This window comes from Helianthus annuus, chromosome 11, assembly GCF_002127325.2.
Source record: "Helianthus annuus cultivar XRQ/B chromosome 11, HanXRQr2.0-SUNRISE, whole genome shotgun sequence".
Lineage (NCBI taxonomy): Eukaryota > Viridiplantae > Streptophyta > Magnoliopsida > Asterales > Asteraceae > Helianthus > Helianthus annuus.
This window is the reverse complement of record NC_035443.2, coordinates 3,542,931-3,611,046: the sequence shown is the minus strand read 5'-3', so window position 1 is coordinate 3,611,046 and position 68,116 is coordinate 3,542,931. Positions and strand designations below refer to the sequence as shown.

The window sequence follows — 68,116 nt, the reverse complement described above, 5'->3', positions numbered from 1 at the left end:
AAATAGCGTATACACCAGGGTATTTTGATATAACATACATATAAAAAAAATTTAAGAATTTTTTTCTAGTGTATCGCTATTTATAAAATAGCGCCTGCTATTTATCGATATTCGCTATGTAGCATATAGGTACCTTATCGCTATTCGCCATTAAAAAGTTGCTCGAGATAAAACTAGTTTATTATTTTTATAATCTAATTATTACTTTCAAAAAAAATTCCAAAAACTGCCAAAATTTAACTTTAAAGACAACTAACATCACACTAAAAAGCCAAAACTATTGTAAAGTTACATATGATATCTAGCTTTGATCACCCAAATATTCTCTTTATGCAGCAGATATCGTCAATTCAATATCAAACCGAAAATTTAAAGACCGCGTATATTAATTTTAGGAAAAATTATAAGTTTTGTCCTTCATCTTTATACCACTTTTCAGGCGGTGTCCTTTTTAACGAATGTTGACAGGCGGTGTCCTTTACTAGGTATTTTGTTGCAAGTTTAGTCCTTTACCTAGGTATTTTGTTGCAAGTTTAGTCCTTTACACCCAACAATTAACAGGGTTTTTTAACTGGGTTGGGTGTAAAGGACTAAACTTGCAACAAAATACCTAGTAAAGAACACCGCCTGTCAACATTCGTTAAAAAGGACACCGCCTGAAAAGTGGTATAAAGATAAAGGACAAAACTTGTAATTTTTCCTTAATTTTAAGTTCAAAAGCAACTAATATAACACTCAAAAGTCAAACAATAGTAAAAGAAGTAAAGAACCAGACTACATTGAACTCATATTGCCAGATTAATGAGTTTCATTTGTAGAACGACGACTTCGAACCGAAGTCGAAAACGCGCATAATTTAGCTATTTAACTAATATAACACACAAAAGTCAAAGTGTCAAACAATGGTAAAAGAACCAAACTATATATAGTTCTAGTTACCATATTATTGAATTCTTTATGTAGTAACAATCGTTTCGAACCCGAAGTTCGAAAAGCCACCTAGATTTAGTTATTAAACTTCAAACATCAACTAATATAACACTCAAAAGGCAACAATAGTAAAAGAACCAAACTATATAAAGCTTTAATTTCCATATTACTAAATTCTTTTTGGAGTTAAATGCCATTTTAGCCCCTGTGGTTTGGGCCATTTTGTCAGTTTAGTCCAAAGGTTTCATTTTTCGCCTGTGGGTCCAAAAAGGTTTCACCGTTGCCATTTTAGTCCACTGGATTAACTTCATCCATTTTTTCTGTTCACGAGAAGGGCAATTCGGTCATTTTATATGGCTGAAATGCCCTTCTAGTTAACAGAATTACATATAAAATGACCGAATTGCCCTTCTCGTTAACAGAGAAAATGGATGAAGTTAACCCAGTGGACTACTAAAATAGCAACAGTGAAACCTTTTGGACCCGTAGGCGAAATATGAAACCTTTGGACTAAACTGGCAAAATGGCCCAAACCACAGGGACTAAAATGGCATTTAACTCTTTTTTTATGTAGCAATAATAATTTTCGAACCAAGTCCAAAAACTACATACATATTGTTTATCTAACTTCAAACAACAACTAATGTAGCACTTAAAAGCCAAACAATTATATAAATTACCAAACTATATCTACCTTTAGTCACGCATTTATGGATCCTTCATGTAGTAATAACCAATATCAAACCAAATGTCCGAAAAACTTAATAAACAACTAATATGACACTCCAAATTCATGCTATTGTAAAATTACAAACTACATCTAGCTTTAATCACCAAGATATTCTCTTTATGTAGCGATCATCATCAATTCGTTATCAACCCCATAGCGATAGACTACCTATATGCTACGTAGTGACAGCGATGAAATAGTGCCTGCTATTTCGTGTTTCGCTATAGCGCCCACCATAGACGCTATTGATAACTATGATCAACCCGATAGTATGAAATCCGCGTATATATTTTTAAATTTTAACTTCAAAGGCAACTAATATAACACTAAAAAATCAAACAATGGATAAAAAAACTATGTCAAGCTCTAATTACCATATCATTGAGTTCTATATGTAGTAACAATCATTTTCAAACCGAAAGTTATTAAAGCAACTAATATAACCTCAAAAGTAAAAAAAAATCGTAAAAGGACCAAACTATATCAAGCTCTAATTACCATATTATTTAGTTCTTTATATAGTAACAATTGTTTTCAAATCGAAAGTCCAAAAACCGCCATAATTTAGTTGTTTAACATCAAACAACAACTATTGTAACATTCAAAAGCCAAACAATAATGAAACTACCAAACTATATCTACCTTTGATCACTCATTTATGGACCCTTTATTAGTAATAATCACTATCAAAGCAAAAGTCCCAAACCTACCTAAAGTAACTTAATAAACAATTAATAACAACAACAACAACAACAACAACCATACCCAGTATAATCCCACATATAGCGAAGCTATTGATAGGGTCTGGGGAGGGTAGGATGTAGGCACGCCTTACCTCTATCCCAGGGGATAGAGAGGCTGCTTCCAGTGAGACCCCCGGCTCCAAAATTAATAAACAATCAATATGACACTCAAAAGTCAAACTATTGTAAACTTACAAACTATATCTATCTTTAATCACCCATATATATTATCTTTATGTAGCAATCATACTCAACTCATTATCAAACCGAAAGTCTAAAAACCAACCCAAGTACTTATTTTAACTTCGAAAGCAACTAATGTAATGCTCAAAAGTCAAATGCTAGTAAAAGAAGCAAACTATATCAACCTCTAATTATCATTTTATTGATTTCTTTATGCGGTAACAATCATTTTCGAACCAAAAGCCCATAAACTACCTAAATTTAGTTATTTAACTTGCAAAAACAACTAATATAACACTCAAAAGCCAAACAACTATTAATTTACCAAACTACTTTATCTACCTTTAATCACTTAATCATGTATCCTTTATCTAGTAATAATCGTTATCGAACAAACCTATATGTTAACATAATAATAAAAAAGCTAATATACAACCTATATGAAACAAATTCATTAGTCAACACAACACAACTCAATCCGGAAAGAAAGAAAGAAAGAAAGAAAGCAACGAAAAACAAACCGTTCTGCCAAGAATTGTATGGGTGTCAACAAGAACTTTATCAAGAGCCGACGCATCCGAAAACGAAACAAAAGCGAACCCACGAGGGGTACCGGTGGCTCGATCTTTAGCAATCACCGAACCCACAACAGTTCCATAGCTTCTAAAATGTTCTCTTAAAGTATCTTCTGTTGTCTCCCATGAAATCCCACCCACAAACACCTTACTATTATCACAATCATCCATTCTTAACCTTATTTAAACCCAAAAAAAACAGCTGTAAAATCTAAATTACAAAAAAAAAAAAAAAAAAAAAAAAAACAACAAAAAACAAGAAAAGATAACCCTTTTCTTGATCTTTCTGGGTATTCAAAACAAACTACCAATTGGGTATATTAACAACAAAAATCCCAACAAAGATTGGGATTTTGAACATAAAGCAAGCAACTTTCTTGATTCTTGACCAAAGATAACAATTTTCAAGAACACCCAGATGAAAATTGTTTAAAAAAAGTTAAAAAAGTTAAAAAAAAACAAGTTTTTGGAAGAATTAAACAAAACCCTTTTAGGGTTTTTAGGGTTTCAACAAAAGGAAAAAAGGGTATTTGTCAAATTGCTGTGAACATTGGCATTTTGAAATAGAAAGAACAGAGATTGCAAATAAAACCCTTGTTGTTGAATTTTCTAGGGTTCAAGAAACAACCCCCAAATTGGTGTGAATCGAATTTAGGGTTTGAAATGGAAGAAAGATTTGGGGAAAATGGTGTGGAGAATATGAGTGAGTTATGAACAAAAAGTAAAGAGAGACCTGGGGTGTGGGAGTGGAGATGGGGTTTGTTTGACTTTGACTGTGGATCTTGTCAAGTTCCCCAAAGAGTGTTGTTTGGATTAGGTTTATAGGTCAACTATTACGAGGAATCCCAACTCACAATATCATTATTTTTTTAATAATTATTATATTTATATTTAAATAATATAATATTTTAATTGATTTTTAAATTATTGTTTTTAACGAGAATTTGAGTTCAATCTCATTTTAGTCCCTCTGTTTTAACCTATTTTATCAGTTTAGTTTAAATGTTTTATTTTTCATCTATAGGTTCAAAAATGTTTCACCGTTTTCATGTTAGTACATTGTGTTAACTTTATCTATTTTTCTGTTAACGAGAAGGGCAATTCGGTCATTTATATGGTCGAATTGCCCTTCTAGTTAAGAGAATTACATATAAAATGACCGAATTGCCCTTCTCGTTAACAGAAAAAATGGATTAAGTTAACTCAGTGGACTATAATGGCAACGGTGAAATATTTTTGAACCCACAGGCAAAAAATAAAAACTTTTGTACTAAACTGGTAAAATGGCCCAAACCACAAGGACTAAAATGGTATTGTTGTTAAAAAACTAACTTTGGAATTGTTTTTAACGATAATTTTTATATGTAAATGCCATCTAACTTTGGAATTGTTGTTAAAAAAACTAACTTTGCAATTATTTTTTAGAGTGAATGTGAGGCAATCATAATACAGCCAAACCATTTAGTAATGTTATTGAATATTATTTTATACTAGTTTAAAATATTCTATTGATGTAAGTAAAAACATTATTTGAGTTATACTAGTAACTTTTAAGAAACATGGTGTGTATAATATGGTTTTTTGACTTGTAAAAACATGGTGTGTATAAATATGGTTTTTTGACTTGTAAAAACATGGTGTGTAGTAGAAGATGAAGTACCAGAAGATTAACGACGTAGATATATATTTCAAGAATTGTGATGAAGAACTAGAAGATGAGCTGCTAAGGCCTTACTTAAAGCAAATTGATCAAGTCTTTAATAGAGGTTGAAGGGCAACAATGACCAAATGCAACAATCATCAAATAGATTCACCAAGTGTAATACATTGTCATATTCAAATGTAAAAGATCAAATTAACAACAATTGATGAAGACTTGAAGATACAAGATCCATCAATGAAAAGTCATCCGTAGATAAAGACATAAAGAAAGCTAGTTAGGAACTAGAGAAAATAACTAGTTAAAATATAACAAATCAATTTCTCAAAAATACTAGCAAATGAAAACCTTATTTGAACTAAACTAGTTAGTTATTAGTTGTTTAAAAATTAAAATGGAAGACTTTGGTTATTTTGTTAATATTGAGAGAGATAGAACGATAATTTTACATGCATATATGAACGATAATTTTAATAAACCAAAAATGATAAAACACTATGCGAAGAAATCAATAGTTTTATATGCATATATGAACGATAATTTTAACACAAATTTGCATGTCGACTAACTAAAAACACACTATACTTACCGTTCCCACAATTAATAACAACATTAGACATCGGAATTAACAACCGGTATTAGCAAGGATTTTTTTTTTTTTTTTAATTCTTCTGGTTTTACCGTTTTAGTATAACGAGGGTTTCCATGAAAATCTCAAATAATTAAATAAAGAGTTAAATGTCATTTTAGTCTCTGTGGTTTGGATCATTTTGTCAGTTTAGTTCAAAGGTTTTATTTTTTGCATGTGGGTCCAAAAAGGTTTTCACCGTTGTCATTTTAGTCCACTGGGTTAACTTCATCCATTTTTCTGTTAACGAGAAGGGCAATTCGCTCATTTTATATGTAATTCCGTTAACTAGAATGACAATTCGACCATATAAAATGACCGAATTATCTTTCTCGTTAACAGAAAAAATGGATGAATTTAACCCAGTGGACTAAAATGGCAACGGTGAAACCTTTTTGGACACACGAGCGAAAAATGAAACCTTTAGACTAAACTGGTAAAATGACTCAAACTACAGGGACTAAAATGACATTCAACTCTTAAATAAATTTATCACTTCCATAATTAAGTTAATTAGACAATTACTAATATACCCTTCTATTAAAATGAGTAAACTGCCATTTTGGTCCCTGAGGTTTGTTTACTTTTGCCACTTTAGTCCAAAACTCAAACCTTTTGCATCTGGGTCCCTGTGGTTTCAGTTTTATTGCCATTTTGGTCCAAAAATGAAATCAGGTCATACTTGTCTTATAAAATCCTGCAATTTTGTCATTTTCCTCAGGGGCAAATCAGGTCATATTTGTCTTATAAAATATGGTATTTATTTATAAAAAAATAAATGATCATTTTGCCCCTTCGAAAAATGACAAAATAACAGCATTTTATAAGACAAATATGACCTGATTTCATTTTTGGACCAAAATGGCAATAAAACTGAAACCACAGGGACCCAGATGCAAAAAGTTTAAGTTTTGGACTAAAGTGGCAAAATTGACCAAACCACAGGGACCAAAATGGCAGTTTACTCTATTAAAATAATAGAGATTAAAATAATAGAGTTGACACATTTCATCACCAAAAATAATTGAGATCCAATCAAAATATTGAAAATCATGAATTTTGTTGTTCTTTGGAGAGTGCTATATTTTGATGGAGATGCTAAAATAATTTTACATTGTTATATTTCATGTTCGTGAATTATTTTCTACTCATATACTATTCTTCGTTTTCGTATGGTTTTATTATTTATTTTAGATATCGAAATAAAATAACAAGCTTATTTGTAATGTCACATCCTTATTGGTCTTTTATTTTTTTTCTTTACACCTTTTTGTTAGTGTATATATATGGATTTTTTTCAAGGTTTTATCATCTGATTGTGTATTGTAAAGTGGTTCTATAGTTGTTTGGATGCTTAATGCACTCAGGTTCAATTCATGGCATTATTTTTTTTATCCCCCTTTATTTCTTGTAGTGCAATGCCTCCCATTTCTTTAGCCACGCATCTTAACCGCGTCCTCTTATAGTTCCGATCTCATGTTTTAATAAAAAAAACATGGTCACAAGATCCTTTGTTTTCTACAAACCCTCCCACTCGATCGCCTCTCTTCAGCACCATCGTCAACGCTTCTCACCACCAACAGCCAAAAGCATCTTAATTGGTTGCCGACGATTCAGAGATGAAGGTGGTCGGTTGTCGTTCGATTGGGATTGCAGCGTTCGATTCTTGCCACCTTCTTCCGCATCGGTGTAGGGTGTTTTTATACTTATTGGTCTTGATCTCTATTATAACTTCAAAAGAAGATAGAACTGAAAAAGAACGTTGGAATGGAAGAAGGGTCGCCGAAGAAGACTTCTCATTGGAAAACTAAATCTATCGGGATCAAATTACTTGAGTTTTTACGCCGCCGCAACGCGCGGCGGGTAAAAAAAAACCTAGTTTGTTTAAATAATGACATGCTTTTTTCATCATTACTTTTCCTTGTTCAGAGCAGAGCCGAGCGGTAGAACCGTACACATGCATATATCATTTTTGTTGATGCTACAACTTTATTTTTTGGGTTTTCTTTATCGGTTATCATAGTGTGCGGGTTATCATACTGTGCGATACCTACTGAATTTCTACCACGTCCCCGCTACAACACAAGTTACATTATATTAGCTCTAGTGTTATTTCATTAGCTCGATTTACCTCTCACATGATGGACTCGATACCGTCTAATGTGGGCCCGTTTAAGGGTTCCAAAACTAAACATCTAGACATTAGACAATGCAATCATAACATATAAAAGTAAACTCAAACCAACATAATAGAGATCGGAAAATATTGGGCTATTAAACTCTTTACAAAACCAATTTTTTTCGATTTATTGAGATACAACAACAATCACTAAAACTTATGTGACAGTAACCTTGCCAACCATACCAGCACCTTGATGTGGTGCACAGTAGAAACTGTAAGTCCCCTTTTCGGTCAACGTCACCGAGTATTCCTCTCCACCAGCATTCAAATAATCGTCTTCACCCATCGAAATCTTGGCAGCATCCACGCCAGCAGGAATCTCGTCTTCATCGAAAACAACGTTGTGTGGGAACCCACGGTTGTTCTTGAAGACAATCTTCTCGCCAGCGGGGACACTGAAGGTGGACGGCTCAAATGCCAGTCCACCGTCATTGTCCCCCAACAGGACGTCAAATGCCAGCGCGTTGCTTGCTAGCAACGCGCTGGCTGAAACAGCGACAGCTGTAATTGCTGCGTCTTTCAGTGAAGCTTTCACTGAAAGTTTAGGGCCAGCAGCCGCCACCTTAACGTTTGTGGCGGCTGTGTTGGCCCTTGTGGCAACGGCCTTCAGGCCGGTGAATGATGGGACTGAAACAGCAGATGAAATTACAGATGCCATTTGGGTTTTTGAGGTTTTGGTGTTGTGTAGAGAAATGTGAGGTTATAAAGTGATGTGGTTGGTTTTTTGGTTCAATTTGTGTGGTTTGTGGATTGATAATATCTGTCCACGTGGATAATGTTATCTATCCGGTTGTCTGACGTGGATGTATTTGATTGGAGGGTGTGAATTATTGATATCCAATATAATTGAAGAAAAAATATTTTTTTGGGGGTTAGTAATATTTGAGTTTAAATAACTGATTTTTATATTTTGAAAATGAAAGTAATAACTGTTAAGAATGTTATAAAATAGACGGTTTGCACATTTTAAAAATATTAAAGAAACCAAAATAATATATTTTTCAATCTTTTTAGTAACTTTTGTCGATTTTTTTTTCGTATTATTATCGCATAGAATCTTGCGGATAGGGTGTAAAATAACCAAGCCATTCGTGAGACGCAAGAAATCGACTCAAATAAAAGCATAAAACTGGTCATGGTTAAAAGAGCTCGAGTTCGAGCTTTTCTGCTGAAACTCGGTTTGTAAATGAGTTTGAGCTCAAACTCCAATTATCGTACTAAAAAGCATATTATTTATATAATTTTTATTTAATGTATAAATACATATTTATATTATTATTATTATTATTATTATTATTATTTATAATTTATAATGTTATAATAAAAGTAACTAAATAACATATATATGCTACGTATAGTTACAATTATATATAAAATTAATTAAATATGTACACATATAAAATAATTAAATAACTAGTATATAATAATCGAGTCGAGCCTAAACCAAACTCTAGTTTGAAAAACCACTCAGAAGCCAAGCTCGTGCTTTAAAATAGAGCTCGAAATAAGCCGAGCTCAAACTATCTTGAGTTAAACAAGTCAAGCTCGAGTCGACTCGTTTACACCCCAACTTGCCACTCTGGCAAAACCCTTAGTTTTACCACCTTTAGTTTTAGACCAACAAGTAGTTATAACCAATGTTTTCAAAACCGGACCGCATCATGAGCCAGTTCTGTTCGCATGGTGTGGGCTGCTGACGGTTGAACCAAACGTGTCTTCCGTGTATCCGGTTGAACCAGCAAACCGGTTTTGTGGTGCGAGAAGGATGTTTCGGTACTCGGACCGGACTCTGTGGCTCTTGATGGTTGTGTATTGATTCAATGTGATTTTGTAGGTTTACATGTAAGTTAGCAGAATGATATTTACACGTTTCAAAGATCATGGTGTGGTACTTGTTATGATGTACTGCCTTTGTAGTACAAGTATTGTACTACTAATTTTGTTTTTGTTTTTTTGTTTTTTTTTTAATTTCAATTTCCAAATAGTAGATTTTTTCATTCTACATTTATTATATTTTTAATAATAAATTAAATATGATTTATGACACTATCCGAGCATTAAGACCGGTTCAACCATTCCGACCAGTAAAAGAGCAGCCGATTTGATATGTAGTCCAAATTTGGAAGCATGATTATAACGTTTAAAATAAGGATGTATGTAGTCTAAGCACGCTCTCTCCTTCATAGAGCTCGAGCTTGATTAGAAAGCACGAGATCAGCTAGTACATAATTTTTGAGCCCGGACCGGGATTGACTCATTATTATTATTATTATTATTATTATTATTATTATTATTATTACTATTAATTAATTATTTTATTTATATACATTTATAACTATTTTTGCATGTATTCATAATCATATTTTTATATATAACTAGAATTACGACCCGCCGCAATGCGGCGGGGATTCTTTAGTTATAACTAAATCGATTTAGGATAAGCACGTTATGTTGAACCCGTCAAACGGGAAAAACGTAGATGATGTAAAAATGTCCACCCACACACGCACGTTGCGTCTTGTTAACTCGCAAAATTTAGAACGAAACGTAAAAACGCTAAACCAAAGACGCACGTTGCGATGTGTTAAGTCACAAAATTTAGAACGAAGCATATAGCGAAAAATTTGCGGAAAATGAAAACTATAAAGGACCAAAGTTGAAAGTAAAAAAAGTTGTGAGGATAGATTGCAAAAGATAAAAAGTTTTGTGTTAAAAGTAAAAAAAACAAATAGTTTTGGGTTAAAAGTAATTTGTGAAATACTTTTGGGTGAAAAGTAAAAAAATCATTTTTTTTTAAAACCTCCAAAACCAAGGTTACAACAACTATATGTATAATCATTTTTTCTTTGAAAAAACTCCAAAGTCAAGATTACAACACATAAGTAAAAAAAATCAAAGTGGTTAAATCGCAAAAGATGGAAACTTTTGAATTAGAAGTAAAAAATCAAATTAATCAAAGGGGTTAACTTACCAAAAATTAAAACTTTAAAGTTAAATTGTCAAAGATTAAAACTTTAGTGTTAAAAAGGAAACAAAGATTAAAAATTTTAAACTTAAATTGTCAAATATTAAAACTTTAGGGTAAATTGTCAAAGATTAAAACTTTAGGGTTAAAAGAAAACAAAAATTAGAAGTTTAAACTTAAATTGTCAAACATTAAAACTTTAGGGTTAAAAAGAAAATTTTTCATTTTTTTTTGAAAAACTCTCAAAGCCTAACTTACAACACATATATGCACATATAAGTTGCTTCTTTGTAGTGTGTTTAATATAATGTATACCATTTAGCTATTTTACTATAAATTACATATAATCATAACAATTATTATGTATGTCTGTATATATATAATATTTAATAAGACAAGTTTAAGCTGACCTCGTTTATTAAATAAGCCACAACATAAACTAAAGCTCGTTTAAGCACGGCTCCATTCGAGGATTTAACAAGCCGATCTCAAATAGGATGTAGAAGCTTGGCTCGGTACACCCTAGCTATTCAAGAAGAATGAGTACACAAACACAGATTTATTCCAATAAATGATTTAGGAAATTATTTACAAGTAGAATAAGTACATAGAATATAGGTACAATTAAAAGAATATACATATAAATATCCATCCACATAATATAAACCTCACAAAAGTGGAAAGGGGTTATCATTTTCATCATCCATGTCAAGATACTTGAATCCAAGAGTAGTAGCATTACCATTTGGATCCTGATAATTAAAGGATTGATTCACATAGCACTTCATTTCATGAAATAGATTCAAATTATCCACAAGCTTGTGAAACACATTACATCCACAACACTGCACCAATCCAATCAAGACGTCGTTAGCCTTTGCGATTAACCACCGAAGCATCCATGGTCGGTATAAAACCAGTTTCAAGGCGAAAACCGCAAAATGCACTTGTACATAACCGCCTTATGTATCATAGTTAAAGTAAAAAAGTACAAGTGCTTATACAGATCTCGTAGTTCTCTACTTAAAATTAGTTCTAACTAGAAAAAACGGGGCAAAATACAGTAGCGGATCTAAAAAATAATTTTCAAAAAAATTACACTACTGCTGGAGCGTCAAGGGTAGCGAGGGCTACCCCTTGTTCTAAGGTATATCCACCCCTGGCAAAATACACACACCACTAGGGGTGTAAACAAGGGGTAGCGAGGGCTACCCCTAATTTAAAGTTGATAGCGAAAATCAGAAAAATAATGTATAATACGGGTTCTCTTTCATGAATTCTCTCAACAAAATTCGCGCATATGCCAAAAGATTGCCAATTTACCAAACATCTCATCGGCTCCACAATGTTCAAAGCGTCTAACAAATAAGAAATACGTCTATCAAATAGAATAATTAACACTGAAAATATAAAAAGTAGCACATAAAGCATCTACCAAAGAGAAATAGTTTTAAAAATGACGAGTCACGTGTGGCGACAGATGGCGTGTACACTAAAATGACAAATAAGATCCCATAGACGACAGGGATGAAAAGAAATTCGCCATTCAAAAAAAAAAAAATCTTTCTAAAATCAGCTAAAATTAATTTGGTTGACTTTACCCAAAAAATTAATTTGGTTGAACGGGTCATACGTTACTACAACCAGTAAGAAAAACGAAACTTGGTTACTAACACTGGTAATTAAACACAAGAGTAAACTTCCATTTTGCTCCCTGTGGTTTGGTCGTTTTAACGGTTTTGCCCCAATCCTTTAAAAATAGCCATTTTACTCCCTGATCTATGAAGCTTATCACGATTTCACTCCCTGCCCCAAGCGGAATCCATTTTAAACGTTAAAAATTGTCAGGTTTCAGTCTAGGTATTGGTCTAATTATGGTCATAATTGTCCATCATGTATTACGCACGTGACAATTTTTAATGTTTAAAATGGATGTTGTTTGGGGTGGGGAGTGAAATCGTGATGGGCTTCATAGATCAGGGAGTAAAATGGCTATTTTTAAAAGATTGGAGCAAAACCACTAAAACGACCAAACTACAGGGAGCAAAATAAAAGTTTAAACATAATTTAGTCTCTATACCTAAATTAAAGTAGGTTGCTATAAAGTTTGTTGTTTCTACTTTCTAGGACAAATAAAGATTGGACGAATAATTATAACAAATAAGCATCCACCGAAGAAATATAATTGTATAAAACATGAGTACCTGAACAAAGACGGTGCCGTCAGTATATGCATGTGGATTAATAGCACGTGTTGTTCTTTGACCGCATACATTACAAGTGAATGCAACACGCATACGGCGTCTCGGAGATTTGGTGAAGAGGGACCATGGGAAGGTGGAGATCTTGTGTGTACTGGATTCCTCACCACCACAACCACCATTTGCGGACACTGGCGGCCCTTCCATACCCGACCCTGTTGTCCAACCCCTAACATTTGCTGCACTAAGAACTAATCCCATCGCATCATCCTACAAAGAAGAACAACAAGCATGAATCAAAACCCTTGATCAGAGAATAGCAAGTGAAATGATGATGTGGCACACCACCACGTCACAAAAAATAGCATCACAACTTTTAGCTGCTATCAAAGTTACTTGAAACAATGAAAGAGAAACTATTTCTGTTACATAGGGGTGCAAACGAGCTGAGTGGCTCGCGAGCTACTCGAGATCGGCTCGAGAAAAAGCTCGAAACGAGCCGAGCCTTATCGAGCCCGAGCCGAGCTTGAGCGTCAAAACAAAGCTCGTTTGTTTATCGAGCCCGAGCTCGAGCCTCACATGTGAAGCTCGTTAGGCTCGTCGAGCCTTATCGAGCCTTAGTGTAAACGAGCCAAGTCGAGCCGAGCTTAATTAAACTTGTTTACAAGCCGACCTCGAACCAAAAAATAAGCTTATTTAGTAAACGAGCCCAAGCCCAAGCTTTACTTATCGAGCTCGCAAGCCTAAAAAGTCTATTATTTATATTACTTTTATTTAATATACTAAATAATAGATAATAAACAAGCCGAACCCGAGCCGAGCTCGAGCTTGATAAAATACAAACGAGCCGAGCCCGAGCTCTCATAAGTTAATCGAGCTCGAGCTCGAGCGTGGCCGAGCTCGAGCTCGGCTCGGCTCGTTTGCACCCCTAGTGTTACATACAATGTTTAAGTAACAATTTTTATTACATACAATTGATAAAAATGTAAAAGTAAGTTGCATTTTGGTGTAATTAACCCTAATTATAATAAGACAATCTGCTGATAAAACAAGTTACAGAAAATAGATGAGCTTCTGTTGTTTGAAATTGTAATAACCACTTAAACCAGGTAATCACATGTGTTAGCGTTTATCAAAGGGATAAGTTACATGTATCATGTATGAAGGCTAGAGCTTGGTTTTAAAATGCGCGCATAATGCGTGATGCGCCCGATGCACTAATGAGAGCGCATCGCAACAGCTGATGCGATGCGTTTACGTGATGCGAGAATATTGCGCGCATTTCGCATAATGCGCTCTGATGCATGCAACATTGTTTCTTATGCTTTTTGTCCAGATTTTATGAACTGTGTTCGGTTTTTTCCATAATTAACATCTTAGTATGCTTGATTTGAACCAAAAAACACAACTCTTATCTTCTAATTACGTCAGTTGTTTTACTTTAAGTATGTTTTTATAAGTTTTTATGTATAAATAATTTTTAACTATTTTTTTATAAAGAACGCATCACATACGTGATGCGCTCGCATCGCGCATCACGCATCAGATTTTTGGACTAAACGCATCGGAGCGCATCACGCAATTTAAAACCAAGGACTAGAGGCAGCAACCATGTCGGGGTGTTAATTTAAACAGAACATAAGCAAGTTGGTCGGTTATAACAAATGGCCTAAACAGGTTGGCGGGTCGATTTATAATTAATTCTAATTATAAGCAGGATGACCTCGGTTAACCTGAGGTCCTGAACCTGTTTATTAAATGGGTTAGAGTGTTAGACATGTAAGCCCAAAACCTAACCATTTTCTAGACGGATTTCGTGCCATTCTCTTCATGTAAATAATTTGTCACCCATGACTTAACACCGATAAGCAGGTGAACAGCTTTAACAAGCAATGCCAGGCTAGGGCTGCTTAACGAGCAATGCGAGCCCAGCCACGTTGAGCTCAGGCTCGGACTCGAAACTAAACGAGTGAGCTCGGCTCAGCTTGTTTATCTTAACGAGCTGAAATTCGAAATCAAGCTAGGCTCGTAAAAAGCTCAAGCCAGCTTGTGGCTGGATCGTTTAGATTTTTTGAATATAAGTCTATGTTGTCAAAAGCGCAAAAAGCGTGCGCGTAGGCGCTCGGGCGCACCTATAGCGCCTGGTGGTAGCCTAGGCGCAAAAATGGGTTTTTTTTGAAAAAACGGTGATGAGGCGCAAAAAGGGGCGCGACTAGGCGCAAAAACGGTGCTGAGGCGCAGCGTATAAGCAGAAAACAAAAAAAAAACGAAACCGAGTGCGTGCAAAAACTGCCTCACGCGGGCCCGGGTTTTCGGAGCTGCATTCGTGTCCGCATGAGCTCAACCAAATTCCAGCTCAAAACATGTCATAAAGCTAACTTTGTTCCCACACCAATGTGGGACAAAGTATTTACACCTTTTGAGACTTTTATTCACACACCCAAAACTTACAACATATAAGTCCTAAACTTTTGCTACTAACTATTAGCTACATGATCTTAAATGGCATATATAATAGTTTTTTAATTTTATATGTGGAATCTTATTTATTTTCAAAGCATAACATATTTTTTTTCTCTATGTGCGCTTTTCTTAAAAAAGCCCACGCTTTTTTTGCGCCTTGCGCCTAGGCTCCGGGCGAGGCCGATGCGCCTCGCCTGCGCCTTGCGTCTTTGACAACATAGATATAAGTAGAAAATAATATTTTTTTACATAAATATAAAACTCATAAACAAATGCAACATAAGCCAAATGAGCGAGCCAATGAGCTTGAGCATAGATTGATATAAAATTTGGGCTTAGAAAGATTATTGTAATCGACTACCATATGGGTTATAACCTATGTAGTTAATATCGCTGATATATCACCGATATATTTATATCGGTGATATATCGGTTATCGGTCCTCTGGTGAGATATCGGTGCAAAATATCAGTAAGAATATTATCGATACCGATATTATCGGCGATATTGACCAATATCACCAATTTTCCCGATATCAGTACTTTTCTTCTTAGTTCTACCATTCGCCTTTCTTCTTATTGTTGCTATTAGTGTTTTAAGTCTTAACGAGTTCCTACTTGCTACAATTGTTAGTGTTAAATTGTTATATATATAAATTTAGCATGATATTAAAATTACCGATATCCCACCGCGATTACCGATATCTCAAACTAAGTAGTTAATGCGGTAAAATATCGGATATTGGTCAAGGATCGATATTTGAGATATCGGTTATCGCGATGGGATATCGGTGGGATATTGGTAATTTTAATATCATGCTAAATTTATATATATAGCAATTTAACACTAACAATTGTAATAAGTAAGAACTGACTAAGACTTAAAACACTAACATTTAACAGTAACAACTGACAATTAAGACTTAAAACACTATTAGCAGCAATAAGAAGAAAAATGAACGATAGAAATAAGAAGAATGGTACTGATATCGGGAAAATCGGTAATTTATCGATCAAATATCGGTTCTATATCGGTCAAATATCGGACAATGTCGCTGATATTATCGGTACTGATATTCTGACCGATATTTTGTACCGCTATCTCAGCAGGGGACCGATAACCGATATATCACTGATACATCGGTTGATATATCGGGATATTAACTACATAGATCTCAAATATCGGTCCTTGACCAATATCCGATTTTTTACCGCATTAATTAACTACTTAGGTTATAACTTATTAACTTATAAACATTAAAACATGAAGTTAAATTAAAACAATTTACTTTGAGAAATATATTCAAAAGATCACCTTAGAGAAACTTTGATTGCTGGAAATCGGTACAATACTAGCATCATTAGACTCCGATCGGAGACCAAATTCATTATCATCATCTGCAATCACAAATCAAAAATTAAAATAATAACATAATAATAAAAATAATCATGAAAAATGATCTACAAAAAAACCCAAATTTTTAACAACTGCTTACTCTTGGAGGCTATGGAGAATCTGCAACGCCTTTTGGTGATTTGAGGTTTTGATTTTGGATAGAAGATTGAGAGAGATGATACGATTGATGCGGACGAAGCTAGGGTTTCCATGATTCTAATAATTAGGGATGATTTACTGATGGAAAGATGAAATTGTTGTGTTGTAGAGGGTGAAAATCGATTAGAGTGAGTTGTTTGATTGTGAATTTTAGGGTTGAATTGATTGTTTGAGGTATTGGTGAGGAAAGATTTGGGGGAAATCGAGTGGTTAGGGTTCAACGAATAGTGTAAAAGTTGCATAGAAGTATCTTAGGGTGGACGGGGCGTTCTCGGGGAGGGCTTGCGGTGACCACATCCACCGATCGGGAACACCGTCGCCAACGTTGCGGGGACCCGAATCGGTGAGTGGATTCGATGGTTGTTCAACGCGAGCGGTGAGGGAGAAAGATGATGGGCCCCATATTTCCAGCCAATCAAACCATTTTGTTTTTTTTTTTTAATAAAAAAACAAGGGTAGTTAAGAGGGGAGTGGCGCCATCAAATTGGGGTGTTAGGGGAGTTTAAGAGGGGAGTTGACGTGGCACACGAGGATTGGTTTGGCGTAAGAGAGGGGACTCACCTATTAGGTGAGCACCCCTTACACCCTTAGGAATTTTAAACTAATGGGTTTTCCTCCGGGTTAGCGGGTTTGAAACGTAGATACTCATAAGCAAATTGTGAGAGTTAAAGTTGTTTGACGTTTTAGTTTAGAGGTTTAACATGTCATTATTAAAGTTTAGGGGGTTAAAGTTGTTTATTATTAAAGTTGAGTGGTTAAATATGTCATTATTAAAGTTGAGTGGCTAAACATGTCATTATCAAAGTTAAGGGGTTAAACTTGTTATTGTTAAAGTTGAGAGGCTAAAGTTGATTAATGACAAAGTTGAGGGGTCAAAATTTGTGATAAAATTAAGGATGACAAAAAAACCCGAACCCGATAGGTATACCCAAAACCCGAAACATATGGGACGAGTATACCCGAAACCCAACGGGTAATGAGCCGGGTATGGGATTAGTTTTAAAAAATTTCACGGGTATGGGATTAGGTGATACCCGACCCGATTACCCGAAACCACATACCCGTTTACTCAAACTATATACCCGATCATATACCCGAAATTTTTATATTTATATTCTTATTTTTGTATCTGTTAGTGACTTATTTTAGTAGGTTTATTATGTGGAAAAAAATCTTTTCGAATATATATATTTGATAATATTATTTATAGTTTGTGTGTTCTGAAGTATATAAATATAACTATCTAAAAATTATAATGTTATGATTTTGTGTGTTATAAAGTATATAAATAAAACTATCAAAAAATTATAATGTTATGATTTTGTGTGCTATCTTTGAATCACAAATAAAAATGACATCATCCGATAAAAATTATGGGTTGAATCACAAAATAAAAGTCAATATCGACCCCAAGGGGGCAGGGGTTTGTGTTCGGGAGGTTGGGGTTTGCAATTCAGAAAGGGCGGCGCAGCTTGTTGCCCGTCTACCTTCTGTTTTGATGTAACTTAACAAGTTTTCTGGTTATATCAATCGTTAGTTGCACTTTTAAACTAAAAAGAAACAATGTTTTCTCAAAAAAAAAAAAAAATTAAAGTCCACTATAAAAAATTAGTTAAATGGGCTTAATATTTAAACTATAAATTTGTTTAGTACGTAAAAGGTTTAGAAAAAAATAATGGTTTCGCTTGTTAAAAAACAATAGTGTCGCTAAAGATTTTCCTATTATGCATTACATTTGATACGTGAAATTCAATCATGTCGGGTGTGGTGGCTCCGCCAATGCCGATGTTGATATATCAGATAAAAAAATGAGTTTGTGGTGACTTTTGAGTTTTTAGACTGGAGATGCTCTTAGGTATTTAACTGGATGTATGGATTAAGTTCGACCCGATAACAGAGAAAATTATGAAATCATTGTAAAAAAGGAAGTTAATTGGGTAAAAACGTTTGTTTTTTTGGTTCACTTGGGTCTAATAGATTATACAATGAGTACATTTTAGTCACTATTATATAATTTATTAATTTCAAGCGGGTTTAGATAAGTGAGCACCGCCAACAAGCATTGTGTGTCTCCACCACCAACTAATTTTTATTTTTTCTAACTCGCTTTGGTCGGAAATTGTTTAGTAGCAAGTCGTTTTGACTTGTTACCTGACCCGCCACACCTATTTTACCATAATTATGTACATTATTAACAATTATATGTATTTGAAATTAGGGGTGTGCAAATCCTGTTTCGGTTCGATTTTTACCCTCGACTGTAACCATAATAGTTAGCTTCGTTTATGGGATTTCTTTAACTATATGACCAATGTCTCAAAACTATAATCCTTAGTTATCAGTTAAAACGGTTCGATAATTGGTTAAGACAATTAACATGCTCACCCTTATTTGAAAATTTCATCAAGGCTTCTTTTGTTATTATTTACAACTACGTGTCTACAAGAATTAATTGAGCTTTAATGCAATGAAGAAATCATAGCTTCTACCTCTACAACATACCAAAAAAACAAGAAATCATTTTTGGTAAATTCTTGAGACTCAATTCTTCAATTTTACATAAAATTAAAGAGGTTTTGAACCCGTATAAATTAAAGAGATTTTGAACCTATATGCGAAATTTTCAGAAACTAGAAATGTAGATAGTGTCTAATAGTTTAAAAACATCATATATATTATTAAGAAAATGGTTTGCTAGGTTCATTTTAGTTGTATAGTTAAACAAAAAATCTAAAAGATAGTTTAGAAGCTCATAAAGGTTCATTTATAAGCCAGGCCTGACAACTTGCCATGCTCAATTATCTCTTGATCTAGCTATCCGACCAACTTTGGTCATGAGCTAATCTATGTTGAAACAAGTTCTAAAAGTTATTATGCACTCAAATAGTCATGATAATGATAAATATGTTTTTATTGCTCTACTTATTCAAGTTTTATGTAAATATGCATTTGAGTGGTTTGTTGGTTTAAATAAACATATGTTCTTTAGCATATTGTGTAGAACTAGAACTAAGTGTTATAAATGTATCTCAAGTTGCAAGCTAAGATTACTGAAGGAGTATGGTCCTCAAAACCTGTGCCGACCAATCAGATCGCGCGCGGAACTATACTCCTACCATATCAATCTGGCAACTTTCTCAACCTCGCACCGACCAATCACGTAAAACCCATGTCGCGCGTGAGGTCTAGGCAAATACAAAACCAGATTTCATACTTAGCTTCATGTAGAGTATCTATTATAATCGCAGTTTAATCGACGTTTATCACTAATCTATTTATCGCTAATCGCATCGCAATCGCATTCGCAACTTGAATTATAGGTTCTGTATATTGTTTATGTGTGTGTGCTACTTATGTGTTACTTGTGCATGTTTATTATATGTTTGTGGTGATTAATCGAAACACAATCGCAACTCTATCGCAACGCATTCTCATCGCGAACTGGAAACGCAAGTTTATTTATGTTGTTGTATGTTAGTTATATTATTTGTGTGACTATTATTTAAATCTATCGCATCGCTTAATCGACACTCGCTCAAACGCATCACAATGCTCCACACGCAAAACGAAACATCGAAACGCAACTCGCCGGAGCCCTTCGATTGAATGACCATTCGATCGAATGGTCATCTGTCCGGATGACCATCCGATCGGATGGCCATCCGATCGGACTGCCCTCCGATCCGTCACTGCACCGCCTTTCACTCTCCTTCACCTATAAATAACACTTGTCACATCATGAACAGTGATGTGACAGCTCTCTCTCCGACCCTTCGACTTCTCAGGCTATTTTCTCTCGATTTCTCGCAAATCTTGTAAGTTTTCAACTCAAATCTTGTACATCTATCATCTACACACACAACTTCATCTTTTTCACCAACAAATCTTCACTTTTCACCATGAAATCGGTTGATTTGAGGTGTTTTAGGGTGATGTCGTCATGGGGTTCTTATGAACTTCCAGATTTAACCTCATTCCACCAAGAACAACTCAGATCTAAGAGATTTCAACATGTTTAAACACTGATTTCGCATAAATCTAAACATTTTCAAGATTTAAAAGAATTAGAAAGATGTTTTCATAACTTTCTTTCAACCCTTTTACACTCTTGCACTCAAAACCGATAGAATCAGAGCTTATTCAGGCCTTCTCCTCATTCTTTAGTGAAGTGCCGGTATGAGAACTTATTTCCTATCAGAGAGACAACCGATTCACGGGTTGAACAGGAACAACCGTCAAGAACAGTTAACTGATCAGACTGGGGTGATTCCCGTCCGATCGGATGACTTGGGCTCGATGGAGTTCCCGTTGTTTAACACGTTGCCATACCGCCTCGGTCAAACCGCAACTTTCTAAACTTAACAAAATTTCCAACTTTCAAAATGAGCAAGTCACCAAACGGACTGTCATCCGATCGGATTACCATCCGATCGAACGACAACCCGATCGGATGACTTGTAATCTCAACACTTAAATAGTTTTTACAAATTATCAAAGATCATCAGTTTCTGACGAATAGTCATCCGATCGGATGACCATCCGGTTGCATGACTATTCTGCTATGAACTTGTTCTCTATGAAATGTCTCACTTGGAGCGGATCGCCATCCAAGTGAACGGCCATCCGACCGAACGACCGTTCGACCGGACGACCTGAAAGGTAGAGATACTTCTCTCATTTGAAAATGCTACAACGAAAACTTCAAAGCAATCATACACAAACACATCCTTCCCGAACGAAGGACAATCCGACCGAATGGCCATCCGTCCGGATGACCATCCGTACGGATTGTCATCCGATCGAATGACCATCCGTCCGGATTGTCATCCGATCGAATGACCCTTTGTCATTCAGTTCACTCGTCACCATTTAACGCACTGTTCATTGCTTATGCTATCGTTCTGTAATCAGGCTAACTTTCCAGCGCTCCCTTCAATCCAAGACGGTATTTATTTATTAAACGCTATTTGTGAGTATACTCGAACCCTTTTTGCTTTACGCACTTTGGGTGTTACATACGTTACTTATTCAAATCGCAATCGACACACGACGCAAACACTTTTATACGCTGACCGTTATTGCATGTTATACGTGTTATTCGTTGAATGCTTGTATGTTATGTTTACACAATGAATGTTTCCTGACACCTTAGCAACGATAGTACTATAGTTTGGACTCAGCACCTGTCGTGGACAGGGGTTGTTAAGGGCTTTACTTCACGTGTCACAGTGGTGATATGTGTTGCGCATTCTACAACTCACAGTCACGCCTATGCATATTTCATTGTCGATAACCTACTAGCTTCACTTTGCTACATGTTACATGCTGGTTATGCATAAAACGATTTCGCTATCTATTATACTACTAAACTTGTATGCTCACCTTTACACCATGTGTATTGACCTCTATTTTAACGTATGTGTCAGGCGCTTAGGATGTTATGCTTTGCTTGCTATCATGGGATCGAGCTTAGGAGAGTCTAGAAACAAACAATTATTTTATGAGTTGTCGGAACAGCTTTATTTGTCTTTGAGATATTTGGTCTGTAATAATTATTTGCTGAAATATGTTATGGTATGGGACATGACTTAAAAATATTGAGTAATATTTGTTGTTATGGATTTCTCCTGGACAATCTGTTTCGCTCAGTGCGTCACCCCGATGTTTCCGCCATCGGTTGGGGTGTGACACACGTGCCAAAGGTACAAGTGGCAGAGCAGTGGACCAATGAGCGTCCAACGGGTTGTATCCGATCGTGCTCCACGATTAACAATTGTACAGGAGACAAGAAGGTACACAAGGATGCATACGTGGCACCAATCAACATGCGCCGACATCTGCTCCATGATCTCCACTCAGCCGCTGATACCAGAGAGACAACAAGGACAATGGTCAGGACACGTGGATCCATTCAGCGTGCGCCAACTCTGCCCTCAGCTAGAAGCACTAACAGTTGTGGCAGAGGGGACAAGACGGATATTCCTTGTTGTCGACTCTAGGCCCAAGGCCCATCAGTCCATCTCCTTCCACACTACCCCGACTATAAATAGGAGCCTTTATCTACAGGTTTAAGGATTCGGTTCTCAGCTCTCTCACTTTTAATCACACACTTATTTCCTCAAAACATATACTTATTCTCACGCCGGAGAGTGGTTAAGAGGAGAACCCCCTATTCCCCTCCTCTTAACGAGTTTAACGGGGTTTTTAGTGTTTTGTAGGAAGATTATCATCACAGCTTGGAGAAGACAAGAAAATTAACCTTAGTTGTTGAGGCACGTACCATAAAGGTGAGCTTCAATCACAGTACACCTCAATTATATGTAAAAGAAATAAAGAAGTCACTAAATTGCTAAATGAACACTTGAAGTTGAAAGTTTTATATAATTCTAATCGGTTTTAAAGTTAAACCCTCTATTGTATATTGTATAGCTTTGTTAAGTAATGATGTATACTTTCAGGTAAAACCTCAAAAAAGATAGGCCGGTTAACGTACAATAGTGCTTATTGTGCGATGCGTACGCGAACATCTCAACCGCACATCTGAGTCATCAATTGAACGCGATGGCACAATATTAATTAACTCGGCATAATTACGCACATTATTGCATAATTACACACATTATAATGCATAATTACACGTGGGTTGGCTTAAACCCGAATTACGTATGTTATAATGCATAATTACGCACGTAACAAAAAATCAAAACCTGCATGCCACCAAAATGAAAATTACGCATGTTAAACTCAAAATTAAGTATGAGTTGTTCCAAACCCTAATTACGCATGTTGTGTGATATACATACTTATATATAAAATCAATTAATAATAGAAATAACAACAAAAAAAAGAAAAAAATCTTTATGGTTTACATATGTAACACCCCGTGTATTCCAAAGTCAAAGTCAAAGTCAAGGGTTGACTGTTATTGGAATTAAAGATTAATTTCATTTTAGTTTCATTTTTTGATTTTTTCGTATTATTTGGAGTAAGTGTTGTATAATCAAACTAATCGACAGATAACCGAACTATAAATCAACGACCGACTGTGAATGATAGGAAGTAACAACGCAATAAAGCTAGTCAATCAATAACCAAGGTGAATCAAATCAATCATCAAGCTCAAGTGTGGGGATTTTAGTACTTTTATACGTGTGTGTGTGCCTTATGTGTTACTTGTGCATGTTTACTTTTATGTTAAAGTGTGTGGTGAATCAATCAAATCAATCAAGACTCAAAGGTAAATCAAACTCAATCGAAATCGAATCCAAATCGTGGTGTAAGGATGCTTGTATGTAGATATAGTAGTTGGAACTAAAAGTAATTTGATTAGGAATTCTACCATTCTCAAATCATCGTTCATCGAACTCGAAATATCGAAAATCGTCGCAAAACACTCAAGACTAGGCAAGCCGTTCGAACAGGGCAACCTGATCGAACAGGCTAGCCGATCGAACAGGGCAACCTGATCGAATAGGCTAGCCGATCGAACAGGCTGTTCGATCGGACAGCTGCTCGATCAGGAATGTTGTTCGATCAGCTGACCCTTTCCTCTTTTGGAAGCCTATAAATAGGGCTGTCTTTGTCAACCTTTCCACTTTTGGAAAAGCTCTGACCGACCAGCCTCTTCTTCTCACTAAACCTCAGATTTCTCTCAAACCGGTAAGTATTTCGCTCTAATCTTTGTACGTTTTTGTTCATTAATCGATTCTCCATCTTTCTATCTTTCAAAATCTGAATTTCATCCATGAAATCACCAAGAGCTAGGTGTTCTTGAGTGATGTCATCATGGTGTTCTTGGTGTTCATCAAGAACTTCATGTTCTTGACTTCATTCAACCATGAATAAGCTAGATCTAACCGATTTCCACATCAATAACTTAAAATCTACCAAAGATCTTAACATTTCACGGTGGGAAAGGATTGGAAGATGGGTTTTCATCTATCTTTCAACTCTTTTACACTCAAACCGGTGAAAACGAGCTTGAACCGACTTATAAATCAATCTAAACAAACACATGGTTCAAAGATTCGGGTTCTACCGAGAGATATACCGATTCCGGGTTAAACGTTAAACTTGGGTTCCAAACCGTCTCTGACCGAGTTTGGGTGATTCCTGCTCGAGTCAGTAGGCTAAATGGAGACTTCAGTTTCGTGGTTCAACTCGTAGTCAAAATATTTCTAAAACATCAACAATTAACGGGAATAACTAAGTGTTAAATGAAAGGTTAACCGAATCGAGAAGCTGGCCGAACGGCTAGGCTGTTCGATCGAACAGCCCAACCGAACGACTATGCCAGCCGATCGGCTAGGCTAACCGATCGACTAGCACTTAGGCCCTCAAACTCAAAGTGTATTATTGACAAAGTGCTGTTCGATCGACTACGCCAGCCGATCGGCTAGGCTAACCGATCGACTAGCACTTAGTCCCACCAACTCACAAAAGTGTAGTATTGACGAGGTTCTGTTCGATCGATCGAGCCACTCGATTGTAAACATTACTGCTCGAATCATGAGATACTATACTTCAACACTTAGACTTTTCAAAACATTGGAATGTCACCCGATCGAACATGCCAGCCGATCGAGTGACATATTTGAAAACAACGAAGTGCTAACCGATCGGTTGGGCTAACCGATCGAACAGCTGTTCGATCGGCCAACTTGAAAGGTAGTACAAACCATCATACACAAACACATCTTTCACATCAAAGGAAGAAACAATCCACTTGAAAGAACCAGCCGATCGAGCCAGCCAGCCGATCGAATGGATGTTCGAACGGACTTTCAAACCAATCGAACAGCCCACTCGATCGAACTGCTGTCCGATCGAATGGCCTACTCGATCCAAGTACATTGTTTACTTATTCCGCGTTACTCATCGTTGTGTTATCGAACTATTCAGGCTAACCTATTCTCAGTGCTCCCTTCAATCCACAACCAACCACTGTGAGTATACTCGATCCCTTTTTGCTTTCAGCACTTTTGGGTGTTACATACGTAACCTATCAAGTTCACAAACAACACAAACTATTTGAACGCTAACCCACCTGCATGTAATACTTGTCTAAATGATTGCTGTTTATTATGTTTACACGTGGAGTGCTATCTACCTGCTTTAGCAACGTAGTACTATAGTTTGGACTCAGCACCCGTTCACACGGGGGTTGCTAAGGACAATTACCTGCATGGATTACGGTGGTAATCATGTATTGCGAACTGTCTCGGACAGTCAACTCGAAGTCATTGGTATTGATGGTCCCAAGTTGATAATTTACATGCATCGTTTGCCCTTGTGTACGTGCTTGGTTATGCGTAAACTATTCGAACTCTATATGCTATATCAAACTTGTGTACTCACCTTTACATTATATGTATTGACTGTTATTTTAACGTATGTGACAGGTGTTTAAGCTACTAGCGTGCTAGGGAAGCGAGGCAATAATAAACTTCTAGGAGCCTGTGTCCTTAGGACAGTGTCCACGTACCTGTTCCAGGGCCATAATTATCTGTAGATCTTGCACTGGCACCTGTAGTCAGTAAGATCCACAGTGGTCGTCTAGAGGTCTTAAAACAATATTTACTTTTGGTTTGTAATAATTAAGAATTTGAGTTGTCGGAACAGTTCCCATATTGTTTAGTTGATTTCTATGATAACTTGTTATTATTTGGAACACGGTATGGGACGTGTTATATAACTAAATTGTATGATAGTTGTTGTGGAAACTTCTGAACAATCTGTTTCGCTCAGTGCCGCGCCCCGATGATTCCGCCATCGGTTGGGGTGTGACAGATTGGTATCAGAGCCATAACTATAGGGAATTAGGTTAGACACGGTCTAGTCCGGATCGCTGTCTTAGAGACCTAGACTATAGTTAGAAACCAAGAGACCAAGTTTATGTGCTTATTTTATGTTGTTTCCTTCTATTCTATCATTACATCCGAACTCCGAGCCAAATTTTGTAATTTGGACGGGATTAGGAGTGAAACCCGCAAATTCCTGCCTAAATTACGAATTCTTGCCAATTATTTTGTGCAATTTTCTATCAACAAACGGGGGAGAATTATACCAAATCAGGGCTGAAACCCATAAATTGATGAAAACTCCCTCTGAATTTTCTTAAAACAAGGAAGAAATTGCTAAGCTAGGGGTGAAACCCTAACCTTGGCAGTTTTTCCAACATTATTTCATCTCGCCAAGGCAATTGACGGACTCCAACGACCTGAACTCACGAGTATGGCCTAGAATGCGCATGCATGATGCCCAAGAATCGAGGCAGAGACATGTCCCCTAGAGTCGAAAGTGACGACAAGTCAACTGTGAATAGTTAAATTGCCATGGTTAGTCAAAGTCTAGTAGCCGCAGACAATCCATTTTCCGATTATGAGTGTTGCCTTGTTGATTTTATATGATTTACCTGTTTACGTGTTTTTAAGATTTGTTGGTTACTCCATTTGTTATCAATCTGCGTGACTTTTGTTGTTATCCTATCTCGAATCAAATCCTTGTTGATGTGATCCGAACGAAACCAGTGTGCTAGGCTACGCTATACGACTAAGTTAGACGATATGATGTGATGCTATCCGATACGCAAAACAAACGACACTCGACATGTGGATATAGGTTTCTGTTTTCTGACTGCTTCTGTGATAAAATTTCGTACGTGTTTAGGAAATTAAGTGCTCTATTTGCTTAGTTGCTTATATGCTCTAGTTGCCTCTGTGATATTGTGCTTATGTGTTTGTATGTGTTACGTGACGTGAAATGCGACGTGATTCTAAGCTTTAGTAAACTAAGACGTGCGAGACTCGAATTCGTTGTGTTGAGCCCTATGGCGATGTCTATTGCAGACCATGTCGTCATCATCAAGGCCTCGTCAACGTCTTACTCGTCGGGAGAAGAGAGATCGTCGTCTTGCTGCTATCCTCTCTAAAACAGTAGCAAAGGCTGTGAGTGAAGTATTCGAGAACGCAAGCAAGTCATCTGAGGAATCCCGAACCCTCACGCCCAAAGACTCCAACAAGGCTACTTTTAGCTTCAAACAATTCAAGGCATGTGGGCCAAAAGAGTTTACCGGTGAAGATGGCCCTACGGCTCTGTTTCATTGGTTTGACTCGGTAGAAGTCACCCTTCGTCAAAGCGGATGCCCAGATCACCTCCGTACTCTCAATGCTACCGGTGTCTTCCAGTCGCGAGCTTTGGACTGGTGGACCGCAGAAAGGAACAAGCGCGGGAACGACGCTGCATACGAGCTGACGTGGAAGGAATTGAAAGCGATCATGATGGACGAGTTCTGTCCTCCCCACGAACGCCAAAAGTTGGAGGATGAGTTCTGGGGTATCAAGCAAAAGGAGGGAGACAATGCTGGTCTCACTGCTCGCTTCAAGCAATTGAGTATCATATGTCCCGACCAGGTCAAGACTTCTGATATGACCATCAAGAAATACATCCGTGCTCTTCCGGATTGTGTCGCAGATTTTGTTCACGCCTCCAAGCCCGCAACGATTGAGGAAACCTACCTGCTCGCCGCTGAGATTAATGACAAGCGGGTGAAGGCTGGTTTCTGGGATAAACAAACCAAGTCTCTGCATCAAGTCACCGCAGCATCAACCGATAACACCACTGCCCAAGCCTCCAAGTCTTCGAGAAGAAGAAAGAAGAACAAAAGTTGCGCTGCCGCAACCAATGCTGCTCCTCTTCAGTCAGTACCGCCACAACAGCAGCAACCACAGCGCACTGCGCCAGTGATCAATGCGCCGCCGGCGAAGCGTGCGTACACCGGCCCCCACCCACTCTGTGCTACATGTTCTTATCATCACCCGGTGGGTGTGGCCTGCCGATTCTGTGCCCACTGCAACGTTTACGGGCATTTCACTGCGAGTTGCCGCTATGGTCCCCGTCAAGCTCAAGCTCAAGCCGCTGTTAACCAGGCTCTACTCCCAGCTCCTCAAGCTCCTCAAGCTGCACAGGCCCCGGCAAACAATGTTCGGACCTGCTTTGCATGTGGTGACCCTAACCACTTCGCGAACCGGTGCCCGAACAGGGTGGTGAAACAAGAAGCCCAACAACCCCAGCAACAACAACAACAGCCTCAACAACAAGCCGCTCACGCCAGAACTTTCAACATCAATGCACGCCAGGCTCAAGCTGATAACAACGTGGTCAATGGTACGTTCCTTGTGAATGGTATATATGCATCATGTTTGTTTGATACTGGAGCCGATAACTGCTTTGTGTCATTTGAATTTGAGAAGCTTCTTAGACGTAAGCGCTCTTATCTTTCGACGCCTTTCGAAGTAGAAGTCGCTACCGGAAGAACCATTGCTGTCAATTCTGTGCTCCGTGATTGTACCCTTAAGCTCAACAATCATGTATTCCCGATTAATCTCATTCCAATGCAACTCGGAAGTTTCGATGTCATAGTAGGCATGGACTTTCTTCGTGAAAACCATGCTGAAGTTGTGTGTGCCGATAAGATGATTCGTTTTGTGCTAGCTAGTGGTGATATTCTTTGTGTTTATGGTGAAACTACTGCAAAAGATCTCAAGCTCATGTCCTGTCTTCAAGCTCGCAAATATCTCCGCAAGGAATATCGAGCCTTCTTGGCCAACATTGTTGTAGCAGAGACGGACAAGAAAAAGAAAGTTGAAGTCAATGATGTTCCTGTTGTCCGAGAATTTCCTCAGGTGTTCCCTGATGATCTTCCTGGATTACCTCCAAGTCGTGATATCGACTTTCGAATCGACCTTATTCCAGGAGCCAACCCAGTGGCCAAGGCTCCGTATCGACTCGCTCCATCTGAGATGCGAGAACTCTCAAACCAACTCCAAGAGTTACTTGAAAAAGGCTTCATTCGCCCGAGCACTTCTCCATGGGGCGCACCAGTCCTTTTCGTCAAAAAGAAGGACGGGTCGTTCCGAATGTGCATCGATTACCGGGAATTGAACAAGCTGACCATCAAGAACCGATACCCTTTACCAAGAATCGATGATCTGTTTGACCAACTACAAGGTGCTCAGTGTTTCTCCAAGATTGATCTACGTTCAGGCTACCATCAGTTGCGGATTCAAGAGGAAGACATACCCAAAACCGCTTTTCGAACCCGATACGGCCACTACGAATTTGTTGTCATGCCTTTTGGTCTGACCAACGCACCCGCGGTCTTCATGGATCTGATGAATCGCGTGTGTAAACCGTTCTTAGACCGTTTTGTCATTGTATTTATCGACGATGTCCTGAACTATTCCAGATCGAGGGCCGAACATGCGCAGCATTTGCGATTGGTTCTCGAATTGCTTCAGGGAAACCAACTCTACGCCAAATTCTCCAAGTGTGAGTTCTGGTTAGAGGAGGTTCAATTTCTGGGTCACATTGTGAATAGTCGGGGTATACACGTTGATCCTGCAAAGATTGAGGCAGTCAAGGGATGGGTTACGCCAAAGAATCCGTCAGAAGTTCGCTCTTTTCTCGGACTAGCTGATTACTACCGGCGATTCATCGAAGGATTCTCAAAGATTGCTGTACCGCTTACCTCCCTTACCCATAAAGACAAGCCTTTTGTGTGGGGAACCGCGCAAGAGACTGCTTTCCAAACCCTCAAACACATGCTGTGCCATGCACCAGTTCTTACACTGCCGGACGGAAGCGATGACTTCGTTGTCTATTGTGATGCTTCAAACCTTGGACTTGGCTGCGTTCTCATGCAACGAGACAAGGTTATAGCTTACGCATCTCGACAGCTCAAAATCCACGAGAAGAACTATACAACCCATGACCTCGAGCTAGGCGCAGTTGTCTTTGCCTTAAAGATTTGGCGACACTACCTGTATGGTACAAAGTGTACGATCTTCACTGATCACAAGAGCCTACAACACATCTTTAACCAGAGAGAACTCAATATGCGTCAACGCCGATGGGTAGAACTTCTCAACGATTACGACTGTGAGATCCGTTATCACCCAGGCAAGGCGAACGTAGTTGCAGACGCCCTCAGCAGAAAGAATTACGTGATAGGTGTTCGAAACATCCAGGCTCAGTATAACCTCGAAGCTCTCATCCGCGAAGCACAACACGCTTGCTTTAACGAGCGTACGTTGAAGAAAGAACGAATCCATCACGATGGAACTCAGCTCGTGAGCAAAGCCAACGGGATATTCTATTATCTGGACCGAATCTGGGTTCCGAGGAGGACAGATTTGCGAAAGATTATCATGAACGAAGCCCACAAATCCCGATATTCCATTCATCCCGGTGCGGATAAGATGTACCAGGACCTTCGCTACAAGTACTGGTGGCCTGGGATGAAAAGGGATATTGCTCTATATGTTGGTAGCTGTTTAACTTGTGCAAGAGTCAAGGCTGAACACCAAAGACCGTCAGGCTTACTCGAACAACCGCCGATACCCGTATGGAAGTGGGAAAGCATAGCTATGGATTTCATAACTAAGCTTCCGACCACGCCATCAGGTCACGGCAGTATTTGGGTTATAGTCGACCGTCTAACCAAATCAGCCCACTTTCTGCCAATACGAGAAGACTATAAGGTGGCCAAGCTAGCCCAAATCTACACCGACGAGATCATTAAGAATCATGGTACGCCTCGAGACATCATTTCTGATCGCGACGCTCGGTTTACATCGAGATTGTGGGAAACTTTTCAAGCAGCTCTGGGTACGACGCTGAATTTGAGTACCGCATTCCACCCGCAAACCGACGGGCAGACTGAAAGAACGATTCGTACTATTGAAGACATGCTCCGTGCGTGTGTTATCGATTTTGGTGGTAGTTGGAGCAAACACCTACCGTTGGTCGAATTTTCGTACAATAATAGCTATCACTCCAGCATCGAAATGGCACCTTTCGAAGCCTTGTATGGTAGGAGATGTCGCTCGCCTATTGTATGGCACGAGGTCGGCCATTCACAATTGACCGGACCCGAGATTCTGCAAGAAACGACTGACAAGATCCACCAGATAAGGGAAAATTTGGTAAAGGCCCGGGACAGACAAAAGATGTACGCCGATAAACGACGCAGGCCCCGCGAATTTGCAGTTGGCGACTACGTGCTCCTAAAGGTATCACCTTGGAAGGGAGTAGTCCGATTCGGCAAAAGAGGGAAACTTGCGCCTCGATTTGTTGGACCTTTTAAGATTCTGGAAAGGATCGGTAAAGTTGCCTACAAACTCGAATTACCGGAGGAACTCAGCAATGTCCACCCGACTTTCCATATTTCAAACCTTCGAAAATGCGTAGCCGACCACGACGCAATAATACCACTCGACGATCTTCAGGTTAATGAGACGCTGCACTTCGTGGAAAAGCCTGTCGAAATCATGGACCGACAGACCAAGCAACTCAGACGCTCACGCATTCCTATTGTAAAAGTACGATGGGAAGGCAAACGAGGCGCGGAGTTCACTTGGGAACTCGAAAGTGACATGAAGGCCAAGTACCCGCAGTTGTTCAGGTAGATCTGAAGCATCAAATAGATAAAATCACACGGCGATGTACGGTTCTCGGCCTAATTTCGGGACGAAATTCCCTAAAGGAGGGGAGACTGTAACACCCCGTGTATTCCAAAGTCAAAGTCAAAGTCAAGGGTTGACTGTTATTGGAATTAAAGATTAATTTCATTTTAGTTTCATTTTTTGATTTTTTCGTATTATTTGGAGTAAGTGTTGTATAATCAAACTAATCGACAGATAACCGAACTATAAATCAACGACCGACTGTGAATGATAGGAAGTAACAACGCAATAAAGCTAGTCAATCAATAACCAAGGTGAATCAAATCAATCATCAAGCTCAAGTGTGGGGATTTTAGTACTTTTATACGTGTGTGTGTGCCTTATGTGTTACTTGTGCATGTTTACTTTTATGTTAAAGTGTGTGGTGAATCAATCAAATCAATCAAGACTCAAAGGTAAATCAAACTCAATCGAAATCGAATCCAAATCGTGGTGTAAGGATGCTTGTATGTAGATATAGTAGTTGGAACTAAAAGTAATTTGATTAGGAATTCTACCATTCTCAAATCATCGTTCATCGAACTCGAAATATCGAAAATCGTCGCAAAACACTCAAGACTAGGCAAGCCGTTCGAACAGGGCAACCTGATCGAACAGGCTAGCCGATCGAACAGGGCAACCTGATCGAATAGGCTAGCCGATCGAACAGGCTGTTCGATCGGACAGCTGCTCGATCAGGAATGCTGTTCGATCAGCTGACCCTTTCCTCTTTTGGAAGCCTATAAATAGGGCTGTCTTTGTCAACCTTTCCACTTTTGGAAAAGCTCTGACCGACCAGCCTCTTCTTCTCACTAAACCTCAGATTTCTCTCAAACCGGTAAGTATTTCGCTCTAATCTTTGTACGTTTTTGTTCATTAATCGATTCTCCATCTTTCTATCTTTCAAAATCTGAATTTCATCCATGAAATCACCAAGAGCTAGGTGTTCTTGAGTGATGTCATCATGGTGTTCTTGGTGTTCATCAAGAACTTCATGTTCTTGACTTCATTCAACCATGAATAAGCTAGATCTAACCGATTTCCACATCAATAACTTAAAATCTACCAAAGATCTTAACATTTCACGGTGGGAAAGGATTGGAAGATGGGTTTTCATCTATCTTTCAACTCTTTTACACTCAAACCGGTGAAAACGAGCTTGAACCGACTTATAAATCAATCTAAACAAACACATGGTTCAAAGATTCGGGTTCTACCGAGAGATATACCGATTCCGGGTTAAACGTTAAACTTGGGTTCCAAACCGTCTCTGACCGAGTTTGGGTGATTCCTGCTCGAGTCAGTAGGCTAAATGGAGACTTCAGTTTCGTGGTTCAACTCGTAGTCAAAATATTTCTAAAACATCAACAATTAACGGGAATAACTAAGTGTTAAATGAAAGGTTAACCGAATCGAGAAGCTGGCCGAACGGCTAGGCTGTTCGATCGAACAGCCCAACCGAACGACTATGCCAGCCGATCGGCTAGGCTAACCGATCGACTAGCACTTAGGCCCTCAAACTCAAAGTGTATTATTGACAAAGTGCTGTTCGATCGACTACGCCAGCCGATCGGCTAGGCTAACCGATCGACTAGCACTTAGTCCCACCAACTCACAAAAGTGTAGTATTGACGAGGTTCTGTTCGATCGATCGAGCCACTCGATTGTAAACATTACTGCTCGAATCATGAGATACTATACTTCAACACTTAGACTTTTCAAAACATTGGAATGTCACCCGATCGAACATGCCAGCCGATCGAGTGACATATTTGAAAACAACGAAGTGCTAACCGATCGGTTGGGCTAACCGATCGAACAGCTGTTCGATCGGCCAACTTGAAAGGTAGTACAAACCATCATACACAAACACATCTTTCACATCAAAGGAAGAAACAATCCACTTGAAAGAACCAGCCGATCGAGCCAGCCAGCCGATCGAATGGATGTTCGAACGGACTTTCAAACCAATCGAACAGCCCACTCGATCGAACTGCTGTCCGATCGAATGGCCTACTCGATCCAAGTACATTGTTTACTTATTCCGCGTTACTCATCGTTGTGTTATCGAACTATTCAGGCTAACCTATTCTCAGTGCTCCCTTCAATCCACAACCAACCACTGTGAGTATACTCGATCCCTTTTTGCTTTCAGCACTTTTGGGTGTTACATACGTAACCTATCAAGTTCACAAACAACACAAACTATTTGAACGCTAACCCACCTGCATGTAATACTTGTCTAAATGATTGCTGTTTATTATGTTTACACGTGGAGTGCTATCTACCTGCTTTAGCAACGTAGTACTATAGTTTGGACTCAGCACCCGTTCACACGGGGGTTGCTAAGGACAATTACCTGCATGGATTACGGTGGTAATCATGTATTGCGAACTGTCTCGGACAGTCAACTCGAAGTCATTGGTATTGATGGTCCCAAGTTGATAATTTACATGCATCGTTTGCCCTTGTGTACGTGCTTGGTTATGCGTAAACTATTCGAACTCTATATGCTATATCAAACTTGTGTACTCACCTTTACATTATATGTATTGACTGTTATTTTAACGTATGTGACAGGTGTTTAAGCTACTAGCGTGCTAGGGAAGCGAGGCAATAATAAACTTCTAGGAGCCTGTGTCCTTAGGACAGTGTCCACGTACCTGTTCCAGGGCCATAATTATCTGTAGATCTTGCACTGGCACCTGTAGTCAGTAAGATCCACAGTGGTCGTCTAGAGGTCTTAAAACAATATTTACTTTTGGTTTGTAATAATTAAGAATTTGAGTTGTCGGAACAGTTCCCATATTGTTTAGTTGATTTCTATGATAACTTGTTATTATTTGGAACACGGTATGGGACGTGTTATATAACTAAATTGTATGATAGTTGTTGTGGAAACTTCTGAACAATCTGTTTCGCTCAGTGCCGCGCCCCGATGATTCCGCCATCGGTTGGGGTGTGACAACATATGCATGTGTTATGTTACGTAAAGGAAAGAAAAAGAAAATTATATACTATTAATTATACATAAAACAATTTTCAATTCCTTGTTCCGACGTCTTTTGCGGCAAAATTGTTCCTTATCTCTTTGGCCATTCTTTTTTTTTCATAATTTTAAGTTACTATATATTATCTTTCAAACCAAACTGCCGAACATTTTGGGATACGATTCTAGGATCGCCGTTCCTTATAAACCTTTCATAGTCACTTCTAAATTTGATCTTCATACCGATCATAACTCGGTCGTTGCACTACCGTCGCAATCCTCCATAAACCTTTGTCCGCCAAGAGTCAGTCGCCACCACAACACGCGACACTTTACCAGCTATCGTTACCTCCGCACAACCGCCGCCGCATATATCCCTCCCGAACTAGACGTTGCGGATTTGAAACCGCCATACCTGTCGCACTCCATCGTCCGTCTAGCTCCGTCCGCGCTACTCCGTCGTGACCGTCGCCACATCGTTCAGGCCGCATCAATTGTTGTTGCTTGATTCGGTTTGTTTGATCATCTGCAGCTCTAGTCTTTTGTCTCCGGTTAGCTCCGTTTGGTGACTAAGGTTTTTGATTTTCGAGGTCGACTTAATTAATTGGGTTTTCTTTTGCTTGCTAATAAGGTACGGATTCTGTTTCTTTTACATCATAGTATAATTTTATTCAATCCGTTACTTTGTAGTACGGATATTTTCGTTGGATGTTTCAGTTCGTATTGCTATATGATTAGTCTTTATTATAGCATGCAATAGACCTTAGATTTTGTGCTCATTATTGCATGTTCCCTTTTAGACTTATGTCAAAATACATTTTATTTCTGATACGGCTTTGTACTCTGTCACCCGAGCGCTTCTGACTTGTCGTTGGGGCATCAACGACATGGCACTCATCGTGACGGTGCGTAACTAAAGTTCACGGCGTTTCTAGTTTGTGCTTGTGTAGCACATGGCCCCTAGAGGCGAATAGATCGATCTTAGCTCTGACTCCTGTTGAGATGGAATAATGTGTGTACGCCTACATGCACCATCTCGGCGCATGGACTATAGCCATGCATGCCTCTGTTTAGGCTCGTGGGTGCTTCTATATTACGTGACTTGTTTTATTGTTATATGTTGTCACATATGTCTTGTATCTGTTATGATATATTTGATATGTTATATGCATCAGATTATGTTCAGTATCTGTTATCTGTTCAGTATAAGTTTTGGGATTCAAGTTATATACGTATCTGTTTCTGTGCCAAAATCTAGACTTGTTTGACGTCAGTACCGTTCATGTTTCTGTCCGCATGTCTGTCTTACGTTTACTGTTGATTTCTCCGTTACTGGGCAACTTTTTGGCTCCGCCGTAGTTTCTTTCTTGTGTTGTTTTATGTGTGTTTTGCAGGTAATTGGGGGAAACAGGGATGAGTGAGAGGAATATGAAGTTCAAGTTTTAAAGCCTTTCGTTTTTTTTATTTCAGTAATTGAATAATATAAGACTTAGGTTTTCTGGTGGATTCGAGACTTTTGTTTCTTGGTTTCTATCTTTTATTGAAACTTTTTGGTTTTTGATATCTGTAATAATGACATGCCAGCCTGTTCAGGTTGGGGTGTTACAGTTATGGTATCAGAGCCCAGGCTCTTTTTGTAGAAAACTTAAACAATAATAAATAAACATGTGAGTTAATGGGTAGACGTTGGGTTAGGATTCCGTCTCTGTCATCTTTCGCACGCTATGAAACTTTCCTCTTTTCACACGTATCTTCTTTTCAGATGCCTCCTCGAAGAAATGTGAACAACAACGACGTCCCTATTGAGACTCTGATTGCTAATGCTGTCAATACAGCTGTTGCGGGTTTAGTTCCCAACCTTCTACAACAGTTGCAGCAGAACAACAATAATGTACAACCACCCGGGGGAAATAACAATGGTAACAATAACGCTCCTGTTACTATCCTTGATTGGCTTGAGCGCTTCAGAAAGGAAAAGCCAAAATCGTTTAGTACCGCTGCTACACCAGTTGAGGCGGAAAACTGGATTGCTCATATCGAGAAGTTGTTCGAAGTGATGGGCGTGGGTGATGCGTTCAAAGTTAGGCTTGCTAGTTATAAACTGGAGGACGATGCTCATAGGTGGTGGAAGACCTTGAAAGAAGCTCGTGGAGGAGATCAGTATGCAGCAACACTTCCTTGGGCTGAATTTCGCACTTTGTTTTATCAGCAGTACTTCACTAACGTTGATAGGAGTGAGTATCTGAGAGAGTATGCTTCTATCAGGCAGGGGGATGATGAGCCTATTATGGAGTTCAAAGCTCGTTTTAGTCGTTTGGTTAATTTTGTGGGCCCGGCAGCAGGTACACCACAGCAGCAGACTGAGAATTTCAAATGGGCTGTATGTGATCGAGATAGGAAGTTCATCCTGAATCTTCGTTTCACTGACATTACTGAGGTAGTCGATGCGGTAAAGAATTTGAATAATGAGAAGAAGCAACGTGAGAAGGATCGCAAACGCTCTAGGGAGAACGACCAGGATAATTCCGATAATCAGGGTGGCAATGAGCAATCCCAAGACCGTGAGGACCGTTCTGATAGGTACTACAACAATAAGTCGCGAAGTGGAAGAAACCGTTATCAGAATCGTAGGCCTGCACAGAATCAGATGCAACAGAGCGATGCCCCTGGAGCACAGCTACATAATCAGCAAAACCCGAATCAGAATCGTGCTGATATCCCTCCTTGTACTCATTGTGGGAAACGTCATGGTGGAGCATGTCGCCTTGCTGAAGGTCGTTGTTTCAGATGTGGAGATGCAAACCATTTGATTAGGGACTGTACTCGCCTGAGCAGCGAGCTAATACTGGTGAAAACACTAAAACTACTAGGGGAGGTTGAGTTTTCGCACTCGTAGCTAATGACGCAGCTAATGCCTTAGGTACGCTTTCCGGTTATGTGCAAATTGGTGAATATGATACGTATGCTCTTTGATATTGATGTGACATATTTTGTGGTATCACTTTTATTTGCTAAGTGTTTGAAGTTCTGGTCTGCAGCTTTAGAGTATCCTCTAGTTATATCTGCTCCTTTTGGATATACTTGTTTTGATTTGATTTAGTATCCGTTTATTTGCCATATCAGAAACTCCGTAACTTAGTACGTTTGATGTCTAATTGTTTGCTATGTGTAAAGTCTATTCAGTGTCCATTATGTGTGAAACGTTCATATTCGTACTTAGCAATTTTGAGGACAAAATTTTTTTTAGGGGAGTAGAATTGTGATATACATACTTATATATAAAATCAATTAATAATAGAAATAACAACAAAAAAAAAGAAAAAAATCTTTATGGTTTACATATGCATGTGTTATGTTACGTAAAGGAAAGAAAAAGAAAATTATATACTATTAATTATACATAAAACAATTTTCAAATCCTTGTTCCGACGTCTTTTGCGGCAAAATTGTTCCTTATCTCTTTGGCCATTCTTTTTTTTTTCATAATTTTAAGTTACTATATATTATCTTTCAAACCAAACTGCCGAACATTTTGGGATACGATTCTAGGATCGCCATTCCTTATAAACCTTTCATAGTCACTTCTAAATTTGATCTTCATACCGATCATAACTCGGTCGTTGCACTACCGTCGCAATCCTCCGTAAACCTTTGTCCACTAAGAGTCAGTCGCCACCACAACACGCGACACTTTACCAGCTATCGTTACCTCCGCACAACCGCCGCCGCATATATCCCTCGCGAACTAGACGTTGCAGATTTGAAACCGCCATACCTGTCGCACTCCATCGTCCGTCTAGCTCCGTCCGCGCTACTCCGTCGTGACCGTCGCCACATCGTTCAGGCCGCATCAATTGTTGTTGCTTGATTCGGTTTGTTTGATCATCTGCAGCTCTAGTCTTTTGTCTCCGGTTAGCTCCGTTTGGTGACTAAGGTTTTTGATTTTCGAGGTCGACTTAATTAATTGGGTTTTCTTTTGCTTGCTAATAAGGTACGGATTTTGTTTCTTTTACATCATAGTATAATTTTATTCAATCTGTTACTTTGCAGTACGGATATTTTCGTTGGATGTTTCAGTTCGTATTGTTATATGATTAGTCTTTATTGTAGCATGCAATAGACCTTAGATTTTGTGCTCATTATTGCATGTTCCCTTTTAGACTTATGTCAAAATACATTTTATTTCTGATACGGCTTTGTACTCTGTCACCCGAGCGCTTCTGACTTGTCGTTGGGGTGTCAACGACATGGCACTCATCGTGACGGTGCGTAACTAAAGTTCACGGCGTTTCTAGTTTGTGCTTGTGTAGCACATGGCCCCTAGAGGCGAATAGATCGATCTTAGCTCTGACTCCTGACTCCTGACTCCTATTGAGATGGAATAATGTGTGTATGCCTACATGCACCATCTCGGCGCATGGACTATAGCCATGCATGCCTCTGTTTAGGCTCGTGGGTGCTTCTATATTACGTGACTTGTTTTATTGTTATATGTTGTCACGTATGTCTTGTATCTGTTATGATATGTTTGATATGTTATATGCCTCAGATTATGTTCAGTATCTGTTATCTGTTCAGTATAAGTTTTGAGATTCAAGTTATATACGTATCTGTTTCTGTGCCAAAATCTAGACTTGTTTGACGTCAGTACCGTTCATGTTTCTGTCCGCATGTCTGTCTTACGTTTACTGTTGATTTCTCCGTTACTGGGCAACTTTTTGGCTCAGCCGTAGTTTCTTTCTTGTGTTGTTTTATGTGTGTTTTGCAGGTAATTGGGGGAAATAGGGATGAGTGAGAGGAATATGAAGTTCAAGTTTTAAAGCCTTTCGTTTTTTTTTATTTCAGTAATTGAATAATATAAGACTTAGGTTTTCTGGTGGATTCGAGACTTTTGTTTCTTGGTTTCTATCTTTTATTGAAACTTTTTGGTTTTTGATATCTATAATAGTGACATGCCAGCCTGTTCTGGGTTGGGGTGTTACATGTTGTATACATAATCACACGTTTAAAAAAATAAGGAATGACACGTGTCTCAATCTCCTGCTAGCGCGTACGCATCACACGATAAACACTATTTTCTAAAAAAGATAAAACACCTATTGATGAGCATCGTGAATAACTTGTAAAATTAATACAAGCAACCTTTATGAAAGAGTTTACTAAACTGCACTCAATAAACAAGACAAAAATAATTCAAGGAATTTATTATCATACAGAAAAACGTTATATAAAATTAATAAAGACCGCAAATGATAAAATTTACTAAGCATCTCCATCTATTTCTTCGGAAATACGAGGAACATCCAAGGTTGTCTTGATCATCATGCTTTGGATGAAAGCTATCATCTGCCAATAAACAAATTTCAAGTTCTTTAATCTTTCATAACAAACACTGTTTAAGCTTATAGCACAAAAATGGCAAAATTCAACTTGTTTAGTTAGTTATGAGTGCATTGATTTTAGTTATATTTTATTTCTAACGGGTGAGATAAAATAAAATAAAATAAAATGTAGAGTTAACTGCCATTTTCGTCCCTGTGGTTTGGTGGAAAATGTCACTTCAGTCCAAAAAACAAATTTATGCCAGTTCCATCCTTAACATTTTTGAAACATGTCACTTCAGTCCAAAAAGATAACGCCTTGCACCAGTTCCGTCCTCAACGTTTTTAACAGCGCGTTATCTTTTTGGACTGAAGTGGCACGTTTCAAAAATGTTGAGGACGGAACTGGCGCAAATTTGTTTTTTGGACTGAAGTGGCATTTTCCACTAAAACACAGGGACGAAAATGACAGTTAACTCTAAAATCTAAAGAAACTATAGGTCTAGTAGATTTAAAGTTTCTGACGGTTCATTACACATGTGCACATACTACAAAATTCACCTTTTTGTCATGTCAATGGTATATAAAGTAGGGATGTCAATGGCCCGGTTCAGCCTTGACGGGATTTCAGGGCCGACAGGCTGAATGGTTCGGTTTTTGTAGTTTTAAAATAGTTCATTATGTAATTGACACATAAATTGCTTCCTAAGAAAATTCTGATTAAATTTATGTTTAACACATAAATTATTTCTTTAAAATATATATTTCGGCCCGACCAGTTTGAACCCGTACTAAAATTTACTAGTTTTGCACCTTGTTTGCCACATTGTTAAGATACAAAAGTTTATATGATGGTGATACGAGAATCAAGACCGTACCATAGTAAAGGTGACACACAAAAGACTAAATCCGGGAAACCGAAATGGAGGATGATCAGACAAGAATAAAGCTGCATGAAAAAAAAAAGAAAAAAAAAAGTTTAAAGATCACATTTAAAAATTAAATCATGAAGAATAGTTTTGAATTTTTTTGACCTGTTAGAGGACTGAAAATCAATGGGGAGATAATACATGCCAATGAAGATAGGCCTGTAATGCACCCTTGTGCCTTGCCCTACAAGATACATAAAAGATGCTACAATTTATTTGCAAGTGATAGAATGACAAAACCCGGAGGTCAAATTTGCGTGCAGGTAAAAACGGATCAGTCAAGCAGCCTAGGGTGTAAACGAGCTGTGTTTGTGAGCTGCTCGAGATTTGCTCGCTAAAAGCTCGAATCAAGCCGAGCTTAAATGAGCTCGAGCCTACATATAAGCTCGTCTAATAAAGGAGTCCGAGCTTAAGCTTCACTTATTGAGTTCACGTAAGCTCGCGGACCTAAACGAGCATATTATCTGTATAATTTTAATTGATATATTAAACCTATATTTACATAAGAATTATTAGTGTATATAAAGCTATGATAAAAGTGACTAAATGATATACATTATGTAACATATGTATGAGTATATTCATAAATATAAAAACTATAAATATAAATGTATACAAACAAATTAATAAAATAACCGATTAACAATGAACGAGCCGATCTCGAGCTCAGGCTCTCGTACAAACCCCTGAGACCGCTCCCAACACTTGCCCATTATTTTAATTGGTAAATAATTAATGTATGAAATGTGATTAACAAAAGCTACATTGTTATTTTAAACAATATGTGTTCTCTATATTTAACGATTCAAGGTGTTGTACGCAATTAAAATGATCGCTAGGTGATTTTTGATCCGTTTAACCCTCTTGAACCGATTTAATTTTTTCTTATTTTTTTTATATATTACCTATTTTCCTCATTATATGTAAAATACAGCATGAATTGGCATGTTTTTATATAAATTAGTTAAAACTGCGACCAAAATACCATTTCAACAAAATGTAACAACCTAAGTAAGATTGAGATATGTGACCATTACCTGCTCGGTAGGGCCCACTTGTTTGGATACAATGCTCCGTAACTGAAACAAACCAGATACCGTTTAAATTAAGGTAAACTGTCAACTAAAGAGTGTGTGCAATTAGGGCTGCAAACGAACCAAACGTTTTCGGCGGGAAGTTCGTCTGTGTCCGTTTGTTTATTAAACAAACGAACACGAATAAGAAATTTCGTTCGTTTAGTTAAATGAACAAACATGAACAGAGGTCGTGTTCGTTCGTTTATGTTCGTGAACGTTCGGCAACGTGGATCCGTTTGTGTTCGATAGTTCATTAGTGTTTTTAGTTTTTATATCTATTTAAATGCTTCAAAATTCCGACAAATTAAATATCTAATAAGTATTAGTGTATTATATATTCTATTAATTAAACGAATGTTTGTGTTCTTTTGTTTCCATTTGTGTTCATGAACATTAATTTGTGGTGTTTTTGTTCGTTTCCTAAAATTAACAAACAAACACAAACGAACACGAACAAGTTCATTTCCTTAACAAACGAACACGAACATAAAATCTCGTTCGATAAGTGTTCGTGAACGGTTCGCGAACACATATATTTCTTAACCGAACGAACACGAAGGTCTTGTTCGTGTTCGTTCGGTTCGTTTGCAGCCCTATGTGCAATGGTCCAAAACAGGACCAGACCGAAACCAAACCAAAAGCAAACTTTTGGAAATACTGGACCGTAACTAAACGAGTTTCGGTTTGGTTTTTTCCGGTTTAAACAGTTTGTACCGAGTTTTGCACACCCCTAGAACAAAAAGATAATAATGTAGATATGAACTGACACTGGGTCCTGCAACTTCAGACAGAATCTGCAACGCTGATGCAAGATAAACAACCTGTTTCAAACAAAATTGTTAACAAAAAAAATGTTGTAGAAAAGGTATTATTATTATTATTGCTTGATATTTGAGCGTAAGCGTGTACCCAACGACTCCAAGCAACAGCAAAAAGAAAAATCTGCATTTCAATCCAAATAATATGTTAGGAAAGCTTCTTATTAATTCATTCTACATATGATGAGCATTTTTTTAAACCGGTTTTATATGATGAGAACCCGAACCAGGTTTAAAACCGGCTTGGGCAAAATAACCGGTTGTAACCAGTATTTTTTTTTTTACAACCGGTTCGGTTTTTTAACCGGTTACAAAGATCGCGAATATGAACCCGGTCTACAACCGCCAGGTCGGGTTGAGCCCGAACCGGTTATCAAAAAAACGATTCCAATTTTTTTCGATTTCAAATCTAAAACCGGTTTTTTTGTACATGTCACGCTCCAATGTTTTTTGATCCCAAAAGCTGATGCGCGATGCATGATGCATGCGCATCATGTATGAGAAGCATGTGTTATTAAAAAATGCCAAGTAATTATTTGTGGATAATATTATAACTTCTTAACTTTTAAACACCTTTTAAACACTAAAATATAAGATATTCTTATTATATTTGGTCAGATTTATTCGATAATGGTCTACTTTGTTCATATACTCAAACTCATTGCTCTATCAATGATAAGATTTGTTCAAACGATTTGAAAAACTCAGACCCATTGCAATCCATGGTCTAATTTGTTCAGATACTGGTCAACTACATAAGGAAGCGTAGCTTGAGACCGCATTAGACATTTAGACCGCATCACAAGCGCATCATGAAATAGCATCGTACTACGTATCAACCGCAATGATGCGTTTCCATCCCCACATTAAGCGCATCGTGCATCATGCGTAACTAATGCGCGCATTTATGAACCAAGAGTTGCAACTTTTTTTATTTTGAAGTGTTTTTCGTTATCCATGTTAAAATAAAAAACAACAAACGAAAAACAACGGCTTTTTGAAGGCTAATGGAAGTTAAAAATGTGATAGATTGCGTACATGGATACAGTTAAAAGCAAGCCCGATCGCAAGAGTCTTTTCTTCATTGATCACCCTAGCCAACATGGGCAAGAGAATCATCTGCATGTTTGCAATATAATGTAATGTTTATATTTACATTTTACAAATTATAACATTAAGAAGAATTGATAACATAATCATGAGACAGGTGTGGAGGGGTTACCTGAGATATGATGCCACCAATCCCTTGTATGATCATCAAGTCAGCAAACTGGTCTTTGTTAAAATGGAATTCGGCCTTTAAATAGTACTACAAAATGCAAACAAATTCAACGAACGAATGAAGTTAACAGAAAAAATGAATGAAGTTAACCTAGTGGACTAAAATGGCAACGGTGAAACCTTTTTGGACCCACAGGTGAAAAATGAAACTTTTGGACTAAACTGACAAATCGCCCGAACCACAGGGACTAAAATGGCATTTAACTCTTAGAGTAAAGTACACGGATTGTCCTTATGGTTTATCAAAATTTTAGATTTGGCCCCTTGCTTTTCAGAGTACACGATGGTCCTGGTGGTTTGTACTTTGTAACGCATTTAGTCCCCAACTTTGCCAAAAGTACATGGATGGTGTCTGTGGTTGGTACTTTGTAACGCATTTAATCCCTAACTTCGACCTGCTAAAACCTTTAGATTTGTTAGCTGGTGACTAAATGTGTTACAAAGTGCAAACCACGGGGACCATCTGTGTACTTTTGGAAAGCAAGGGACAAAATTCATAGCTTTGATAAAACACAGGGACCATCCGTGTACTTTACTTTTATCTTTATATTGTGTAAAATCGACTAATTATTATAACATTCTTGTAATCAATTTGATCTCCCGTTTGGATCAGGGGTTCGTATAATTACTTATACTTATGGCTCGCCCACAAAGGTGTGGTTTCGATAGCAATTAGGGACAATGTCGGTTCGAATAGTACTAAACTAATAGTTGTTTATTAGAGCGAAAGAGCGAATAAAGTACCAATAATGCAGACAATAGGCCAAGATCACCAAGCGTGCTGACGAATGCCACAATAGCTGCTTGTGAAAATGTCCAGCTGAAAATAACATTCAAACACTTTTTGTGGATCTAGAAACATTTAAGTATGCTTGATTTTAACCAAAAAGAATGCTTTAATCATCTTATTAACCAAAAAGCACAGCCCTTATCATCTTATTACGTCAATTGTTTTAGTTAAAATATGTTTTATTATAAGTTGCCGTGTCTAAATATTTTTTTACTATTTTTTTTATAAAGAGCGCGCATACAAACTGTTAAAACGAGGAAATACCTGCTCCTCAACATCGAAATGGACTCTTGCAGAAACAGAATCAAACGAACAGATCGCGGATTATCAATATTCCTCTTCTCAAGAAGACATTCATTCACTGTTTCTTCATTTGAAGTAACAGCAGCAGCAATCACCGTCGCTGCCATGTTAGATTCCGGCAGAAAAACTATCATGTAGATTGCAGAAGCGAGTGCACAAGCTGCAGATACCTGAAATCATCAAAATAAATAAATAAATAAATAGTGAAAGTGTAAAATACAATATTCGTTAACGTACAATATGAAATTACGCATGTTATAAAACTCAAAACCCTAATCACTCACGCATAAACAAAACCAAAATCACACATGTTGAAAAATCATAACCATGCGTGATTATGGTTTTTCAACATGCATGATTTATGGTTTTTCAATATGCGTGATTAGGGTTTTCAGTTTTATAACATGCGTAATTTCATATCGTACCATCACACGTTAAAGAATATTGTACGTTAACCTTCCTCTAAATAAATAAAGGAATTTAGAAACATGTCGTTGTTGGAGTAATTTATTTAAGAGGAAATGAGGAAGAGTGTTTGATTGATTACTTGGAAGATAGAAGCTGTGGAAGGAAGGAAGCGAGAGAGAAGGTTGCCGGAGACAAAAGAGCATGATATGACGCCGGAGAGAATTCCGAACGCCGCCGACCGCCGTTGCTCCGCCACATTATCCGCCTTACGGAGTCAACAAATCAATTAGCCGGTATTGAAATTGAAAACCATAAAAATGAATACCGGTAATGATACTGATATTCGGTTGGTATCAGTTTGATTCAGTTGGATACCGGTTATTAGTAATACATGTTAATCCTTACTTTTCGATACCAAAAACACTTTAATTTTAATAAAACTTATATTGGAATGATACAAAATAAATCATATCATAAAGAGATGAAAAAGAAAAATGAAGGCGTTATAGCATTTGCATCCTATTCCATGTCCCCATCCCTATAATTTAACTAAAAATCATCATTTCCTAAATTTATCTCTCATTGTCTAAAACCTCTTACATCCCATTTCCCATATAAAAAACTATGGAGAATCACTTTAGTTTTCTCTAAAATATAAGGATATAATATGGGATGGGATGAAGTGGTTTTTAAGTATTTTTCTTTAATTTTAAGGATGAGGGTATCAAAATCTTTAAATAAGTATATTTGATATTATAAGTTTCATCTGATATATAGTATCATAACATGTTATACTGTTATATCTTACCAAATAAGCAAGAGAAAGACTGAAGACAGTCTCTTCACACACCATTGAGGTGAGAGTATTGAGCACAAAGTATGCATAGAAGTAGCCCTTTTCCCTGCTATATGCCAATATACCTGTTTCCATCATCATGTTAGTATTTGTACATCATGATTTTACCTACTTGTATCTTTGAATATAACATTTAGTTTACTTGGAGCCCATTAGGTTAACTTGATATTGTGGGTCTAAATGAGCCAAGTAGCTCGTGAGCTACTTACTTAAATAAACTTATAAACTCGAGCTTAGATTCGAATCATTTCGCAAACCTAGACAAGCCTAATATTTATATGACTTTTATTTTGCATATTAAACATATATTTACCAAATGGTTATTAATTATGTAAAACATTATAACAAAAAGAACTAAATAATATATATAGTTGTTATAAATAAAAACTGTAACTATAAATATATAAAAAATAGTAATATGCATATATAAATATAAGATCATTAAGTATATAATATAAACAAATTGTGTTTGAGCTTGAAAATACTCACAAGCCGAGCTCGAGGTTTAAAAATAAAATCTAAACGAGCTGCTCAAGTTCAAGCTCTCTTAACATAAACATGCCGGGCTCAAATTTAAACGAGTACAAAGTCGATTCGGTTCACTTACATCCCATCCTTCTAAAATGATTTCACTAAAATGATTATAAAAGGTTTATTATAAAGTTACAAGTGCTTGCAGGAAAACAAATACTATCAAATCTTTATAAAAAAGCTAAAATCAAAGTTACATTTTTAAGAAAAAGATCTTAAAATATAAAATCGTTAAAATAGTTAACAATGAATAAAGTTGATAAAAAAGGGAAAGAAAAAGAAATACTAGTTTTATAAACAAAAATCTATCAAATTTAGGGAAAATTGTATAAACATTACATACAAACATAATGATAATGAAAAAAATTGTTTTTAGTTAGAACTTAAAAGAGTACTACTGAAGAGCATAAAGAGATAATTTTTTTTCACAAATATGAGCATCTTATGGGAATTATAAACTATACTTTTATAATTCTATTATGTATTATGTATTAAGTTAATCATTATGGGTCAAATTATGAAACGGGTCAACCGAATGATATAACTGCCATGCCAAATGGTTTGACGGTTAATAGATAGTCCCGACGGTTAAGTTTAAGGCTATATATAATACACATATTTGCATGGCCGTTCCAACGTTTTTGTAGACCCTAAGCGAACTACGAAGTGGAGGCCCTTTTGCACAACATACAGAGATTAATAGAAAAATTAGCTCCTAAAGTTAATCTACGTTTAGTAATTAGCCCTAATTTTGCCCATAAATTCTCCTCCAATCCCAACAGACCCGATGCCACGAGTGATTACCGTTAGTGATAGCCGATAACCTAGAAAATCGAAAAAGCAGGTTGCGATAGGAGGTAGGAGGTAGGAACAATGACTGCGGCTCAATTTTAGGGATTTTTGAAGCTGATTCACGGAATTCGGATGAGGTCGAGTGGTAGATGGTTGCTACATACTACAGTTATTTATGTGGTTTAATTTTGAAACTAGGCCTTGAATGTGGGCATTTTTTTCCTAAACAATTTTTATCTGTGTAACTTTATTAAAAAACATAGCTTCGTTTTGCTTTTTATTTGAGCCTGATACATATATAATATATAAAACTTTACTAAAAATTGGAGACCCTTGATTTTTGGTGGCCCTAGGCCCGTGCCTAGATTGGTAAGCCTAACGGGTCGGCCCTGCATATTTGTAAACAGATTCTGTACTTTTTGGTTGTTACCATATTTCCGATCAATACAAAGACTCTTATTTAGAATTTCTGTCCTGCATATGATTGTATACTGATGTATGATTCTTGATTCTTGTGTTCGAATTTGTTCGTTAATTATCCATTATATATCTAATTAAGTTGTATTACACTATGTTGGGATTCAAATGACATTGCAGCGGAATTAGACTTAGTGTTCGGATTGGTGTTCATGGTATACAAGAATGAATTGTATGCAGAATAGGAAATGAGAGGACAACAAGAGAGAATGATGGACAATTCGAATGAGAATTCAGAATGTCTTGGTACCGGACATAACTGCCGGTAAATACATATATATATATATATGAAGATGTTTGGCGGTTAATAATGGCGGGAACAACCGTCGTTTAAAACGATGTTAACCTTCAACCGTCACATCTTTATAGTTATAAGTTGTATTACATATCGAATATATAAGTAACAAACCAATTACGAACATAACAAAGTTTATATATCTAACACATCCCCCTAAACTTGATTATGCTTAGAAGCATGCATGAGAACACTCCGATTAGCTTCTTCCATGGCCTTCATAGCTTGCTTGAAATCGAACTGACGGCGTTTCTTCTGCAGTTTCTTCGCTCCTTCCCAGTCGTTTCCTGCAAACAAGGCATAGTGATGAATTGCTTCTTCGTCTTGAACATCTCCGTCACTCTTTCTTCTTTCATGACGGGAATCCGATGGACCATCATCATGTTCAACCATCTTCGTATCGATCACTCTTCCTTGCACTGTTTTGAACTTATAATAATAGACTAGGACATCGAGATATATCGCGTACATAATCCTCATGAACTCACCATCATCATATTCATATCTTTTGCTACTACAGCCCAAAGGTTATTGTCGGTAACATTTCAGTATCCACCATCTCGTTTAACCACCATGTAGAGATCGAGCAAATCAACCTTCCTGTTATCAGTTGTATATGGAGGAATGGGTCGGGTAGAGATTCCAAGTTTAATGTTTTTGAACCATTTTAACATTTCTTCAAACTTGATCTCTAATTCGTGTTTATATTTAAACACGAATTCCCCATCATCCATCATATCTAACAGTGATTTGCAATGAGAGAACTCATGAAATTCCATGGCATGTATGATCATTAAACTCTAATTGGGTTCTTGTGAAGATAAATTTAGATCTTCAAAGTATGAATTGAGATAATTCTCTTTGTATTCATCGTTTATTGCACTTTGATCGATCACTCTCTGTTTTTCCTTCATACCAATTTCTTCTTCTTTGGTTAATCCGGTTATATCGTTCACCGTGTTTGTAATCGGTGTAGAAAACATAGGATAAATCTTACATGTATCGCCAGATTTCTTAACCTTATACCCTTGTAATATTAATTGATCCACGCTTAACACATTACGATCAAGTTCCGATGTATAGAATACACTTTGTATACGTAGTGTTTCATTCCCTGATTTAACCTCTACGGCCCCTACACCCCGAATAAACAGGAAATTGTCTTCCCCTGTTCTCGTTTCTACCCCAATTAAGTGTTTAATCCATTTAAACACATTAAGATTTCCGCAAAATGATGAGTAAAAATATTACTTACGTAGCATATGTCACCCCATTGTCCGCCTTCTGTTCCGGTAACAATCAGTTCTTGACGGTGACCAATTTCATTATTCTGTTTCTGTATTCCTGTGTTGATCGCTTGTCTGATCAACTGAGTGGCTCATCGTTTTCTTTCGCTTTGCAGGAGGAGATCCGGTGTCCGGGTTCGTGACAATAGTAACACAATCTAACATGTGAAACTTTCTTCTGCCTTTCATGTTTTTCATCGGAACAATGTTGGCATGGCATCATCGACGATGTCGGACGAATTTCTTCTTCCTTTTTGAACGTGGCTCTGATACCACTATGTTGAGTTTCAGAGTTCGTCGCAACGAAAATTATACTCATATCTCTCACATAATCACTCGAATCAGATTGCATATTCATGTTTGTATATGATGATAAAAACAGAGTATGCAAATTGATAAGAAACAGTGGACAATTGATAATAATAGGAATTGTCTTGGTAGTCTCCATTGTTACATGAGGTCTACTATATATACCTTATCATGATGAATGGTTATTAACGGTTATGTTTGGCAGGACTAACTGTCGTTGACAGTTTAATGATTCTGGCTATAACCAACATACCGTTACATGTTTATAAGTTCTACAAAGTAAACATAATTATCCTGATTACACTTAATACATAATAAATATAACGAAATTAAGTTTAATATTCCAATACACTCCCCTAAACTTATTTCAGTTTTAGAGAGTGCTTGAAAACACTTTTGTTGGCCTCTTCCACAGTTTGTTCTTCATTCTCCTGTACATCTCCATCACTTCTGCTTCTTCCGGGCATAGTGTCTCGCTGTTTGTTCCATTCCGGTTCTATTAATGATAAACTTAGATTCTTGAAATAAGTATTCAATTAATCTTCCTTATATTCTTCATGTACTGGGCCTTCATCAATCACTATTCTTCTTTCCCTTTCACCTAACTCCTCTTCTCTTGTTAATCCGATGACAACATTCCTCGTATTTGAAGTAGGAATACTAAACATTGGATATATTTGACATTTTCCACCATTTACTTTGACGGTATGGTATCAGAGCCACGTTCAAAAAGGAAGAAGAAATTCGTCCGACATCGTCGATGATGCCATGCCAACATTGTTCCGATGAAAGACATGAAAGGCAGAAGAAATTTCACATGTTAGATTGTGTTACTATTGTCACGAACCCGAACACCGGATCTACTCCTACAAAGCAAAAGAAAACGACGAGGCCACTCAGTTGATCAGACAAGCGATCAACACAGGAATACAGAAACAGAATGATGAAGTTGGTCACCGTCAAGAACTGAATGTTACCAGAACAGAAGGCGGACAATGGGGTGACATATGGTATGTAAGTAATGTTTTTACTCATCATTTTGTCGGAAATCTTAATGTGTTTAAATGGATTAAACACTTAATTGGGGTAGAAACGAGAACAGGGGAAGACAATTTCCTGTTTATTCGGGGTGTAGGGGCCGTAGAGGTTAAATCAGGGAATGAAACACTACGTATACAAAGTGTATTCTATACACCGGAACTTGATCGTAGTGTGTTAAGCATGGATCAATTAGTATTACAAGGGTATAAGGTTAAGAAATCTGGCGATACATGTAAGATTTATCCTATGTTTTCTACACCGATTACAAACACAGTGAACGATATAACCGGATTAACCAAAGAAGAAGAAATTGGTATGAAGGAAAAACAGAGAGTGGTCGATCAAAGTGTAATAAACAATGAATACAAAGAGAATTATCTCAATTCATACTTTGAAGATCTAAATTTATCTTCACAAGAACCCGATTGGAGTTTAATGATCATACATGCCATGGAATTTCATGAGTTCTCTCATTGCAAATAATTGTTAGATATGATGGAAGATGGGGAATTCGTGTTTAAATATAAACACGAATTAGAGATCAAGTTTGAAGAAATGTTAAAATGGTTCATAAACATTAAACTTGGAATCTCTACCCGACCCATTCCTCCATATACAACTGATAACAGGAAGGTTGATTTGCTCGATCTCTACATGGTGGTTAAACGAGATGGTGGATACAGAAATGTTACCGACAATAACCTTTGGGCCGTAGTAGCAAAAGATATGGGTTATGAATATGATGATGGTGAGTTCATGAGGATTATGTACGCGATGTATCTCGATGTCCTAGTCTATTATTATAAGTTCAAAACAGTGCAAGGAAGAGTGATCGATAAGGAGATGGTTGAACATGATGAAGGTCCATCGGATTCCCGTCATGAAAGAAGAAAGAGCGACGGAGATGTTCAAGACGAAGAAGCAATTCATCACTATGCCTTGTTTGCAGGAAACGACTGGGAAGGAGCGAAGAAACTGCAGAAGAAACGCCGTCGGTTTGATTTCAAGCAAGCTATGAAGGTCATGGAAGAAGCTAATCGGAGTGTTCTCATGCATGCTTCTAAGCATAATCAAGTTTAGGGGGATGTGTTAGATATATAAACTTATGTTCGTAATTAGTTTCTTACTTATATATTCGATATGTAATACAACTTATAACTATAAGGATGTGACGGTTGAAGGTTAACATCGTTTTAAACGACGGTTGTTCCCGCCATTATTAACCGCCAAACATCTTCATATATATATATATATATATATATATATATATATATATGTATTTACCGGCAGTTATGTCCGGTACCAAGACATTCTGAATTCTCATTCGAATTGTCCATCATTCTCTCTTGTTGTTCTCTCATTTCCTATTCTGCATACAATTCATTCTTGTATACCATGAACACCAATCCGAAAACTAAGGAAGAAGAAATTCTTGATTTACTTTGACGGTATGGTATCAGAGCCACTGATGAGTGTATTTATTGGGTTGGTAATCTCTTATTTGATACAAAAACTACAAATTTGTGGGTTTTGATTTAGTTTAAACAAGTTCAGTCGGTTTCAGAATGAATCCACGAACGTGTTTAGCTGATAGAGTGGTGTATGGGTCGACCTAACGGGTGCACAAATTGATCTGTTTAATTGTATACTTACTCTTTTTTAATGTGTGTTATATCATTACTTAAAACATGTTTTTTAATGCTAACGTTTATAAATAAAAGAGATATAAGCATAGTTAGTTAAAATATAATTATTTGACACGTTTATTTTGTATTTTATAAAATTAAAACTTAATATAAAAGAAATGGGTACGTATCAACAACAAAAACTTGTGTCGTTTTTGGGTTTATGAGTTTGGCTTGATTTTCATGTCTGGGTTAGTGTCAAGTTTTTTGGTTGTGTTAGTTCGACCTGGCAACTCTGAACACAGACCATTTAACACCTTGTGTATCCATACCAAATTCAGATTTAACTCTATAATCATGAAGTACATTCATGAATTGATATGTACACAAGACACATTAGCAACCCAAATTCACGTTCACATTCATGACTTCCATGTTTATAGGATAAGGACGACTTTAAGGGGTAAGTAGTTAATATGACACGTCCCACCACCCGACCCGTGAAGACCCACTCTACGGATATATACTGACCATCTCAAATCGGTCTCTATCATGTATTCACTTTATATTTACAAATAGTCATAAATGTTTTGATTATGTAAAAGTTTTACTTGGCGAATTCATGTTAGAATTTTTTGAAGAATATGTTCATGTATGTTGATTAACTAGTGGAATGCCCCGCCGCGTTGCGGGGTGCTAAACCTAATATTTCTCAGTTTGATAGCAGGTACGCTTTTGTTTCAGTTAGTTAATTGTACACAGTATTCATAAGTCATAACACAATCTCAATAAAATAACCTGGAGACGTAGATAAAACACCATCATCAAAGGAAAAAAAAACATTTACAAGCTTTAGGAACTATAAATAAGGTCGAGTAGTAGGATAAACTAAGTTAAGGAAAAAAACTGGGTAAGGTTAAGGGATATTAAATTTAATATATTAAGCAAAAAAAACAAAAAGGCAAAACTTTGCCCTTCCCAAGTTTCAAACCCGGGTCACTTAATTAGGTTTATCTTAAATCAACCATTCCACCACACACCATTTTAATAATAAGTTTTTCTTTCAACTATATATATACTCACATTAAAAACGAAGCAACTAAAAAAATAATAAAGGACTTAATGGATGCCACATGACAATAGTTTGCCGTCTTTTTCACCAATAACAATGGTTTACTATTCTCGACCATTTTAAAACATTACATTTTATTACTAACAATAAATTATTACATTTATCAACTCGTGCAATACACGAAATTATAACCTAATCAACCACTCTAGCACATGCTATTTTAATACATGAGTTTGCTTTCAATTGTCTAAAATATATTAAGTTAAAGTACGTAATAAAAAAAAGAAAAAAAGGAACGCATGCCATCTTTTTTAACCAATGGTTGGTTGTTACTGTTTCCCAACATGGAAAAATGTATTTGCAGGTTAATGTAATATAATGGGAGTTAATATTCACACATCGCTCTCTCCTCTATCTCTCTCTATACATACATAGATATATATAGAGAGTGAGATAGAGAGAAAAAAAGATGTGAGAATAAGATGTATGAGTGTGAAAATAGTAAAAGATATTATATTACCTTATATTTGTAGGTTAATCTATTATACTACTATATAGTTAGTTTTTTTTTTTTTTAAATTAATATATCTTCTAAATTTTAATAAAATAACCACCTAAAAGTAGATGATACATTTACCTGTTGGGAAAATAGCAAATATCAAAGGGAAAGTGAGAAGCAGTTTCCTTCCATAGAGATCAGAAAGTTTTCCAATTAGAGGCATCATAACAAGGCTTCCAATCCCTATAATCTGATGATCATCATAAATTCAAAATTGAACTTGTTATTACTTACTATCAATATTATCATCAATTCAACCATCTATTGAAAGTGTTAGAATATGAAAATCAACTATGGCAGATTATATCATATGTTTTTTCTCTAAATACAAAGTATTTCAATAAGAGGATACACTACTTATGATTTAAGAAATTATAATTTTATATTTTCATTTTTCCATATTAATTAAATAAGCTATATTTAGAGACACGAACATTTAGCACACCTAATAATTAGAAGACGAATCAGGGCTTTAATCCGGGTTTGAAACCTGACAGGAACGAGGGTTTACGGATTTCATCCGGTTCCCGCATATTAGGGGGGGCACGGTCTCATGGCTGTCGAGGAGTCGACCTTAAACATAGCTTCGAGCAGGATGAGTTTACACGTGAGATTCTTTGATGTTTAAAAGATATATCTATTGTTTAGCATTTAGATGAACCATGATCTGTCACATTTTTCTTCTCACTTGTTGCAGTAACATTCGTAAAGGACCCTATATACAAGTACAAACTCACATTTATATCCCACTTTTGGTACAACTCTTTCAATAACATGAAATATATCTTCTTATGACTAAATTTAGTTGGTGAATGAAATTCTTTAATAAATGCATGCTGTTGATCAGATGTCATGTCTTTTTGTGAGAAAATATTATATGTTAACATGCCTAGTTTGAAAATAATTGGATATCACGAATTCAAGTCAGCACAAAAAAACAAATAAACAAAAAAGAAGAAGTTACACCTATGCTTGAGTTTAAACCTTTTGTGTTACATCTAATAAACAAAAAATAAGAAGTTACACCTATGCTTGAGTTTAAACCTTTTGTGTTACATCTTCGTTAGTGGTGTCTCTGAGAATTCATATACCATGTTCGAGTTTGAAAAAATGTGTCATTACATAATGTTTTATTATTATTATTATTATTATTATTATTATTATTATTATTATTATTTTTTAAATCAAATTAGTATTGGGCCGACTAAACCTAATGTCAATTGCCTAACTTCTAAATCATAAAATTGATTTCTAAATTGGCCTATATTGGAATTGGTATGGGTATACTATTTAAAAAAAATTAACACATATATATCGGATTTAAAAAAACACTTGCCCCTCGAAATCACTGTACAGTGGTCCTCCCCGCACACCATAAAGGCCACCCATGATCTTCGTCTCACACTCTCACTTGCATTCTAGACTTTAATTCTAAATCATAATATAATACAATACCTCATAATATAATACAATACTATATTCTAAGGTGCAAGTCTCTAATACAGTCGAAAAAGCATGAGTCGTTTAACCTTTTAAAAGAAACTACGAAAAGCTTGTGTTGAAAATGTGTAGTAAACTTTTGTTGGAAAAAGTTTACCACAAAATATTCTGCAATGAAACCATTTATGTCGAAAGCAGCCATTAACGACAGTTTTCTACACATTTCCGACGAATATTGCCTCAAAATTCCATCAACTTTAACAGATGATCTTGAATAAAAAATGTGGTATGAACTTAAATGACATGTTTATATTTTTAAGATTTGTTCTAAATTCTTTTGGGGCAGAAAAAATATCATTTTTTTTTATTTAGTACTAGAAGAAACAAAACACCAATGATAATGTAAGTATGATGAGATTGTACCGTTTGTTGAACGCCGGTGAGGTAAATAGCCAAGGAGCACTCATCTTCTCCGGGACAAAGTGCCGCCATGCAGACGTCGGTTATCGCCGGAACCACCATGTAATGGGATAAATTGAACAGGAAAACCGTCAAGAAAAGGTGGCTCAGCCCCCATGACATGGTGCCTGTCTCCGCCATGATCACGGTGGTGGTGGTGGAAGAGTGGTAAAGCAAAGAATGAACGGTTTCTGTAGATGTTATGAAATGTTTTATGTTATAGATATAAATAACTACTTTTGTGATTCAAAGGTTTACCTAGAGAGAGAACAAATTTGATAATTTTGACCTCATATAATTTATTAGATATGGACAAAGTTTTTTAAATAAAACAATTTATTACAATAGGTAGAGAATATATGATTTATTTAAAACTAGGTTTTGCCCGCCCGCGTTGCGGGGCATTAAGCCGAATATTTCTTTCTCATAGCATGTACGTCTGTGTTTTAGTTACTTGTACATACTACTCATAACACGATCTCAAAAAAAATTACATTGAGTAAACAAAGTAAAACAAGATACTACCATACTTTTGCTAAAAAAAACTAAAACGATGGAAAAATTACCGCTTGGCATGACAAATAAAAATTAAATTGAGCCAACCAATTAAAACAAAACACTACCATAATCTTCTAAAAAAATATTAAAACGAATTTTACATTGGGGCAGAATCGTAAAAAAACACAAAAAGAATCATGTCAAAAAGTAAATCAACTTAAGTTTATATTAACACGTAAATAAAAATAAAGACGTAACTCGATAAAAAAGTATTTAGAAAGTTAAGTGGTTGTAAGAGTCATTGCTGAAAATTAAAGAGTAAAAGTAAAAAGAAAAATAAAACCACAAAAAGAAAAGAAAAAAAGAAAAGGAAAAAAAATGACAACACCACTGTAGCAAAGTGGTGTTGTCATTTGATATATATAATAATTAGTGGGTAAATAAAAAATAAGTAAATCATGAACATGACGATAAAAAAACCACGTTGTAACAGTGTATTCGAAAGTCATGTAAAGGTTACGCCGTTTTATGTGAAATCCAAGTTTTTTTGTACAAAATTTACACCAGAACGTATATAAATATAAGCATGACAGTCGCGCATTACAGCGGGTCGCTTTAAACGTAGATAAAAAACATGCCGCAATGGTGTATTTAGAGATGAGCGTCAGATAGCTTAAAAAATCGAACGATATAAAAAATGTTCAAAATGACCGGTCTAATTAAAAACAACATTACAAAATTCATGTTGAAATGTAAACAAAAATAATTCACGTGGAGCGTTAATATAAAAACGAAACCCATATAAAAATCACGTAACAAAAAGTTCGTTAAAAACTCAAAATAATAATTTTTGTTAAAGTTTAGCAGTTATAGTGTAAAATGGTTAAAGAAAAAGGAAAAATATCAACTGGTAAAATGAATTAAGTTAACCCAGTGGACTAAAACGACAACGCTAAAACCTTTTTAGACTTGCTGAAAAAAAAAATGAAACATTTGAACTAAATTGACAAAATAGTCCAAATCACAAGGACTTAAATGACAGTTTAATTTAAAAAAAAAGAAAAAAGAAGTCACAAAAAGAGAAAATAAATATTAATGTAGCTAAGGTGTTTGGAATTGTTATGTACAATCATTACATTACATTACATTAATTAACTATATTAATTAAAATAATTTACATTTACATTTACATTTACAACATAAACATTTAGAAGCTTTGGAGAAATCAACTGGGGTAGCCCAGTTGGCTACCGACACCCACCTCTTCCTAGAGATATCGGGTTTGATTTTTGGGAGTGGCATATGTCGTCTAGGGTAAGAACTCGGCATGGGGAAGTCACCGTGGAGCTAGCTTGGTCGGGTAGCGGCTCCCAGAGTGAGATCACTCCGGCGGTTGGGAGGGCCGTGCACTACCCCCCCAAGCTTTGGAGAATAGTGCCTGACACCTCCATTGGACCAACCAGTTTATTATTTTATACCCATTTTAGAATTACGTTTTTGTCCCCAGTTTAAAATTATGTTTTTCCCCAAAGTTTAAAATATAATTATCCTTTTGCCCCCAGGTCAAAGTTACGATTTTGCACTCGGTTCAAAAATTACGATTTTACCCTCAGTCAAAATTACGTTTTTGCCCCAGTTCAAAACAAAATTATGTTTTTCCCCTATCTAAAAATTACGATTTTACACTGGTTTATTAATTTATACCCACTTTAAGATTACGTTTTTGCTCCCAGTTGAAAATTACATTTTTGCCTCCAGTTTAAAATAAAATTATGTTTTTGCCCTCAGCTCAAAATTACGATTTTGCCCTTAGTTCAAAATTATGATTTTACCCTCAATTTAAAATTTTGTTTTTGCCCCCAGTTCAAAATAAAAATATGGTTTCCCCCTAGCTGAAAATTACGATTTTACCCTCACCCCAGTTCAAAATAAAATTATGACTTTGCCTCTAGCTTAAAATTACGATTGTGCCCTCTATTCAAAAATACGATTTGCCCCTGTTTAAAAAATTATGATATCACCATCAGTTCAAAATTATATATTTGCCCCAATTCAAAATAAAATTATGCTTTTGCCCCCAACTCAAAGTTACGATTTTGCCCTCAGTTCAAAATAAAATTATGCTTTTGCCTCCAGCTTAAAATTACGATTGTGCACTTAGTTCAAATTTATATTGCGATATTACCCCAACTTCAAAATTACGAACTTGCCTCTGCGCAAATTTACAAATTTGCCCCTGGTTCAAATTTACAGTATTGCCATCACTTTTGCTTTTAGCAAATTGTGATTTTTCCTGAGTCAAAAAATACAACTTTGGTCTTAGTTAAAAAATTACAGTAATACCATTGTTTTAGTTTTTTATAGAACAACTATAAAAGTGTTTTCTTTTAATTGGTTGACTCAATTTAATTGATTTTCGTGTCAAGTAGCTGTCTAACACTCGCTCATTAGTCCTTACAAATTACTATTTTGCCCCGAGCTCAAAATTACGGTCTTGTCATCGTTTTTGTTTTTCTTTCTAGCAAAACTATAGTACTGTTTTTTTAATTGGTTGAGAATTATCCAGCCATCGTGTAGGTCCACTCGGAGGATCAAGTTAACCTACTTCCTTGTTCTATGACACACCCGCAAGTGCGGAATCCAAGCGGGTATGTAAACCAAGCCAAAGAACACAAACACACAAGAAAGGATTCAAAGTTTCAAGCTCAAAGTATATATTCAGTAGAGTTTTAGTACAAAGATATTACAAGATAAAGCTCTCACTCTACTGATGTGCTTTCTTACATCTGTTGTGTGTTACAAGTTTTATTTATAACGAAAGACATCTGCAACCCAACGAAGAATGAGCTGGGCCCAAACACACGAAAATGTAATAATACAATCTGGGTGATTGCAGACAGATTAACCAAATCTGCTCATTTCTTACCTACGAAGGAAACTTTCAATATGGAACAGTTAGCCAAGTTATATGTGAATGAAATAGTTTCATTATATGGAATTCCTTTATCTATTGTGTCTGATAGAGATAGTCGTTTTACATCTCATTTTTGGACAAGTTTCCAAAAAGCAATCGGAACCAGGTTAAATCTAAGCACATCTTATCATCCTCAAACGGATGGACAAAGTGAAAGAACAATTCAGACAATGGAAGATATGCTTAGTGCCTGTGTAATTGATTTCAGAGAAAATTAGGACGATCATTTACCATTAATAGAATTTTCCTACAATAACAACTATCATACCAGCATAAATGCTGCACCGTTTGAAGCACTTTATGGACGGAAGTGCCGAACTCCAATCTGTTGGGCGGAAATTGGTATAAAAGCAATTATCTGGACCAGAGAGTGTAAGAAACAACGGACAAAATTATTCAAGTCGAAGAAAGACTAAAAGCAGCCCGAGATCATCAAAAAGTTATGCAGATAACAGACAAAAACTATTGGAATTTCAAGTTGGAGATAAGGTATTGTTAAAAGTTTTTCCATGGAAAGGAGTAGTTTTTTTTTGGGAAACGAGGGAAAACCCCCGGGCAATCCTTTTATTAATGATGTTCAAAACGAGAATACAAACAAAGAGCAATTGGCCAAGATGACGGAAAAGAATAGGACCAGTAAGAGGAAATGGCAGTAATACATGATGTATTTCATGTGTGTAACCTCAAGAAGTGTTAGCGGACGAATCAATAGTGATACCTCTTCAGGACATAGAGGTAAATGAGAAGCTTAAGTTTGTAGAAAAACCCATTCAGATTGAAGATAGAAAGATCAAGAATCTCAAGCACAGGAGATTAGTTCTGGTCAAAGTGAAATGGGACTCAAAGAGAGGACCATAATACACTTGGGAGCTCGAGTCAGAAATGCAACAGAAATATCCACACCTGTTCCAGTAGATATCGAGGACGAGATTTAAAACAAGGTGGGGAGGATATAACAACCCTCGAAAAACACCCTAAACGCCCTAAATATACCCTGTATATACATAAACGAACCTGAATAACCTTAATTTTAATAAAAATCAAATAAAACAAAATATATGGGTTGCTCGCGGGTCACGACCAAGATCACCAGGAGAGTCGCGGGGCGTGACCGAGTGTCACCTGGCGGCCTCTCAGCGTGCCACGTGGCACGACACACGGCGAAGCTATACTCGTGACTAACCTGACCTAAGCCCTAGCCTAGGTCTCTCGCGGGGAGCACAACCCAGACCCCAGTGGGTCGCGGGGCACGAGGGAACAAGAATTCAGCCTATAAAAGGGGCCTTCGGCCTCAGTTGCAGATCGTTCAATTCTTTTATTTTCTACGTCCCTATAATAGCTAAACGCTGCTCGATATAATACCCCTAAACACGAAGCTATGCCTCATTGTAAGTATTCTAACCTCCGATCACTAACTCGTTACCCTACACGATTGATCTAGAGCTCCGTAACGCATGTCGAGGCTCTGCCTGACTAAGTTCATTGGAGTTCTGTCTCGTGTTGTATGGATAATGTGATTTGGGTTATCTTACTAACACGTGTGCGTTGTTTATTTTTAATAGATAATAATCAGGAACACCAACAGGAAGCTATAGAAATACCTAAGTCAACAATGTGAGTCATTATCTTTTTCTACCAAACTGTTTTACAAAACCTCAAATGTTTTCAGTTATACTTACAGTGATTGAGTCTATGTATTCTACAATTGCTGCCGATATGTGGGGTTTTGTATACACTATTAGTAATCCGTTACTATTGGACAATGAGTTAGCCAATGAGTAACATGTCCACAGTCATGGAATGCCAACATGACAAATACGGAATGAGTATATTGGTAGATATAAACATTGTAATCGCTCTCAATACTGTAAAGTTATAAAAGCTTGTTTTGATTAAACTGGGATGCACTCGCCAGTATTTCTTGCTGATAAAATCTTTTTAAAACGCGTTTCAGGTCACTTAATGTAAAGCTAATAGAAACCAGCCGTGGAGCACTGAAAGCTTAAAGAAGTGGCTATAAAAGTTACCTAAATAAAAAGGAGTTTATGTTTTCAATAATTAGGGTTTATCCCTATAAATGTATTATCAATGGAAAATGGGTTTTATCCCATTTATTTATTATAAAAGTTTGGTGTTTTGAAACTCTGAGATTTATTTTCTAACTACGGTCCTGATTTTTTAAATTCCGTTGTCAAATTAATAAACACCGATACCACTAGCTCTGCGTTCCCGCGGCTCCCGCTCTCAGGGTAGGGGTCGGGGGCTGCGACAATCGGGTTGAGGTGGCCGGCTTCCTCTCCCTTTCATCGGTCTCTCTCTCTCTATCCTGCTTCTCTCTCTCTCTCTGATGCGATGCCGTTCGCACACTCTCTCTCTAGATATGTATGTATGAGTTTGGGGGTATGAGTAAAGAAAGTAATGTGTCTATAGATTTCAAAGAAACACCAATTAAGCAGAAGGTACAACATTCATTTGCATAAAAAAGAAACAAAGCTAATGGTACAACCTCTATTGCACATAAATTATATAATTATATAATGTTAGTAAAAATAGTGTAAGGATTAAAAAAAACATCTATACATGGCCAACTGAATTTTTAGGAGCTCAATACAGAAAATAAAACTAAGGCCTTTTTGTAAAAGAAAAAAAAACTTCTATATTGCTTTTAATCCTATGATTTATATATTACTTCTATGAATGAATGTATAATATCAACCAAATATTTCCTTTATTTCACTATCTCTTAGACATCCATCCAAATATAAAGTGAAAAGTTATCATGTATAAAGGACAATTAACGTTTAATGGTGCTTATCGTGTGAAGCGTATACGAGCATCTCAACTACACATCTAAGCATTGAATTGAACATGGTGGCACAATAATAATTAACTCGTCATAATTACGCATGTTATTGCGTAATTATGTATGGGTTGGGTAAAACCCTAATCACGCACATTATTTGCATAATTACATAGGTTATAAAAAAATCAGAACCTGCATGCCACCAAACATGAAACTTACGCATGTTAAACTCAAAATTATGGGTTGTTCCAAACCCTAATTACGCATGTTATATACATAAGGGTAGGCGGGGCGGTGGATCTTTAGCCCGTGATGAACATATTTAACACGTGAAAATAAGCAAAACACCACCGCCACCATCCACTATCACGTGTCGATTTTATTACGCGTGAAAATAATCACGCCGTGAAGAATGGTAGGTGTTGTTTGATTTGTTGGGTTGTGAGGGTTTATTGTTGGGTGTTGTGAGTGATGACCATTTCTACTAAAAAAGTTGTGAGTGATGTAATAATGGTTGATGACATGACGGAACATGATTGGATGTTGTGAGTGATGAGTGATCACCACCCCCACCCCTAAGGATACACGTTATAAAAAAATAAGGAATGACACGTGTCTCAATCTTTCTCGCGTACACATATTATATACATAATCACGCACGTTACAAAAAAACGAGGAATGACACGCGTCTCAATCTCCCTCACATACGCATCGTACGATAAACAGTATTGTATTTTACACTTTCACGTTATCATCTACATGCATCTATTAATTTTATTAAGTTCTTTTACCTATAGATAGTTTATTATGGGATCGATTTAAACCGTCCATATTTTTTTGCAATTTGGATGGATGAGGATAAGTGATTAAATATATTATGATTAACATGAAGTTATTTTGGAGTCCTATAAATTCTTGTTTCATGTTAAAAAAATATAAAAACCATAAATAAAGAGAGAGACTTTTCCCTAACCACTCAGATCCTCCTCCGTTCTCTCTCTCCTCTCCTCCCCTCCGTCGACCGTCGCAACGGTTTGACGGCGACGTTGCAGTTTCTTCATCATCCACATTCCGTTAACATCACTCAGATAGCCGGTAATTAAACCGTTATATATGTATATATATTTTGGATGATTATGTGCATTATGAGATATCACTATCTTAATTAGTTTCATATTTGTTGTTGTTGTTGTTGTTGTTTATGATTTTCTGATACATGAAATATCGGTTTGACAGTTCTTAACCTATAATATTATTGATCATGACCTTTTCTATATATATGTTTGAGAGGATTATATGCATGGATCGTTATTCATATATTACCTTATGTAACAATCTCATTTTGTGAATTAATATTTTATTATAGGGTGTAAAAAACAAAAACATCAATTCTAACACACGCTACAACAAATCGAGTAATCTACCCTATGGTAATGACTAGGGCGTTCAGCGAACAGTTCATGAACCGTTCAGCGGGAAGTTCGTCTATGTTCGTTCGTTTAATAAGCGAACGAACATGAACAAGAAATTTCGTTCGATTAGTTAAATGAACGAACATGAACAGAAGTCTCGTTCGTTCGATTGTGTTCGTGAACGTTCGGTAAGGTGTTCGTGAACATTCGTTGATTTGCATTCGTTTATGTTCGTATGTTTGTGTTTTAATTGAAGATCTTTCTACATTCTTATATTTTATTTGTACTTTTTATATTATTAAACTTTTATTTATTTTATTACCCTAACAATTAGACTAGCAAACCCACTTTCACCTTGTTTATGCATCATTTCACTTTCATTTCTCGTTATTTACATCGTTGAATACGATCGACCTCCGTTCCACAATGAGGGATTCAAGTTCGAGTGCTACTCTCTGGGCCATCTATCTTTATCCTTCGTCGCGTTCGTCAAATTTATTTGTGTTCGTGAACCGTTCGCGAACACGCTCATTTCCTTAATGAACGAACACGAACATAAAATCTTGTTCGGTAAGTGTTCATGAACCGTTCGTGAATTGTTCGTGTTCGTTTACAGCGCTAGTAATGACACAATTTTGGGTTGTGGCGACGACATGTGTTTTTGCCATAGATGTTATTCAGTATGGCGTCTATTTTCTCCTTATTTCCCCGCCTAACCTGTCCCATGACAACATGCCATCGCCATAGAGTGATAAAATATTTAGAAAGTCTATGGTGGGAACTCGTGTTGTCGCTACAGCCCTCATGGGCATAGACCCAAGTTCTTGTATTGTGTAACCTGAATACGATATGTTTAATCTATTTATTCATATAAACGTGTGAAGTGAGTTGGCGGGAAACAATCAAGTTGGTGGGATGTTAAAAATGGGTTAAACGGTTAGTGGGTCGACTTGTTTAACTAAACAGGACAACCCAATCATGATCAATCCAAACACATTTTTTTTTTTCTAAATGGGTTAGACACATCAACGTAAAACCTAATTGTTTTCATGTTGTGTCAGAAATTTGTCCCCTAGTATATGTTTTGATTGTGTTTTAAAGTTCTAGGTTTGTTCTATATAAATTAGGGATTTAAAAATGTTGAAATCTGACAAAGCTTTTTGAAATGTGTTTTTGGGCTCATCAGCTACTTTAACTCTTTAAGTATTGATTGAATTGTTCTTGGCAGGTCAAGATGCTGGGATATATGCTCAACCGACTGCTTGTGTATGGTTTGATCAAATACTCTTTTTATTTTGCGAAGAACTTTCGAGGGATGGTTAAAAATCACTTCACCGATTAGTAATAAAGAAATTACATAAATAACTCACTTAAAAATCGCGCATTACATGTTGTGCGCGTAATGTTCAATCAGTTTGTCACTACATGTTCGCTCACCCTTCTTTGCATACATGTGTAACAAAATGTTTAAAACGAACATTAATGAATATCTTTAGAGTTTAAACAATATGTTCGCTACACGAAGCAGCGAACATGCTTGCATGATGGAGTGTCATGCGGAGAGTGTTGGTAGCGAACTAGTAGTTAACTTCTAACTTGTTTAAGCCTCGTCTTAAGTATACTATCGCAATAATCGACTCATAGGTCTTTTTTCATAACTTTATGTTTTCAGAATTGTATATAACCGGTTCGAACTAAACATTTATGGAACTTTTCACTATATAATTAGTTTTAAACAAAGATAATGCATTAATTCAAGACTATTATTGTTCACTTGTAAAATCACAAAATAGTAACAGGTTTAATAATGAAACAATGAGTGGACTTAAATAAAATAGCCATAAAACTTGATTATTATCAAGTAACAATGTTACCTATTGTGTATAGGTTGCTGCTTGCATATCTTTATCCAGCTTATGAATGCTTCAAATCTATAGAGAAAAATAAACCAGATGTGGAACAACTTCGCTTTTGGTGCCAATACTGGTATAATTAGTATTTATAAGTGAATCCGATCACTACTAGAAAACTGACTTTCACTTACGTATTTTCAGGATAATTATTGCTGCAATGACCGTTTGGGATCCGTTTGGTGATGCTCTAATTGGATGGTAAGCTCATAACAATTTTTTTTTTTTTTTTTTCTGAAATGTAGTAAGCTCATAACAAATGATGATTGAAATTCTAAATTATATTGTTCTAACTTTGGTATGGTTTTTGTTCATAAACATTAATGTTCAAAATATAAGCATATATATTCCACGGCTGTTTATTTTGATAATTATATATTTTATCTTTTATGGTAATTATATCTTTGACATTTCAAGTAAGAAACCACAAATATTGATACTCAAAACAAAAATCAGATAATCTTTAGTTCATTTTCATATGCAATTACTCATGATGGATAATTTACTTATAACTTTGCATTTTTGTTTTCTATTGTTGTACTTTGAAGGCTCCCAATGTATAGTGAAACAAAGCTGGTTATTTGCGTATATCTCTGGTACCCCAAAACACAGGTAAGTTTTGAAACCCGACTGGTTAAACTGGTGGAACTACCTCCTGCCTTAGCCGCACGCCAGTTTTTGAGACCAGTTCGACTGGTTAAACTGGCAAACGGTCAAAGCAGTCGGGTTGACTACCGGTCCGGTTTATAAAACATTGGTTTTTCAAATAACCTATATGAGATAAATAATGGATTTTTATTTTTCACTTCATCTTTGCTTCGCTTTAATTATTTCAGGGAACAAAGTATATTTACGAGTCCTTTTTGAAACCATACATCTCAAAGCATGAACCCGAGATTGACCGTACCTTGTCCGAATTTAAAACCCGGGCTGGTGATTCGGCAGCTCTTTACTTCCAGAGAGTTTTAGCCTATGCTCAAACAAGGTCTTTTGATCTTCTACAAGTACTTATGTCACAATCTATACAAAGACCACCCCCTCAGGTAAGCTTCACTTGATAACTATTGATTATGTATATTCATTTGATAATTAGTCGAATCGAGTAGTGTACCGGGTTGAAAAGTTCTGGGTTGAAATGATCTGTTAGAAATAGGTTTGGTTGACACACAAACACTTTCTGCCCGCTTTTAATAGGAAAAAATATGACTAATTTTTTTTATTATTTTGTACAAAAGAATAAATAAAAGTTACATAGATACATGTCCAAATAAACCTTTTTTCCTCCACTTTATCTCATAAATAACTTGTATCACTCTTAACCATCATTCAAAAACGTATTTTTATATACATATTTTCATTTCATTGTATGTTGGTAGTTTTATACATATTTTAAGTATTTTTATATATCAAGCATATATATGTAAAGGCCGGTTTCTGTACAAATTGCCTTAACGTACACTGCGTACGAGATACAGTATCAACATACGATTTTTTTTTGAACATGCGATTTTGGTTTTCTTTTTAAGATGCGATTTTTTTAACATG

The 68,116-nt window shown here is 36.7% G+C and overlaps 6 protein-coding genes across 6 annotated transcripts in view; 2 read left to right on the top strand and 4 right to left on the bottom strand.

Annotated features, from left to right (window-relative positions):
• The window catches only part of LOC110889200 (heterogeneous nuclear ribonucleoprotein 1), a 6,263-nt gene extending 2,323 nt beyond the window's left edge, over nt 1–3,940 (bottom strand). Inside the window, exon 1 of the mRNA XM_022136707.2 lies at nt 3,108–3,940. Within this exon, the coding sequence (XP_021992399.1) occupies nt 3,108–3,332 (225 nt within the window). The 5' untranslated portion in view covers nt 3,333–3,940. The remainder of the gene's footprint in view (nt 1–3,107) is intronic.
• A 3,740-nt stretch (nt 3,941–7,680) lies between these two features.
• Nucleotides 7,681–9,492, bottom strand: LOC110889201 (plastocyanin-like). The gene has a single exon (XM_022136708.2). The coding sequence runs from the start codon at nt 8,287–8,289 to the stop codon at nt 7,786–7,788; it is 504 nt and encodes a 167-aa protein (XP_021992400.1). The 5' UTR covers nt 8,290–9,492; the 3' UTR covers nt 7,681–7,785.
• A 1,644-nt stretch (nt 9,493–11,136) lies between these two features.
• Nucleotides 11,137–17,043, bottom strand: LOC110889202. The gene is made up of 4 exons (XM_022136709.2): nt 16,756–17,043; nt 16,575–16,657; nt 12,801–13,067; nt 11,137–11,441 (listed from the first exon to the last, which is right to left on the bottom strand). Exons 1-4 carry the CDS (start codon nt 16,865–16,867, stop codon nt 11,265–11,267), a joined length of 639 nt encoding a protein of 212 aa, XP_021992401.1. The 5' UTR covers nt 16,868–17,043; the 3' UTR covers nt 11,137–11,264.
• Nucleotides 17,044–36,981: 19,938 nt separating this feature from the next.
• LOC110887542 lies at nt 36,982–38,202 on the top strand. Its single transcript, XM_022135121.1, has one exon. It carries the CDS (start codon nt 36,982–36,984, stop codon nt 38,200–38,202), a length of 1,221 nt encoding a protein of 406 aa, XP_021990813.1.
• A 2,366-nt stretch (nt 38,203–40,568) lies between these two features.
• Nucleotides 40,569–57,115, bottom strand: LOC110887541 (hippocampus abundant transcript 1 protein). The gene is made up of 14 exons (XM_035979361.1): nt 56,939–57,115; nt 55,154–55,265; nt 47,041–47,153; nt 46,372–46,497; nt 45,786–45,994; nt 45,476–45,551; nt 44,673–44,759; nt 44,489–44,569; nt 43,542–43,574; nt 43,400–43,453; nt 42,594–42,653; nt 41,662–41,740; nt 41,506–41,576; nt 40,569–40,652 (listed from the first exon to the last, which is right to left on the bottom strand). The coding sequence occupies exons 1-14, from the start codon at nt 57,113–57,115 to the stop codon at nt 40,569–40,571; spliced, it is 1,362 nt and encodes a 453-aa protein (XP_035835254.1).
• A 9,413-nt stretch (nt 57,116–66,528) lies between these two features.
• Nucleotides 66,529–67,629, top strand: LOC110889186 (HVA22-like protein i). Its single transcript, XM_022136692.2, has 4 exons — nt 66,529–66,647; nt 66,716–66,772; nt 67,120–67,183; nt 67,408–67,629. The coding sequence occupies exons 1-4, from the start codon at nt 66,529–66,531 to the stop codon at nt 67,627–67,629; spliced, it is 462 nt and encodes a 153-aa protein (XP_021992384.2).
• The last annotated feature ends 487 nt before the right edge of the window (nt 67,630–68,116 follow it).

Coding starts and splice junctions, on each gene's coding strand:
- LOC110889201 (XM_022136708.2), bottom strand. CDS start 8,289: ATGGCATCTGTAATTTCATCTGCTGTTTCAGTCCCATCATTCACCGGC.
- LOC110889186 (XM_022136692.2), top strand. CDS start 66,529: ATGTTACCTATTGTGTATAGGTTGCTGCTTGCATATCTTTATCCAGCT. Junction 66,648..66,715: donor CGCTTTTGGTGCCAATACTG/GTATAATTAGTA, acceptor ACGTATTTTCAG/GATAATTATTGCTGCAATGA. Junction 66,773..67,119: donor GGTGATGCTCTAATTGGATG/GTAAGCTCATAA, acceptor TGTACTTTGAAG/GCTCCCAATGTATAGTGAAA.
- LOC110887541 (XM_035979361.1), bottom strand. CDS start 57,115: ATGGCGGAGACAGGCACCATGTCATGGGGGCTGAGCCACCTTTTCTTG. Junction 55,266..56,938: donor TCACCGGCGTTCAACAAACG/GTACAATCTCAT, acceptor GATGATCATCAG/ATTATAGGGATTGGAAGCCT. Junction 43,454..43,541: donor CTGTTGCTTGGAGTCGTTGG/GTACACGCTTAC, acceptor TGTTTGAAACAG/GTTGTTTATCTTGCATCAGC.
- LOC110889202 (XM_022136709.2), bottom strand. CDS start 16,867: ATGGAAACCCTAGCTTCGTCCGCATCAATCGTATCATCTCTCTCAATC. Junction 16,658..16,755: donor ATTCTCCATAGCCTCCAAGA/GTAAGCAGTTGT, acceptor TTGTGATTGCAG/ATGATGATAATGAATTTGGT. Junction 11,442..12,800: donor ACGGCACCGTCTTTGTTCAG/GTACTCATGTTT, acceptor GGATTGGTGCAG/TGTTGTGGATGTAATGTGTT.
- LOC110887542 (XM_022135121.1), top strand. CDS start 36,982: ATGGGTAGACGTTGGGTTAGGATTCCGTCTCTGTCATCTTTCGCACGC.